General features: G+C 40.8%; 1 pseudogene; it reads right to left on the bottom strand.

Moving 5' to 3' along the window:
- Nucleotides 1–40,868: 40,868 nt before the first annotated feature.
- Nucleotides 40,869–41,584, bottom strand: LOC148776289 (transmembrane protein 243 pseudogene; annotated as a pseudogene).
- Between the last annotated feature and the right edge of the window lie 30,505 nt (nucleotides 41,585–72,089).

The raw sequence follows: 72,089 nt of genomic DNA on the forward strand, positions 1-72,089 counted from the left end.
TGGACAGGGAGGCCTGGCGTGCTGTGATTCATGGGGTCGCAAAGAGTCGGACACGACTGAGTGACTGAACTGAACTGAACTGAGCTGAATGGCAGGGGAGGGGATGTTTGTTGGAGGAATGTTTGCCGTTAATAGAGTGGATTGGCTGGGAATTTCTAAGTGGATCTGATTGAATTCTCTGATGAATAGGTGATGTTGTACCTCTACAGCTATAGTTCTCCCACTAAGACATGTGCTTTCTGTTTGGGCATATGGCGACACTCTGAGGACTTTTCTGGTTTTTACTTATTTTTATTTATATCCTGGCAGAGTTAATTATCTCCAGGGAATATTTGTGGTGTGTTCAATGGAGAGCTAGAGAGTGGCTCTGGAGATAATGTGTTTAATTAAACTAAAAATTCTCCAGCACCTGTCTATGGAACCTGGTGCTGCAGAATGCTTGTTCCTGAAACAAATCAAGGATACATTTCAATCTATATCCACCAGAGCCTGTACATTATGGTTATTTCTTTTCAGTGTACTGTACTGGGGTTGATTTGGGTGGAAAGGTAGAGGGAAGGCCAAGAAGGAAAAAAAAGAACACACACACACAAATCTAAATAATATATTCATGTCTATAATATGTAAAACTTAAGATGTGTCAGAAATGGCCGATAAATTGACAGATTTCTCAAATGCCTCTTCTGCATGTAACAACTATGTGTTCTTAATACATTTTTTGTTGATGCAAAGAACTATAGTGATAGATATCTTGATCTCGTGCTTGCAACTGGAAATAAATTCTACATGTTCATATTGTATCCTTTGAAGCTGTAATCGTTTGGGTCTAATGGATGCTATGGTGTGCTGCTTCAATGCTGACATTGCTGCTACTGCTAAATTGCTTCAGCCGTGTCTGACTCTGTGCGACCCCATAGACTGCCTCCCACCAGGCTCCCCTGTCCCTGGGATTCTCCAGGCAAGAACACTGGAGTGGGTTGCCATTGCCTTCTCCAATGCATGAAACTGAAAAGAGAAAGTGAAGTCGCTTAGTCGTGTCCAACTCTTCGTGAGCCCATGGACTGCAGCCTACCAGGCTCCTCCGTCCATGGGATTTTCCAGGCCAGAGTACTGGAGTGGGGTGCCATTGCCTTCTCCGATGCTGACATTACGTGGTACCTATTCCCCCATTTGTCCTGCATGTTGGGATGCTGATGGCTCACAGCTGAGTTTCTCATGACTGGGTCACCTCTGTTGTAACTGAATCGCAGTTCAACCTCTCTCCCTTTCTCAGTGCCTGCCTCTCACTTTCTTAAAGATGTCGTTTCTGAGAGCACTCTCTCCAAAACTTTTGGCATGACTTTTTCCTTTTTTATTTTTACTAGCTTTTATTTTTTCAGAAGTAGGTTCGCAGCAAAATTTAGCTGAGAGTAAGGCATCTGGTCCCATCACTTCATGGGAAATAGATGGAAAAACAGTGGGAACAGTGTCAGACTTTATTTTTTTGGGCTCCAAAATCACTGCAGATGCTGATTGCAGCCAGGAAATTAAAAGACGCTTGCTCCTTGGAAGGAAAGTTATGACCAACCTTGATAGTATATTAGAAAGCAGAGACATTACTTTGCCAACCAAGGTCCGTCTAGTCAAGGCAATGGTTTTTCCCGTGGTCATGTATGGATGTGAGAGTTGGACTGTGAAGAAAGCTGATCGCCGAAGAATCGATGCTTTTGAACTGTGGTGTTGGAGAAGACTCTTGAGGGTCCCTTATACTGCAAGAAGATCCAACCAGTCCATTCTAGAGGAGATCAATCCTGGGTGTTCATTGGAAGGACTGATGCTAAAGCTGAAACTGCAATACTTTGGCCACCTCATGCGACGAGTTGACTCACTGGAAAAGACTCTGATGCTGGGAAAGGTTGGGGGCGGGAGGAGAAGGGGACGACAGAGAATGAGATGGCTGGATGGCATCACCGACTCTGTGGACATGAGTTTGAGTGTACTCCGGGAGTTGGTGATGGACAGGGAGGCCTGGCGTGCTGTGATTCATGGGGTCGCGGAGAGTCGGACACGACTGAGCGACTGAACTGAACTGAACTGAATGCAGAGATTTCCCATATGACCTTGTGCCATGTGCATACCTCCCCCATCCACCCCCAGCAAAATGGTATCTTCATTATAATCCATAAACCTACACTTACTCATCTTTATCACCCAAAGTCCATAGTTTACATTGGGCTTCACTCTTGGTGCTGTTCACCCTGGCTTTGAACAAATGTACACAGGCTTATCAGGTTTTATTGCATTTTGCTGTGTTGTGCTTCACAAATGTTGCATTTTCTACAAATTGAAATTTTGTGGCAATGCTGCAACAAGTAGGTCTAATTTTTTTTTGCGCCAGTTTTTCAACAGCATTTGCTCACTTTGTCACATTTTTGTAATGCTCAAAATACCTCAAACTTTCTCATCATTATTATAATTGTTATGGTGATCTGTGATCGCTGATGTTACTACTACAACTCTCTGAAGGCTCAGATGATGGTTAGCATTTTTCAGCAACAAAGAATTTTTGCATATTTCCACTGCAGAGTCAACCCAGGGAACCTGACCTAAGACAGCAGCAAGTTGCATTTGATCTGCTAATATTTTAGTTAAAATTATTTGTGTCTGCAATTTTAAGATGAGTCCAGCATTTTTAAAAAATATGTGTTCAGGCTTTGGAATTAAAATTAATCTGGTTTTATAAAGTGAATTAGAATTTTTTCCTTGTTTCCATTGCCTGGAGATGTTTAAGCAGTATTGGAGTCATCTGGTCTTTAAAGATTAGACCCATCTGGTCTTTGTGCCTTTTTCCACGATAGATTCTTAATCACCAGCCCAACATCTTCTATAGTGATTGGCAATGTAAGTAATTTATATTTTGTTGGGAAATCATTCACTTCCTCCGTATCTTCAAATTTGTAGCCGTAGAATTGCAAGCAGTGATGTATTATAATTCTTTTAATCACGCCTGTATCTGTGGTTAGCCTCCTCATCTTTCATCCTGCATATTTTCCCCAGATTCCTCTCATGTGTGCTCACCACGTGCATGCTGTCCTTTAATCAGATTCAGAGTGTTTATCTGCTTTATTGGTCATAAATATTTTAACTTTTGGATTTGTTTGTCCTTTATGCTTTATTTTGGCTTGTCTTTGTTTTCCAGCTTATTAATTTTTACTTTTATTGTGTTGACTCTTTCTTAGTTTCTTTGCCTCCCAGTCCACCCTTTTTGGCCTTTATAATGATGATCTTCTTCAGTTCATGTGCTGAGTTGTTTAACAGGGGAACTGTGGCTTGCTTTAGCTCCAAAAAAATGTGTGTAGGTACGTATATGTGCGTGTAAGCTTCATTTGACTCTCTTGAATGTCTTTCCCTCATCTGTTCTCTCGCAGAAGTTCTGTTTCATCAGGAAACATGAGTTTGTCCTGACTGACCTTCCTCTTTCTGGCTGCTAGGCCCTCAGCTGGGTTTTTACATCATTTGCCTTTACTGGGCTGGTTGATGAGACACTCTGCAGTGTGGCAGTGTGGCAGGTGGTGGTGGTGGCAGTCCTGCATGGGCTGGCGATGCCATGGCCAGCGGGTTGCCAATCTCCAGGTCACCAACCAAAAGACGCCTCCAGGCTCCCAATTTTTTCTTACCTCCAGTCTCAGCAACGGGAGGGCATAACAGACCCATTCAACACTTGCGTGGCTTATGTAAGGGTCAGTATCTGACACCTTAATGTGGGGCAAATTTGGAAAAACAAGATTTTTCCAAAATTTCTGCTCTGATTCTAGTCCAGGGCAGTCTGATGCAGGTCTGATGTTCTTGTCCAGCCCCAGGGGAAGCCTCCCTAGGGACCAAAGCCATGCTAACACCACCTCTGCATTGGTCTAAGCCCATGGTCAAAATAGGCTTGTAGCCTGGGGTTGGAAGTAGAGAAGTGGGAGCTGTAATCTTTTCCTAGAATCTTAGTATAAAAGACCTGCTATAAAGCACAGAGAGCTCAGCTCAGAATTCTCTGACTTAGATGGGTGGGGTCGGAAATAGGAGGCAGTGGGAGAGAGGCTCAAGAGGGAGGAGATACATGTATAAGTATAGGTGATTCACATTGTTGTTACAGCAGAAGCTTAACATTGTAAAGCAATTATATTCCAATAAAATTATTACATTGCACAACTAAACCAACAACAAAAAAGACATATATTATAGCAGGGTAAAACAGAAATTATAGCAGGGTAAAACAAATGTTTCTCTGCTAATCCCTCCATTTTTTAGGCAGTAGCTTAGTGATTTTATCTACTTTTGTATGAACCCCTCTATGACATATGCCAATGATGTTCTATTTTCTTGGACTATCAGTGACCCCAGAGAAAACTGGTCTGATAGCCCACCATTTCCAATCACAATGGTTTAACTACTTTACATGAAATTCATCAGTTTTGGTAGTTGGCCTACCACACTTAATTGGTTTCTATAAAATAACTTGAAATCACTGATCATTATGTTTAATTACCTAGAATAATAATTTACATACAGTTCATTTTGGAAGTTTCTCCAAGAAGTTAAATTGCTCAAAAATAGACACGACATACACTGCAGAGATCTATAGATACAGATATGTATCTGGTAACCCTAATGTGTACATTAGGATTGCCAGATTCAGCCCAAAGCAGCAACAACAACCAAGACATTCTGTGAAAATTGAATTTCAGATAAACAGTAAATTAAAATTTTAGTATAAGTATGTTCCAGGCAGTAAACATACTAAAATTTAATTCATTGTTTATCTAAAATTTACATTGTGACAGAAGTCCTATATTTTATGTTAACCCCAGAATATTATAAATATATATGCAAATATAGATTGTGTGTGTGAGAGAGAGACAGAGATGAAGACTGCAAATTGGTTACTCTTGCCTTGAAAATTTTCACTGCTAAAATCACCGAGGCCATGCATTTTGGTAGAAACTCTAAAGTATGCTATGGGTAAACGACATGAAGGTGTGTGAAGGGAACTTGCTGCTGCTGCTGCTAAGTCACTTCAGTCGTGTCCGACTCTGTGTGACCCCATAGACAGAAGCCCAACAGGCTCCCCCGTCTCTGGGATTCTCCAGGCAAGAACACTGGAGTGGGTTGCCATTTCCTTCTCCAATGTGTGAAAGTGAAACGTGAAAGTGAGGTCAGTCAGTCACGTCTGACCCTTAGCGACCCCACAGACTGCAGCCTACCAGGCTCCTCCATCCATGGGATTTTCTAGGCAAGAGTACTGGAGTGGCTTGCCATTGCCTTCTCCGGAAGGGAACTTAGGTGGCTCAAAATAGCCTGGAGTTAAAACTCCCCTCCGGGTCCTCCCCACCATTCTATGCAAAACAAAGAACTCTCTCACCCGTAGAAAAAAATGGGCATTAAGGTTGATTACACCCAGCTCCCAGCCGGTCCAGCCTCTGGCCCATCTCTAGAACTCCTTGCCCCAGCCGTTTAAGAGATAAGTAATCCGAAACAACCTTGGAGAAGAACAGACCCCTTAAGACAGTAGCTTTCCACATATGTGTCTATATATATTTACTCACTAATCTGACTGCTGCTCCTTCTCGCCTAAAGGTGATCTGTTCTATAAAGTGCCAGTCTCCTTTTTCTGAACCTCGCCTTCTCTAACTCCCTTACCCTACAGTGTGAATCTCTCTTGCTCGCTGATTTATCTTTGTAATTTATCATAATACTTGACACAAACTCTTTTCAGTGAATGTTTTCTCTAGTTTTTTCTGGATCCTAGAGCCCAGATGGTAGCTCAAATATAAGCAATAACATACACTTTCTACTAAAATGGGACAATTTAAACTTAACCCAAGTATCTGTCCATCATTTTTATCTGCTTGGCAATTAACATTTCATCATGAGGAGAATTTGCTAAGAGTTTCAAAACTACTATTCTGGAAGTTGGAACTTGCTCATCCGTTTGTTTTTTTTTTTTTTGAAAAAAAGTGAATGTGTAATCGATTAGTTGTGTCTCTTTGCAACACCATAGCAGGACTATAGCCTGCCAGGCTCCTCTGTTCAAGGAATTCTCTAGGCAAGAATGCTGGAGTGGATCGCCATTCCCATCTCCAAAGTTTGTTTTTTGGTGCATACCGTTATTTTCTGAGGACGCTCTGTTGGAGATTGAATTTATCCTGTGTAGGCCTCTTATCTTGCATAAAGTAATATATACAAACTGCATTCCAAGTGCTTGCATTTAACATTCAGCTGTTTAATGCTTATCATACATATTGTTGTAAGAAATAATATTTGCTGAGGAATTACTCAGGGATGAGGAGTTTACTGATTCTTTTAGGTGTCAGAAATTCTCTTTGGAACAAAACCCTTGGATCTGTCTCTCTTTTTTAACTCCTTAATTTTGCTTTTCCTGAATTATACTTTGGTATCATGTTATAGGCCAGCATCAGAAAATAAAGTGGGGAAAATTAATATTTTAGATTTTGTATTTATTAAAAATTGATTTTTATTTCTGGCATATACAAAGAGACTATCAATTCATTTATTGAAAACTTACTTTAAGCTATACTGTCATAGAGGCAATCCAGTTCTGTAAGTTTTGACAAATAGAGTATGTGACATTCCCACAGTGATCAAGATACAGAACAGTTCCCCAACTCTCAAACAGTGAAGCAGTTCTTATCTTCTTGGAGGAAAGAATTCCACAAAGAGCCCAAGACTGTAAAGCAGGACCAGAGTTTTTTGGATACACAGTATGTGTGGGAGCACACTTAGGGCAAAAGTGAAAGGTACACATTCTGAGAAGAGTGTGGGAATCCTTGCAAGTGAGGGGCATACAGTACAGGCAGCGTGGATTGTAATATGGGGTTGATCTTCTGGGGTTTCAGTTCAGTTCAGTCGCTCAGTTGTGTCCAACTCTTTGTGAGTTTAGATGTGAGTAATAGCTCCAGTCAATTCTTCGGCGATCAGCTTTCTTCACAGTCCAACTCTCACATCCATACATGACCACGGGAAAAACCATAGCCTTGACTAGATGGAACTTTGTTGGCAAAGTAATGTCTCTGCTTTTTAATATACTATCAAGGTTGGTCATAACTTTCCTTCCAAGGAGTAAGCGTCTTTTAATTTCATGGCTGCAATCAGCATCTGCAGTGATTTTGGAGCCCCCAAAAATAAAGCCTGACACTGTTTCCACTGTTTTCCCATCTATTTCCCATGGGACCAGATGCCATGATCTTTGTTTTCTGAATGTTGAGCTTCAAGCCAACCTTTTCACTCTCCTCTGAGAAAACTCTTGAGAGTCCCTTGTACTGCAAGGAGATCCAACCAGTCCATTCTAAAGGAGATCAATCCTGGGTGTTCATTGGAAGGACTGATGCTAAAGCTGAAACTGCAATACTTTGGCCACCTCATGCGACGAGTTGACTCACTGGAAAAGACTCTGATGCTGGGAAAGGTTGGGGGCGGGAGGAGAAGGGGACAACTGAAAATGAGATGGCTGGATGGCATCACCGACTCTGTGGACATGAGTTTGAGTGAACTCCGGGAATTGGTGATGGACAGGGACGCCTGGCTTGCTGTGATTCATGGGGTCGCGGAGAGTCGGACACGACTGAGCGACTGAACTGAACTGAACTGAATAGCTCCAGTCAGTCAGTCCCAGGCCTGCCTATTTCCTACCTCCGATCCATGCCCCCACCCCCTTTTGATGGTCAGTTTCTTGCTCATATGTTACAAAGTAGCTATTTTAGATGTCTTCCTCCATGGATGGCCTCATTAAGAGCAAAACAAGGAGGTGGCTTTTCCTTCTGCCTAATCACCAACTCTGTGGACATGAGTTTGAGTGAACTCCGGGAGTTGGTGATGGACAGGGAGGCCTGGCATGATGTGATTCATGGGGTCACAAAGAGTCGGACATGACTGAGCAACTGAACTGAACTGAATGTCTATGCTGGGGGGGATTGGGGGTGGGAGGAGACGGGACGACAGAGAATGAGATGGCTGGATGGCATCACCGACTCGATGGACATGGGTTTGAGTGAACTCCGGGAGTTGGTGATGGACAGGGAGGTCTGGCGTGCTGTGATTCATGGGGTCGCAATGAGTCAGACACAACTGAGCGACTGAACTGAACTGAATGTCTATGCATGAGGAGTCTGTCCTTGGGCCCAACCTGTCTTGCCTCCAGTCCTTCCCCATAACTCCACCCCAGGCAGCCACTGACCTGATTGCTGTCACTATGAATTAGTGTGCATTTCCTAGAGTTTTACAAATGGATTCATAATATGTACTCTTTCAGTCTGAATGCTTTAGCTCAGTATAATTCTCTTAGAACTCATCAGAGTTTTTCCATGTATCAATAGCTCATTCTTTTTTTTTCTTTTTAATTGCTGAAGTTATCCATTGTATAGGACAATTTGTTTACTCATCTGAGGATGAACGTTTGAATTGTTTGCAGTTTGAGGTTATTATGAATAAAACTGATGTGAACACTTAAGTATGAGTCTTTGTACTTTGTACTTTGTATGCTTTTACTTCCTTTGGAAAAATATCCAAGAATGGAAAGGCTGAATCATATGGTAGATGTATTCTTAACTTTTTAAGAACTTGACCAACCATTCCCAGAGTGGTTGTACCATTTTTCATTCCTACCAGTCCTTTGCTCCATATCCTCACTAAGACTTGGCCTAGCCAGTCTTTAAATTCTAACCATTCTTATCAGTTTGCAATGGTATCACATTGGGTTTTTAATTTCCCTAATATCTACTGGTGTTGGGCAAGTTTTCACAAACTAATTGATCATCTTCTTTGGTGATGTGACAGTTCCAATCTTTTCAAAGCCATCCTTTTAAATTGAGTTGTTATTGAGTTTTGAGAATTCTTTATACATCCTGTACTTTATCAGATAACATAATTTACAAATATTCTGTGTCTTGTCTCTTCATTCTTTGAATAGTGTCTTTTGAAAAGCAGGAAATTTTTAATTTTGATGAAGTTCAATTAGACAATTTGTTCTTTTATGAATTGTGCTTTTGATCATTTAGGTCTATAATCCATTTTGAGTTAATTTTTTATATGATGTGAGGGATCAATCAAAGTTCCTTTTCCTGCATAGGTTTTATCACCACTTACTGAAAAGGCAATGCTTTCTCTGCTCCGTCACCTTTGTACCTTTGTCAAAAATCAGTTGTCCATAAGTGTGTGGGTTTATTTCTGGATTCTGGATTCAGTTCCGGTGTATGTGTCTCTTTTGACAGCATGTATCGATTACCATAGCTTGATAATGAGACGGCATCAGATAGTGGTTGTCCTTCAACCTCTCTCTTCTTTTATACTTTGTCTTGGCTGTTTGGGTCCTTTGCGTTTCCATAGGAATTTTAGAATCAGCTTGTCCATGTCTTTAAAAATCCTGCTGAGATTTGGATCATCTGCAAAATGAGTTTTAAATTATTGATGATGACTGTTGCAATAGTGCCTGTCTAATGGAGGCCCAATAAATTGATTAAAATCTGACGATCACTGCTATCATTGAGGGCTCAAATGCATCCAAATAACTCATGCTATCCAAAAAATGTAAAGACTGACCCTCTTGCCTTTTTTCAGTCAGAAGAACACACCATTGAATCTAAAAAGTTATTAGCCTCTCTGACTATTATCCTACCTCCACACAAGTGTATTGGAAACTTGGATTTTGGATTCATTTGGAGGAAGATTGATTGACATTTGTTGAACATAGGGGAATCGTAATTCCCAAGTGCACGAACAACACAGGAAAATACACAAAGTTGGGAGAGGGAAATACTGAAAAAAAGAGCAGTAAGAAGTTTGATGTGGGTAAGGTGGCTCAATGATTGGTAGAGAGTCCACCTGCCAATGCAGGAAACACGGCTTCAATCCTGGGTGGGGAGGATACCCTGGAGAAGGAAATGGCAACCCACTCCAGTATCCTTGCTTGGAGAATCCATGGACAGAGGAGCCTGGAGGCCTTCAGTTCATGGGGTCACAAGAGTTGGACACAACATAGTGATTATATTATTATTATTGCCCCTTAGCTAAAGGCTAGTTCCCTAGACTCCCTTACATCTAGGTGTGCCTCTTTAGTAAAGTGCTTTTTAATGAGATAGAAGTGAATATAATGAGTGCTACTTTAGGATCATACCCTTCAAGGGAAGGAGATTTTCTCTTCCTCCTCAGCCTGGATTGTAGAAGTGGTGGCAGACCTTCTTAACTATGAGGATGACAGCATCACTCAAGGGCAGTAGGACAAGATAAAGAGAGCCTGGGGCTTGATCACTTGAACCAAACACCAGCTGTAGACTTTTCTCTAGACTATTATGTGAGGGGAAATACATTTCTAATGTGTTTGAGCCACCGTTAATTTGGGTCTGTGTTCCAGCTGCTGCCAAACCAAGACAGGAAAGGGTAACTGCTCACTGGGAGGTTGGCTAAAAAGGGTCTCCTCAAAGTTCTACACTTTGAAGCTTGAAATATTTCTATGATGAGCCAATATTCCCCATAGCATCAGGAAGATTATAAAAATATCATTAATGCATACCTCTGAGCATCAAATGTACTGTGTGCTATCCAACTCTTTGTGACCCTATGGACTGTAGCCCACCAGGCTCCTCTGTTCATGGAATTCTCCAGGCAAGAATTCTGTACTGGGGTTTCATGCTCTCCTCCAGGGGATCTTCCTGACCCAGGGATTGAACCTGGGTCTTCTGTGGCTCCTGGTTGTAGGAGGATTCTTTACCTGTGAACCACCAAGGAAACCAAATGAGTAATAATCTTTTTCTAATTTTGTGGAGAGGGGGGTAGATTTTTGAGAAAATGTGACATTTTATTTCTCAAATGTGACATTATATTTCTCAAAACATAGATTTTTTTTTTCTTTTTTAGTCACAAAGACTTTGCTTTGAATTACTACCACTTAATCATCATTTGGACTTCCCTGTTAGCTCAGCTGGTAAAGAATCTGCCTTCAATGCAGGAGACCCAGCTTGATTCCTGAGTCAGGAAAATCCCCTAGAAAAGGGATAGGCTACCCACTCCAGTATTCTTGGGCTTCCCTGGTGGCTCAGACAGTAAAGAATCTGCCTGCTATGTGGGAGACCTGGGTTCCATCCCTGAGTTGAGAAGATTACCTGGTGGAGGACATGGCAATCCACTCCAGTATTCCTGCCTGGAGAATACTGAGGAGCCTGGAGGGCTACAGTCCATTGGGGGGCCAAAGAGTTGGACACCACTGCGCAACTAAGCACACACACATACGCACACAGTTGTCTGATCAGTAGACTTGGGTGTAGTCTAGCTGATATATTAATCCAATCAAAGTGCCAAGAGTGGAAGAAGCATATATCTTTTAATCTGAATTTTCTGCTTCACTGTCGGCGTTAGTGGTCCTCTCCTCCAGTGTTGCAAGGATCCGGCAGGGAATTGAAATGAGGCGGCTGCCTTGGCAAATCCACGCATGCGCATAACCTGAGCGGTGGAGGAGGCATCTGCCACTCAGCCGCCGCAGACCTGGCATGTGGCTCTCTGTTGCTAGTTCTTAGACATTTTCAAGGGACTTGATTGTCTGATTTTTTTATGTGTAATCTCTTGCTTTTTAAATGTTGGTTCAGTTAGAACAAAAGCAAAAAACAACCACAGTGTTTGGGATGAATAAAAGATGTCTGTGGCCGCCAGTTTGCTGTCTCAGCTCTCCATGCCGCCCACTTCGATGGGGACTTCGCTGTGGCAGTTGGCCTCTTGAGAAATCCTTGGACTGTGGATGTGATAACATCAGCATATTCACTTATTCATGCCGACCTGTGAGTTCAGAACCGGGGCTGGCTGCAAAGAAGACATGAAGATTTTAATTTAAAAGTGCAATTCTAATAAACTAAACACAGGGAAGCGCCTCCAGTGCTACACTGACCTGAAAGGTACCTAGCCTAGCGCTGATTCTGTGGGGCTTTTTCACCATTCACTGTGGAGAAGAAGATGATGTAACAAATATTTCTATGTTTATTTGGTGTGTGAAGCCAAATACGCAAATGCTGAGTGCATTTAAAAAAATCAAAATCAGCAATTCAATTATTTTTCTTTATTAGAGCAGTCGGGAGTAAGCTTGTTAAGATGGATCTGCTTTGTTGTAGCTTGCTCTGCTGGCAATGTCTAAATGAATTAAATGAGTCAGAGTCAAAGAAATCTCGCAGGCGGCTTTAATCTCCTGTCAGAAAGAATAGCTAGCTGAGTCGAACATCAGTAATTTTTTTTTTTTTCTTGGCTCATCTTAGAAGCTTGTGTTCTTAGCTCCCTCTCTGTGGACTTACATTTTAATCTTAAAATTACACTCCTAATATATTCTTAAGATTGGGCATCTGAGTGTCTATTCTTCTAAGTTAGTGATTTGTTGATATTTAAAAACAACCACATGCTAATACCATCTCTCCTCTGAAATGCCTAACAGGAAATTTCTTTATTACTCAGTTCAATACCAGAACCTACCATGGTTTGTTTTCCATTTTGGTAAGACCAGCAAGTCCCCAAATTTCCTTTTTGAGATTTTTCTTACTTCTAGTACACATATTAGAAAAGTGTATGTAACATGTCACAATAAGAGTCTCTGCTGAGGTCAAGTATGTGGGGAATGCAGTTCTCTTGTGCATTCTGTAAAATTCTTAACATATGCTGTGGCTGTGAAATTGATGTCAGAAGGCAATTCAGAGATGATGTTAGCCTTTTCTCTGCTGGGAAGACCTTTGAGCTCTTGGTCATTTGTGCTACTGTTTCGGTCAGTTCTTTTTTTAAGAATTGACTGGTAGAATAAACTCCACTGGGCAGAAAGTGGAGCTTTTTTTCTGTTAGGAAAAAAGATGCTTTTCTACCAGGATAGATCTTTCCAAAAGTTTTTTTAAAAAAAAGCAGGTGGTAGGTGTTCAGTAGATTGAAGACTATAACGTTGAAGAAACAGCAGTTAACAACTCGAGTCTGAGAACCCATCGGAGAAGAAAATGATAACCCACTCCAGTGTTCTTGCCTGGAGAATCCCAGGGATGGGGGAGCCTGGTGGGCTGCTGTCTATGGGGTTGCACAGAGTCGGACACGACTGAAGCGACTAAGCAGCAGCAGCAGCAGTCTGAGAGCCCAAAGTGCTGCTGAGGAAAGCTAAGATATTCAGTCTCATTGTAAGGGCACCTTTGTTCTTAGAGTGTAACATGTTGGTCATCATGGGCTTTGACGTTGGTGGATTATTAATTACACAAGGAGACTTCAACTACATGTAGAGCAATGCCATGTTTTCTGGGAAATATCATGGCCCCATCAGTAGGGACCATTTATTGACTTCTCATGTGACTCATGAAGGTGTCTGTAACAGATTTCCAGTTTTTTTTGGTAAGCTTGTCCTCTCTTCCTGAGTCCCCCACTTTCATCAGGTATTTTCTAGGTTGATGCATATTCCTTAGCATAGTTGTAGATTTCCATATTTTGGTAACCATGTTCTATTTCCCCTGCAAATGGAGATACCCAGACTTTCCACACTGAAAATAAGTAGAGCAAATAGAATCAACCTACTTGGGTTTAGTTTTATTTTGACCACAAGAAGTATAGAGAAAACTCATGAACCTACCAACTTCCTTGAGAAATTCAACATTAAATCAGAGCTCCTATAAATCTCTCCTTTATTTCATTTCCCTCTTTCTCTCCTCAGAGACGACCATTGTTCTGTTTTGTTTTTTTTTAATGCAATATTTTTTACGGTCTCCCCTCAAACATCTAGTATTTTAAATATTTTTATGCTAAATTAAAATGGTATCATATTTATATATCCTCCTGAAAGACTTTTACATCTATGATACTATAATTATTTCTCCTTCAAAGATAAACTTTTCCTGTATATCTAAAAATCTTTGTGGGGTTTTTTAAAATATCTCCAATCATTTTTACTAAATATGGAGAAAGTATTGAAATGCTTGGATGCTCAGAATAAATTTAGTCTTTATGTCTCAGCACCACTTAGTTCAACTACTTGTTATTTCTGATTCGTCTATCATTTAATATTCTCTATTCTTTTATGGTTTGCAGTTCTTTGTTTTTTTCATAAATTATTCAATTTAGGCTAATAAAAAAACCCTTACTTATTTTACCCAACATACTTGTTCTTATAACCAGCAATGTCAGTTCTTAACCAGTTAAATAATCATATATATGTTCAAGTAGAAGTGTCCAAGACTATTTGCTGTATCAGTGTTATAATACTAAAACTAATACTTGAGGTTACATAGAGTTCAAACTATGTAGCAATTGAAAGTAATGAGGTAAATATATATTTACCCATCATAGTTAAAGAGGTAAATCTCTAAGATATATTATTTTTTAAAAAAGCAGTTGCAAAGCAAACACTATGATGCCATTTATGTTTTAAAACTGTATCTATGTGATCTTATATAGCTTTACAAATATATAGAAAAGGTTTTGCAGACTTCCCTGGTGGTCCAGTGGCTAAGACTCTTGCCCTCCCACTGCAGGGGAACTGGGTTTGATCCCTGGTCAGGGAACTAGATCCCATATGCCACAAAAGAGGTCTTGCATGCCACAACTAAGACCCAGCACAGCCAAATCAATAAATAAAAATATTTTAAAAAATTTTGCAAGCAAACATTGAAAGCTGGTAACAATGATTATCTCCAAGGATTGGAGTAGAAGGTGGAGGATTTTGTATTGCTAATATTAGTTGGATTTTTACAATGAGAAAGTCATGTTAGTTGATTAATTAAAATGTAAATATGACTTAAAGTATATAAAAAAGATCAGTATAACATTTTCAGAGCAGGCTAATAACACTGCGGCTTGATGCAAGAGATTAAAACTATCCCAGCAAATGATTAGCTTAAATGATCTCAAGGAAAATAAACAGAGGGACTGAACTCAATGTCTATCTAAACACCCACCCCAAATTCATTACATTTACAGAATGTAACTATAATTATATCAGCAAGCAAGAAGAGTCACCAGCAGATCCAAAATGGCAAAGCACACCCAGAAGAAAGAAATCGATGGGTTTGTATGGATTAGAGTTGAGGAAACCCAGAATACATGCATGGAAAAAACCCTGAGAACATAAAACAGTATCTACTGAAACTGCAAAAAAAATAAAATAGAATGAGCAAATACCAAGAACTGGGCAGAGCCCTGGGGCAGTAAAGAGGATAGTTTTGGGACTTCCGTGGGGGCCCAGTGGTTAAGATGCTGTGCTGCCAGTGTAGGGGTGTGTGTGTTCAGTTGCTCAAGTTGTGTCTGACTCTTTGTAGCCCCATGGACTATAGCCTACCAGGCGTCTCTGTCCACAAAAATTTCCCAGGCAAGAATACTGGAATGGGTTGCCCATTTCCTTCTCAAAGGGATCTTCCCAGCCTAGGGATTGCACCCCCATCTCTGTATCTCCTGCATTTCAGACAGAGTCTTTACCTGCTGAGCCGCTGGCGAACCCCATGCCAATACAGGTGGTACAGGTTCAATCTCTGGTCAGGGAACAAGATCCCACATGCTGTGCAGCATAGCCAAAAAGTGAAAAAAAAATTTTTTTTAATGGTAGTAAATAGTTAGAACAGCAGTCACCAATTGAATGAGGAAAACATTAATCTGAGGCTAAAATTCACAAAGTACCTTCCAAAGAATGTGATGCACCAGGGAGGAGAGAGTTTGTGGGAGGTACAGGTGTCAGAGAGACATGCAGTCACAGCGAAGGAATAAAGCAGCCAACCCTTTCCAGGAGGGAGGACCACTGAAGACCTCCACCACTAGAGAAAAGCCCTTCTTTTAGCACCTGGGAAGCTCCATACACAGGCACCCTAAAAGAAGAGTTCCCAGAGGACAGGCTACTCCCAGATATAAGTCCTACAGTCAGTGCTGCCCTTCAAGGATAGAAAACCAGTGCCAGCTCCCAGATAATCATGTTGAGTTTCGAATTCATAGACACAAATGGGTGACAAAAGGATCATCAGATATTTGAGGAAAAGCAGCTAAACGAAAGGAATGGGTTGCCCATTCCTTTAGGAAGTCACAAACAAGTATAAATACAAACCCCAGAAGAAACAGAGAAAATTAAAGGTACAGAATTTTTAAAATTTCCAAGTGATATTCTCTTGGGGGGCAGTGCAAATAAAAGCCAGCAAAAGGAAAAGGAGCAATTAGAGAATACGAAAGAATTTTAGGAGTTAAAAATGTAATTGCCCTGAGGATGCACTGCAGTAGGACCTGGGAGCAAACAGAACAAGAGGAAGATAACAGAGGAGCTGGGAAACAAGGTTCAGCCCAGGAGAGCAGTGAAGGGAGACCCTGGGAAACAGCTCTGCAACCTGCCTGGTGAACAGTTGGTGCCCAGTGGAGCAGAAGCGTGGGTGGGTTAGAAGGGAAAGACTTGAGAGAATTGATGGTATGATAAAAGTGTGAAAAAGGCATGATGTGATAAAGAGATATGGTGGAAAAAGAGTAAAATCTCTATAAAATTGAGATAACATAGCTGGATTATTTTTTGTTATTTTCCCAGAAGAGTTCACATTTGTCAGTTTTTTTCCTAAATAAGAATATATCCTTTCAACAAGAAAAAAAATTTGCTGAACAGGAAAAAAAGAAGAAAGGTGAACACCAAAGCCATATCTAAATATTGAAAAGAAAAAAAGTCCCGACTTTAAGCAATTTAGGTGAGAAAAAAATTTCATGTGTCCTGGATGTTAGGATCACTATTATAATTGATTTAGGAGTCATGACCTTGAAGGATAATCCCATCACCATGCTTGGCCTACCATCTTACAATATTTGGATGAACCCAAAAATGAAGACCAGACAAACCCCTTTATAGATTTTCACCTTTTAGAGTCAGCCTGTGGATGAAACATGGAAGGCTTGGTTGAGTTTCAGAACAAAATATCAATTTAACTATCTTAATTAGGTACAAGAAAAAAACTTAAAGTGTACCTAACTGAAGGAGATCCAACCAGTCCATTCTAAAAGAGATCAATCCTGGGTGTTCATTGGAAGGACTGATGCTGAGACTGAAACTCCAGGACTTTGGCCACCTCATGGGAAGAGTTGACTCACTGGAAAAGACTCTGATGCTGGGAGGGATTGGGGGCAGGAGGAGAAGGGGACGACAGAGGATGAGATGGCTGGATGGCATCACCAACTCGATGGACATGAGTTTGAGTGAACTCCGGGAGTTGGTGATGGACAGGGAGGCCTGGCGTGCTGTGATTCATGGGGTCGCAAAGAGTCGGACATGACTGAGCGACTGAACTGAACTGAAGTTTGGAGATTAGAGGGTGGGAAGTGGAGGGAAGAGGTAAGTGTTACTATTCTGTCTTACAAAGTATGGAATGAGGAAACATTGTTGAACTTGATTGCATTAAAATGACCATTAAAGCTAAAGATAACATTACAGATATAAAATTTTGGGAAAAGAGGAAAGAAAAAAACAATACAGATACGGATAATATCGCTGAACTAAACTCTTTGATTTCAAGACAAAAACTAGAGGTATAAACATATTTAGTATCCCAGAGTTAATGACCAGAAAATTGCAAAGAAATCTTTCAAAGAGGGGAAGAGGACCTGTAGGTGGGGAATGATGCTGTTCCTGTATTGTTTGATGTGGCATTGTGTCCATGCACTACTATTGTTAACAAAAAGAAACTTCTCCAGGGGGTAGAGTAGCAAAGAGACATAAAATGCTAGAAAAGGTTTGAGGGATGAAAGACCAGTATTGGCCTAGTCGGATATTCAGAAGGAGACATTAAAGGAAGTTGAAGGAAGGCTACTCACTAAGATAACTTTAAAATAGTTCTTATAACTTACAACACTAGAGCAGGGTTATAAAACCAAAGTCTATAGGCCAAATACGGCCTACTTCCTGATTTTTTAAAAAATATTTTTGTTAGTATGTAGCTATGTTCATTCATTTATGCTTTGTCTATAGCTGTTTTCATACTACAACAGAATTGAGTGGCTGTGGCAGAGACTGTTATCCGCAAACATACTCACTGACTGGTTCTTTACAGAGAATGTACTATGCTAGAGAAACACACGTGAAAGTTTAAAAATCTATTTGCTTAACAAAAGACATTAAAAAACAAAAACAGTAACAATAACAAAGGTGGCACTAGTGGTAAAACATCCGCCTGCCGATGCAGGAGACTAGAGACGTGGGCTTGATCCCTGGGTCAAGAAGATGCCCTGGAGGAGGAAATGGCAGCCCACTCCAGTATTCTTGCCTGGAGAATCCCGCTGACAGAGAAGCCTGGTGGGCTACAGTCCATGGGGTCACAAAGAGTTGTATACGACTGAAGCACATGCATGTTATTATTATTATATAAATTGTAAGACTGTAGGAATAAGCCAGAATCTGTTAATGTATGGGTTAAATATGTATGGGTTAAATTCCTGTATTTAGATTAGAGAAAAATATGACATTTTATGAGATGTTCACTTAGAATAATGTGCTGTAAAAACATGGAATATGGTAAAATGGACAAGAATGTGCTATCAAAATGTGATCCCTGGTGCTGGAGAAGACTCTTGAGAGTCCTTTGGACTGCAAGGAGATCCAACCAGTCCATTCTAGAGGAGATCAATCCTGGGTGTTCATTGGAAGGACTGATGCTAAAACTGAAACTCCAGTATTTTGGCCACCTCATGTGACGAGTTGACTCACTGGAAAAGACTCTGATGCTGGGAGGGATTGGGGGCGGGAGGAGACAGGGAAGACAGAGAATGAGATGGCTGGATGGTATCACCAACTTGATGGACATGAGTTTGAGTGTACTCCGGGAGTTGGTGATGGACAGGGAGGCCTGGCGTGCTGTGATTCATGGGGTCGCGAAGAGTCGGACACGACTGAGCGACTGAACTGAACTGAACTGAACTGAAAAAGGCAATGCATAGGATTCTGGGGAAATGGCAGAGATGAAAGCACACGGAATCTGTCTCCCTCTCTGGACACTGGTGGAATTACATTGATAGAATCTTTCTGATACAAGTATTTTAGAACTCGGGAGTTAATTGAAAGTGTAAAAGATTTTATATAACTCATTAATTAATGAGAGAAATGGCAAAATGTTATCGCTGGTACAGGGGAAAATCCAAAGAGAAAATAAATTATATAGTCACACTAGGAATTGACAAACCTATACAAATTAGCAAAATTGGTTAATATCCACAGGGCAACAATCAATTGCATTCTTCTGGATACTATTTGCATTTCCATAAACCAGACTCATTTGTATTATTATCATTTATTTGCTGCTGCTGCGATGTTGCTTCAGTCGTGTCCGACTCTGTGTGACCCCATAGACGGCAGCCCACCCGGCTCTCCCGTCCCTGGGATTCTCCAGGCAAGAACACTGGAGTGGGTTGCCATTTCCTTCTCCAATGCATGAAAGTGAAAAGTGAAAGTGAGGTCGCTCAGTCATCATTTATCTAGTTTTCTACAATTTGCAGAATTGTAAAGAGTCGGACACAACTGAGCGACTGAACGGAATGGAACATAGCTCAAAGACCCGGAAAGGCTGAAATAACCCTGAAGGGTGCTTTAGACAGGACATCTAATATCTTTTTATGCTGCTGCTGTCTGTGATTAGGTGTGTCCGACTCTTGCAACCCCATATATACACTGTCAGGCCCATAGACTGCCTGCCAGGTTCCTCTGTCCATGGTATTCTCCAGGCAAGGATACTGGAGTGGGTTTCAATTTCCTTCTCCAGGAGATCTTCCTGACCCAGGAATCGAACCGGAGTCTCTTGCATTGCAGGCAGACTCTTTACCAACTGAGCAACCAGGGAAGCCCCTTTTTGTCTCCCTGCACTAATCAACTCCACTCCCTCCCTACCGCTGTCTTCCAAGTGTATATTAGAATGTGAAAGTTTCAGAGTAGAACTTTGACATGGCTGAAGTGATCTACATTGTAAAGGCAAGAGACACTTGAAATTAGGGCTGAGAGTAGGACTTTAGTGGGCTTCCCTGGTGGCTCAGAGGTTAAAGCGTCTGCCCCCAATGCGGGAGACCCGGGTTCGATTCTTGGGTCGGGAAGATCCCCTGGAGAAGGAAACGGTAACCCACTCCAGTATCCTTGCCTGGAGAATCCCATGGACGGAGAAGCCTGGTAGGCTACAGTCCACGGGTCGCATAGAGTCGGACACGACTGAGCGACGGAACGGAACGGAACGGTAGGACTTTAGTAGCCAGAACAGTGCCCTCCCCCGAAAGTGGTCGTGTCCTAATCTCCTAATCACAGAACCTATGACTGTGTTACATTATGTGGCAAAAGAGAATTAAGAAAGCAGAAGGAGTGAAGTTTGCTAATCAGATGATCTTAAAATAGGGAGATTATTTGGATTATCAGGGTGGGTCCAAGGGTCCTGAACTATGGAAGAGGAAGCCGGAAGAGGAACTCAGAGTGATGATATGTAAGAACTCCACCCATTGTTAATGGAAAGGAACCAAAAGCCAAGAAATGTGGGTGGCTGGAAAAGGCAAAGAAATGGATTTGCCTCAAGAGAATCCTTTAGAAAGTGATGAAGCACTGCTGACTTCATTAGATTTTAGACCAGTGAGACCCAGTTCAGACATCTAAATTACAGAACCATTGACAATAAATTTGTGGTGTTTTAAGCCACTGACATTCCTTCAGTTCAGTTCAGTTGCTCAGTCGTGTCTGACTCTTTGCAACCTTATGAACTGCAGCACACCAGGCTTCCCTGTCCATCACCAAATCCTGGAGCTTGCTCAAACTCATGTCCATGGAGTCCATGATGCCATCCAACCATCTCATCCCCTTCTCTTCCTGCCCTCAATCTTTCCCAGCATCAGGGTCTTTTCCAATGAGTCAATTCTTTGAATCAGGTGGCCAAAGTATAGGAGTTTCCGCTTCAGTATCAGTCCTTTCAATGAATATTCAGGACTGATTTCCTTTAGGATTGGCTGATTGGATCTCCTTGCAGTCCAAGGGGCTCTCAAGAGTCTTTTCCAACACCACAGTTCAAAAGCATCAATTCTTCGGTGCTCAGCTTTCTTTATAGTCCAACTCTCACATCCATACTTGACCACTGGAAAAACCATAGCCTTGACTAGATGGACCTTTGCTGACAAAGTAATGTCTCTGCTTTTTAATATGCTGTCTAGATAGTCATAACATTCCTTCCAAGGAGTAAGTGTCTTTCAATTTCATGGTTGCAGTCACCATCTGTAGTGATTTTGGAGCCCAGAAAAATAAAGTCAGCCACTGTTTCCACTGTTTCCCCATCTATTTGCCATGAAGTGATGGGACCGGTTGCCATGATCTTAGTTTTCTCAATGTTGAGCTTTATGCCAACTTTTTCACTCTCCTCTTTCACCTTCATCAAGAGGCTCTTTAGTTCTTTACTTTCTGCCATAAGAATGGTGTCATCTGCATATCTGAGGTTATTGATATTTCTCCTGGTAATCTTGATTCCAGCTTGTGTTTCATTCAGCCCAGCATTTCTCATGATGTACGCTGTGTATAAGTTAAATAAGCAGGGTGATAATATACAGCTTTGACGTACTCCTTTCCCAATTTGGAACCCGTCTGTTATTCCATGCCTGGTTCTAACCATTGCTTCTTGAGCTGCATACAGATTTCTGAGGAGACAGGTGAGGTGGTTGTGGTCTGGTATTCCCATCTCTTCAAGAATTTTCCAGTTTGTTGTGATCTACACATCAAAGGCTTTGGAGTAATCAATAAAGCAAAGTAGATGTTTTTCTGGAACTCTCTTGTTTTTTCGATGATCCAATGGATGTTGGCAATTTGATCTCTGGTTCCTCTTCCTTTTCTAAAACCAGCTTGAACATCTGGAAGTTCACAGTTCATGTACTGTTTAAGCCTGGCTTGGAGAATTTTGAGCATTACTTCACTAGTTTGTGAGATGAGTGCAATTGTACTTGCTCTATTACTAATTTATCAGGATTTTTGTGATTATAATGGACCCACATGGGTAATCCAGGAAAATCTCTTCATCTCAAAATCAGTAATCATATCTGCAAAATCCCTTTTGCCATATTCACAGATTCCAGGGATGTGGAAATCTTTGTGAAACTATTACTCTGCCTATCATAAAACTTGATTCCATCCATCTTAACATTTTTTTTTCTTATATTTGTATGCGCTTGCATTTACATAATATCTTTTTTTTTTTTTTTCCATTAAGAGGATCACTTGCTGCCATGAGGTAGAGGTGGTGGTGGTGGTTGTTTAGTCCCTAAGTCATGTCCAATCTTGCAATCCCATGGACCATAGCCTGCCCAGCTCCTCTGTCCATGGGATTCTCCAGGCAAGAGTCCTGGAGTGGGTTGCCTTTTCCTTCTCCAAGGTGGAGGTAGTTGTATCTTAAATTAAAAAAAAAAAAATTTAATGTAATTTTTAAAGGTATTTCCCATTTACAGTTACTGTGATATTGGCTCTGTTCCCCATGTTGTACAATATATCCTTGAGCCTATTTTACACACAGTAGTTTGTACCTCCCTCCCCTCCCCCATATTGCCCTTCCCTCCTCACCCCACTGGTAATGACTAGTTTGTTTCTAAGTCTGTAACTGCTGCTTTTTTGTTTATAATGTCTTGAGAGAATTCCTTAGTCTTTCAGCTCACTAATTTGATCTTTTGTTATGTTTATTCTGTTACTTAATTGGGTTTAAATCTCAATAACCATATTTTTAATTTCCAAGAGCTCTAGTTTTTGTGTGGTTTCTGTGAATACAACCCCTTGTATTTCTCTGAAAATACAAAATATGTTAGTATTTTATTTTCTATATTAAATGTTTGCTTGGGAGCTAATCCTTTTTTTAGTTGGAGTTGATGCTTTATCTGCTGTAGGTTTTTCCTGTTTGAGGACTTATTTCCAGATTATACTTTTAGATTATTAGATACCATAGCAGTTAAATGTTCTGGGTGGGTTTTTCCCCTCTAAGCCAGACTTTTCATTTCTACTGTGAGAATACAAGTCCTGCTTTCAGGAGAGCTGGTTGTTGTAAGAAGGGTAGGAGAGAGACTGCAGGCTGAGAACGGTGTCCTTGGCTGTGCGGTGGAGCACGGAGATTAACACTGGGCTCTAATAGCAGACCATCTGGGTCAGATCCTGGCTCTGCCATGTCCAGCTGTTTGACTCTGGAAAATTTACCCAACTGCTCTGTGCCTCAGTTTCCCACTTTCTAAATACTGTGAAAAGAGTGGTACCTTCCTCTTAAAGTTGTTGTGAGGATTAAATGTCAGTGCACATAAAGCTCTTAAAACAGTTCCTGATGTGTAATAAGATTTCAGTGCATGCTAGCTATTGTTTTGTAGTAGCGTTTTATTTGTGAACATGTGTACTAATGCTTTTATGTTTTAGCAGATGCTGGAGTCAACCACTTCCAACTTTCTTCTGCCAACCATCTACACAGGCTGCTGTACCTTAGTTCACACTATTGCTGAGGTTATTCTTGAGAGGATTCTCCTGGGAAAATCCTCTCCCCTCTGATTTCCTCCCATTTCCACTCTCCAATTAACAGTTTGACGCCATAACATAGGAGAGCTCTTAAAAAAAAAGTGGACTGAGGATTGTCTTTTCACCTTGTTTAATTGCCTTTGCTCTGCAAAAGTTTTTAATTTTAATTAGGCCCCACTTGTTTATTTTTGTTTTTATTTCCATTGCAAGAGGGAGGGGACATGTGCATAGTTATGGCTGATGCGTGTTGATGTATGCACAATATTATAAAGCAGTTATCCTTCAATTAAAAAAAAATTTTTTAGAAGTGGGCTGAATCTACATTTTAAAGCCTCTCCTTCATTCTTGATCCCACTAAAAGGACAGTATATATTTTAAAAAAGAAAATACATTGCAACTCTGGAAATCCAACTGGACCCCACCAGCAGGCCAGGGCAGCAAGGGTTTCTAGGACACATAAGACAGAGGCAAACAGATCAGTCATGAGACCACAGAGTGGAGGGACTGGTAGAGGTGAAAGACAGCCCCCTGAGAAGGGAATTTCCCCAGAAATGCAGAATAATCTCTCTACCAGAGGCGGTGAGAACTGGCAGGATGAGCAGCCTGTGGACAGTTGACTGCAGACCTGGCCCAAGATCAACCATTCAACTTCTGCTCTTGGCTGAAAGCACTGGTGCTGACTCAGGAGACTCAGAAACCTCAAGTTACTAATGGCTATGTGGGGGCAGGCGGGTGGGCGTGGAGAGTCCCTGACATAACATTGTCACTGGACAAAATAAAAGTAATGAATGATATTTTCATCAGTGCCACGCTGATTTTTTTATTTTAAACTTATAATATGCTTAATAGTTTGTGGAGTTAGTCTCCCCCTGCTCATTTTTAAAACTTTCTTAGAGAACTTAGCTTGTTGTCTTTTCCATACCTTTCCTTAAGAGTTTCCGTATCCCCCCAATTTTAAAAATACTGCATAAAGTCAATTCCAACTTAGTTTTGTGAATGAGAAAGAGAAGACAAAATTGCCTCTGGAAACATTTTAAAAACTCAAATGTTGTAAGATTTTGGATTTTTTCCAGGAAAATGGAGCATGCAAAAGTCATACTGCAGTGAAAGGTGACCTCTGACATCATTTACATTGAGTTGGATTAATATACAGAAAATTTATCCTTCTGAAACAAGGTTAAGGTTAACATGCCTTCTGAAGTTTGAGTCCAGGTGGTCACTTCCTGTTAGGTTCAAGTTAAGGTTGTCTAGAGTACTCACAGCCAGAGGTTTCCGCTCTCTTTGGTTAAATCAAGGCGGTATCTGAGTTCAGAGGAATCTTGTAGGTCCCAGAACTGTCTAGGCTTGCCCTTGTTGTTACAACCCTAGCTTGTATCAGATGCTAGTGCTGCTGCTGCTGTCGCTTCAGTCGTGTCCGACTCTGTGCGACCCCATAGATGGCAGCCCACCAAGCTCCTCTGTCCCTGGGATTCTCCAGGCAAGAACACTGGAGTGGGTTGCCATTTCCTTCTCCAGTATCAGATGCAGTTTCTAATAAATTTACTAATGTCCCTGTAATCACTTTGAGAGGAATCCAGTGAAGAATTTTAATGGTGCCAGGTGTCAGTGTGTGTAAGAGAGAGACAGAAAGAATGAGATCAGGCTCTTGAAGGGTTGTAACACATGTACTTGTTTCTAGGGAGATACATTATTAAAGCTCCCTTTCTTTGTTCAGGGGGAAAAAAGACATTTTAATGGCCCTTTTCATTATATTGATGTAAGATAAACAGGCATCGATTTTTGTGAAGGAGAGGCATGAGCAGAAGATCATCCCCCTTTAGGCTTGTAAGGGATGGATGGGACTTTTGCTCTGAAGGCAGAGAGCGTCCGGCTGCCTGCTATTCAAAACTATTAGGCTTAAAGGTTCCCGAGGAGAAAGAAGGTGGTCAAATTTGCACAGAGGCCATGGAGCCCTTTGAGAGTGGTGAGAGAGAGACCCTGATGCTTAGTCTCGATATTGCCACCATGTGTCTGATTTATTGCCTTCTCCAGGGGGATCTTCCTGACACAGGGATGAACCTGCATCTCCTGCCCTTGCAGGCAGATTTTCTTTACCATCTGAGCCACCAAGGAAGTCCATGTATCTGATTCCTGGTGCTCAAGTCTGAGCTCCGTTGGCAGTAAGAACTGCACGGACTCTGAGGAAGCCTTCTGGAGGAGAGAAGCTGGAGCTGGTGCCAGGCAATCTGTCCAGAGCCTGGGTTCATATGGGAACCACTGCCATCCTAGCACATCTTGTGTGTAATGCCCTAAGCATCTTGAATGAGGCCAGTCATACTTCATGCGTTTTACCACAACTGGACTCCACTGCAGGGCTTCCCAGGTGGCGCTAGTGGTAAAGAGCCCACCTGCCAATGCAGGAGACGTGAGAGACATGGGTTCCATCCCTGGGTCAGGAAGATCCCCTGGAGGAGGGCATGCAGTCCACTTCAGTATTCTTGCCTGGAGAATCCTATGGACAGAGGAGCCTGGCAGGATACAGACCATGTGGTCACCCAGAGTCGGGCACGACTGAACTTAGCACGTGTGGATGCATACTCCACTGCTGTCACTCAAGATCTGTAAGTGAAGAGCCCCGTTCTGCTGTGATGTGGCTCAACCACGGCTGAACAGAGTCAGGTGACTGCTCCTTCCTTACCCCCCCACCGCCCAGGCCCACAGAACCACCCTCAGAGCAGCAGTGGGGTGGGGGTGGGGGTGGCGATTCAGGTGGTGCTGGATATGAGCTTATCGAATGTTGGGTTCCCTCTTTAAGAATAAAAGAATATAAGGACTTCTCTGGAAGCCTAGTGGTTAAGACTCTGCACTTCCACTGCAGGGGGTGTGGATTTGATCCCTGGTCAGGGAATTAAGCTCACACGCACTGCATCAAATGGCCAAAAATATAAACAAATTAATACAGTAGGTCCTTGTTAATTATTTTATATGTAGTAGTGTATGTATGGCGGAGAAGGCAATGGCAAGCCACTCCAGTACTCTTGCCTAGAAAATCCCATAAACAGAGGAGCCTGGTGGGCTACAGTCCATGGGGTCGCTACTAGTCGGACAAGACTGAGCGACTTCACTTTCACTTTTCACTTTCACACATTAGAGAAGGAAATGGCAACCCACTCCAGTGTTCTTGCCTGGAGAATCCCAGGGACGGGGGAGCCTGGTGGGCTGCCGTCTATGGGGTCACACAGAGTCAGACACGACTGAAGCGACTTAGCAGCAGCAGCATCAAGGAGCCAGAACCTGTGCCGTCGACGTGGGGCATGAGTGAAATGGCAGCTTGCCCTCTGTCTCCTATTGCTGACAGCCCTTCCTTCAGCTCTCCCATCTCCCACCTCCCCTTCCTCCTCCGGTCAGTAACTCTTCTTTCCTGTTCACCTGATGCCAGCCCCTGGATACCAGCTGTTGGACTGTACTACTATACTCTTCAAGCTACTGTTCTGTAAGATTTAAATTTATTTTTTGTGTTTATGTATTTTTTGTGTGCAAAGTATTATAAACCTGTTGTTGCTGCTGCTGCTGCTAAGTCGCTTCAGTCGTGTCCGACTCTGTGCGACCCCATAGATGGAAACCTGTTACAGTACTATATAACTGGGGCTTCCCAGGTGGCGCTGGTGGTAAAGAACCTGCCTACCAATGAGGGCGATGCAAGAAACGTAGTTTCAATCTCTGGGTTGGGAAGATCCCCTGGAGGAGGGCATGGCAACCCACTCTAGTATTCTCACCTGGAGAATCCCATGGACAGAGGAGCCTGGTGGGCTGCAGTCCATGGGATCTCGCAGAGGCGGACATGACTGAAGTGACTTAGCACACACACATGCTTTATATAGCTGATTGTGTTGCGTACCTGTGCTAACTGTGTTGGACTTAACGGATTAGTTGGACTTACACTCTCAGAATGGAACTTGTTCATATGTAGGAGACTTACTGTATTTTACGAGTAATGGAAATAAGTCAAACTATTGTAACAGCAAGTCTGTCCACTAGGAGAAATGCACTTCCGCAAAGTTTTAAAAATGCAAATACTACCCTTTCTACTATGTTAAGGCCGCTCCTGTGACGTCAGCTGGTGCATTTGTGCTGGTGATGTGACGTTTTCCACTAAGTGCATGGGAGTCAGGCCCATCTCCTGTGCTCCTCTTCCTTCCTGTTTTCCCATTTTCCAGTGAATGCATCTACTGGCGACTCTGTTGTCCATGGAAGGCTCTGGAAAAGTTGAAACTATCTTGCGAAAGCTCCACTTTCTCCTTCCTCTTTACCTCCCATAGCCCAGGAGTTATTAAGCCCCCACTAAATTTATCTGCTAATGTCTTTTCTCTTTTAAAAATTGTTTTCTTTTTGATTGGAGTATTAGTGGGTTTACAGTGTTGTGTTTGTTTCAGATGTACAGCAGTGTATACATATACATGCATCTGTTCTTTTCCAAGTTCTTTCCCCATATAGGTTATTAGAGAATATTGAGCAGACTTCCCTGTGCTAAACAATGGGTCCTTGTTGGTTATCTATTTTAAACATAGTAGTGTGTATCCCTCCTTGTAACCCAGTGTCACCGTTAGACTCCAGAATATTTCAGTGGCCTCAAGCTTTTCCTTTGTGTCTTCCCTTCCTCACCGATGCAGCCAGAGGAGGCCTTTTTAGAGCACAAATGTGATCATGTCTGTGTCTACATGGAAACATTTGCTGCTTCAGCCTGTCATCTCCCACCCTTCTCCTGGCCCTATTCCAACCATGGGGAGCTACCTGCTGCTTCCTGAACATGCTCTCATTTTCATGCCTCCTTACTGTTTCCCTAGACGGGGATGCATTTTCCATCCTTCTTCTACCAGATGAATTTCTCCTCATTTCAAGGCCCAAATGGAATTTTAACTATTATGTGAGGTTTTTCCAAATCCCCTCTAATTTCAGTGAATCATTCCCACATTTGTGCTCCCCTAAAAAGCAGAGACATCACTTTGCCAACAAAGGTCGATCTAGTCAAGGCTATGGTTTTTCCCATGGTCATGTATGGATGTGAGAGTTGAACTGTGAAGAAGGCTGATCGCCGAAGAATTGATGCTTTTGAACTGTGGTGCTGGAGAAGACTCTTGAGAGTCCCTTGGACTGCAAGGAGATCCAACCAGTCCATTGTAAAGGAGATCAATCCTGGGTGTTCATTGGAAGGACTGATGCTAAAGCTGAAACTGCAATACTTTGGCCACCTCATGCGACGAGTACTGACTGGAAAAGACTCTGATGCTGGGAGGGATTGGGGGCGGGAGGAGAAGGGGACGATAGAGAATGAGATGGCTGGATGGCATCACCGACTCTGTGGACATGAGTTTGAGTGAACTCCGGGAGTTGGTGATGGACAGGGAGGCCTGGCGTGCTGTGATTTGTGGGGTCGCAAAGAGTCGGACACAACTGAGCGACTAAACTGAACTGAACTGAATACTTTAGCAAATGGTTCTGTTTCCTCAGTGTGAGCATTTCTGTTGTTCTGGTTTCTGTAATTTTGTGATGTATTTACCTGTTCCCACCATAGGCTGTGAGCATGACTGTGTTCTTTCATATTTATCCTCACCCTCAAACCTGGGGTCTGGCCCATTGGAGGCCTCTGGGAATACAGCCACTACTCTTGGCAGAGTTTCACTTTTATTTCGTATATCCTCACAGCCGGCAGGAGAAAAAGTCTGAGTTGCAAATGGAATCCCAAGACCACTTCTTTTCTTTTTCTTCTTGCTTGTACTCTCCAGGCAAATACCACTAATCGTTTCTTAATTCATTGCTTCCCTTTCTGCTACTCAATTCTATATTCTGTTTTTATTCTTTTTCTAAAACTCTTGCCTCTTATTCTAATACTTAGCTTCTAAGGCTCTTCTCAAATTTTGCTTTTAATAAGAAAACAATTGCTTTCTGGATTATTAGCCTCCCTCTCATTCCATCCCATTTTGAATGGGCTTTATGGTCAGAGAGGCATTGGTAATTCAAGTCCAGGGAAAGTAAGAAATGGTTTTTGACATAGCACAGAATCCACTTAGAGCTGACTTTAAGAACTAAATAAGAGGTAAGCTATTTTCTGAGTTTAAGTAATTTTTAAGTGGCTCATGAAAATAGAAGAGTCTTGGCAGGGAAACCAGATGACTTTGAGTGAGTGGTTAATGGGTGAGAGAGCGTTTGTTGTGTGGGATGGTTGTCATATGAGATTATAATTCAGCTATAGTTACTAGTGATTGAAGAATATCTATGTGGTGAAATATGAGTTGATCGCTTCAGTTCATTTTTCAACGGAGAAATGTCTGAATTTAAACGGACCCCCAGGGAGCTGTAGGAAGCTGTGTCTTCAATAGTTTTTAGTTTGAATGGGGACAACTAACCAGGTCCTGGGTGGTCAACAGAATTATTTTCTTGAAGCCTGGTTCAAGTCTTCATTTCTCTCCTAATGTACCCATTGGATGTGGCGCTTATGCAGTGCTGACTGGGACTCAAAGCAATCAAAAAAGAACAGGGAAAAGAAATATTCTGACCAAATCTGTCAGTCAGTTCTGCTTTGTTTAGATGTTGTCATTATACACAGTTTTAATGGTCAAATGCATCCTTTCTTAGTTTTTTGTCTTAGGAATGTATGGGTAGTACAGAAATGAAAAACTGAAAGCATTCAAAAATCTTTCTCTCTTAATTGCTTTACAGGAAGGAAATATTCTGGAAATGGCAATATTTTAATTTAACCCACACAATTCAGGTTTAATTTTAACAAAACCCAAAAATATTTTTGAAAGCCTATTATATGTAAATTATTGTACTATGTGGTGCTGACAAAAACATAAAGCTGTAACAGGGATTTTGTGAGAGAAAAAAGAAAAAATGAGAAAATGTATGTAAGGGCTGCTTGTAAACAATATGAGAATATTTAAATGTCAGTTGTAATATTCTTGAACAGATGTCCAGTGTCCCAGAACTCATAATCTATGGAGGATATAGATTTCTAAAAACTCAATACTGAGACGGCTGGAATGAGTATATAACCAGATTTTTACAGGAATTATGAAGAATAACAAAGTTCATATATTTAGAAAATTTTGGAAAGGTTTCTTAGAGGTAACATGCAGACTATTTCATAGAAATCACAGTAAAAAGGTATGCTGATACTCTCAGTGTGTTTTTTTTATTTACTTGCTTTCATATCATTCCATCAATATCAGTTTTTAAAAGTACCCAATCAAGAGAAACAAAATTATTTTCTAGGTTATGTTTCTTTTTTTTTTTTTTGGTTGGCAAAGTAATGTCTCTGCTTTTTATTTTATTATTTTTTTTGGTAATTAATTTATTTTTTATTGGAGGCAAATTATTTTACAATATTATATTGGTTGGTTTTGCCACACATTGACATGAATTCGCCCCGGGTCCACATAAGTTCCCCCTCCTGAACCCCCCTCCCACCTACCTCCTCCCTCTATCCTCCCTCTGGGTCATCCCCGCACGCCAGTTTCATAAAACTGCCAAGTTGATTCCTTTGGGAATGTTCCCTCCCCAAAAGGAAAATCAGAAGGATTTTAAGAGTGTGTATTTGTGTTCATTCTGAAAATATTTCTAGACAGTTATACAGATACATGTGTGTATTTTTGTTATATGTATATCATGTGTGTGTGTATGTGTATACATACATCTTTGTCAAAGCTGACCTCTCCACTAGAGAAACATTTTAACCAATATGAAACAGTAATTCTCTTTTTTAAAAATTGAAATGCAGTTGGTTTACATTAGTTTAATGTGTACAGGACAGTGATTCAAAAATGTTTACAGATTATACATCATTTAAGGTCACCTTGTTTATTTAACTTATATGCAGAGTACATCATGAGGAACGCTGGGCTGGAAGAAGCCCAAGCTGGAATCAAGATTGCTGGGAGAAATATTAATAACGTCAGATATGCAGATGACACTACCCTTATGGCAGAAAGTGAAGAAGAACTCAAAAGCCTCTTGATGAAAGTGAAAGAGGAGAGTGAAAAGTTTGGCTTGAAGCTCAACATTCAGAAAACAAAGATCATGGCATCTGGTCCCATGGGAAATAGATGGGAAAACAGTGGAAACAGTGTCAGACTTTATTTTTTGGGGCTCCAAAATCACTGCAGATGCTGATTGCAGCCAGGAAATTAAAAGACGTTTACTCCTTGGAAGGAAAGTTATGACCAACCTTGATAGTATATTAAAAAACAGAGACATTACTTTGCCAACCAAGGTCCGTCTAGTCAAGGCTATGGTTTTTCCCGTGGTCATGTATGGATGTGAGAGTTGGACTGTGAAGAAAGCTGATCGCCGAAGAATTGATGCTTTTGAACTGTGGTGTTGGAGAAGACTCTTGAGAGTCCCTTGGACTGCAAGGAGATCCAACCAGTCCATTCTAAAGGAGATCAATCCTGGGTGTTCATTGGAAGGACTGATGCTAAAGCTGAAACTGCAATACTTTGGCCACCTCATGCGACGAGTTGACTCACTGGAAAAGACTCTGATGCTGGGAAAGGTTGGGGGTGGGAGGAGACGGGGACAACAGAGAATGAGATGGCTGGATGGCATCACCGACTCAATGGACATGAGTTTGAGTGAACTCCGGGAGTTGGTGATGGACAGGGAGGCCTGGTGTGCTGTGATTCATGCGGTCGCAGAGAGTCAGACACGACTGAGCGACTGAACTGAACTGAACTGACTGAAGGTCATAACAAAACGATGGCTATATTTCCCTGTACTATACAGGGACCCTTGTTACTTTTTCATTTTATACATAGTAGTTTGTATTTCTTAATCCCCTGCCCCTCTTCCTTACCCTCTCCCCACGGTGACCTCTAGTTTCTTCTCTATATCTGTGAGTCTGTTGCTGTTCTGTTAATAGATTTGTTTGTGTTACTTTTTAGATTTCACGTGTAAGTGATAACGTTGAGTATTTGTCTTTCACTTAAATGTTGCCTGCTTCTCTGGTTTACCAAAGGCTGAGAAGATAGAAACATCTCCCTATCATAGCTAGTGTTCATTAAGTGTTTATTATTTCTAACCTTTTTCCATGTAATTTATCAAGTTCTCATTAGCAGCTTATGAAGTAGATATTGTGATTATCATTCCCCTTTGATAAAGTGACTGAGTTGGGACTTGAACCCAAGATAAATGGTCCAGGGTCTGTGTTCCCCATCACAATGCTGTATTTCCTCTCTGCAAGTGGTGATTATGCTTAGAGCTCTGTTCTTCCTAGTGCTTAAATCATTCTCTGGATGTTACTTAAGTCACTTGGGGAGACTCAGTTTTCTGTCTGGTTCATTTTTATACTATTTCAAAGGAAAGTAGATGTCAAAGTGAATTTCCATAAAGGGAATCAAGTTTTTGAGTATCATTATAAAAATCAGATGTGTTTACATAAGGAAAAGTATTTCTTAAGAATTAATGCAGCAGTGGAGACATAGACGTAGAGAACAGACTTGTGGACACAGGGCGGGAAGGAAAGGGTAGGGTGAGTGGAGAGAGTGGCATTGAAACATATACGTTGCCATGCTGTATGATGCAGGGAGCTCAAATCCAGAGCTCTGTGACAACCTGGGGAGGTGGGATGGGGTGTGAGGTGGGAGGGAGGTTCAAGAGGGAGGGGAACATATGTATACCTAAGGTTGATTCATGTTGATGCTTGGCAGAAATCAGCACAATATTGTAAAGCAATTATCCTCCAATTAAAATAGATAATTTTTTTTTTAAGTTTTGTTAAAGAGGAGTCTAAAGTTCATTGGAAAAGACTTGGATGCTGGGGAGGATTGAAGACAGGAGGAGAAGGGGGTGACAGAGGATGACATATGTTTGAATGGCATCCTCGACTCAATGGACATGAATTTGAGCAAACTCAGGTAGATAGTGAAGGACAGGGCAGCCTGGCGAGCTGCAGTTCATGGGGTCACAAAGAGTTGGGCAGTTCACTTTAGTCACTGAGTCGTGTCCGACTCTTTGTGACCCCATGGACTGCAGCACGCCAGGCCTCCCTGTCCATCACCAACTCCTGGAGCTTACTCAAACTCATGTCCATTGAGTCAGTGATGCCATCCAACCATCTCATCTTCTGTCGTCCCCATCTCCTCCTGCCTTCAATCTTTCCCAGCATCAGGGTCTTTTCCAATGAGTCCGTTCTTTGTATCAGGTGGCCAAAGTATTGAAGTTTCAGCTTCAGCATCAGTCCTTCAGGACTGATTTCCTTTAGGATTGACTGGTTTGATCTCCTTGCTGTCACAGTTCAAAAACATCAATTCTTCAGTGCTCAGCTTTCTTTGTAGTCCAACTCTCACATCCATAAATGACTACTGAAAAAACCAAAGCTTTGACTAGATGGACCTTTGTTGGCAAAGTAATGTCTCTGCTTTTCAATATGCTGTTTAGGTTGGTGATTACTTTTCTTCCAAGGAGCAAGCGTCTTTTAATTTCATGACTGCAATCAGCGTCTGCAGTGATTTTGGAGTCCACCAAAATAAAGTCTGTCACTGTTTCCATTGTTTCCCCATCTATTTGCCATGAAGTGATGGGACCAGATGCTGTGATCTAAGTTTTCTGAATGTTGAGTTTTAAGCCAGCTTTTTCACTCTCCTCTTTCACTTTCATTAAGAGGTTCTTTAGTTCTTCGCTCTCTACCATAAGGGTGGTGTCATCTGCATAAAATCTGAGGTTATTGATATTTCTCCTGGCAATCTTGATTCCAGCCTGTGCTTCATCCAGCCTGGCATTTCACATGATGTACTCTGCATATAAGTTAAATAAGCAGGGTGACAATATACAGCCTTGATGTACTTCTTTCCCTATTTGGAACCAGTCTGTTATTCCATGTCCAGTTCTAACTGTTGTCTCTTGACCTGCATACAGATTTCTCAGGAGGCAGGTCAGGTGTTCTGGTATTCCCATATCTTTAAGTTTTTTCCATAGTTTGTTGTGATCCACACAATCAAAGGCTTTGGCATAGTCAATAAAGCAGAAGTAGATTTTTTTTTTTTTTGAACTCTCTTGCTTTTTCAGTGTTGGGGGCACTGAGTGCAGCAGTGCCTGCATGGGACCTTTTGAAGGAGGTCGCCAACATCTTCATTACCTCCTCCATAGTTTGACCTGAGGTCAAACAATAGGGAGGGAACACAGCCCTGCCCATCAACAGAAAATTGGATTAAAGATTTACTAAGCATGGCCCCGCCCATCAGAACAAGACCCAGTTTCCCCCTTAGTCAGTCTCTCCCATCAGAAAGCTTCCATAAGCCTCTTATCCTTCTCCATCAGAGGGCCCACAGAATGAAAACCACAGTGACAGAAAACTAACCAATCTGATCACATGTACCACAGCCCTGTCTAACTCAGTTAAACCATGAGCCATGCCATGTAGGACCACCCAAGACAGACGGGTCATGCTGGAGAGTTCTGATAAAACATGGTCCACTGGAAAAGGAAATGGCAAACCACTTCAGTATTCATGCCTTGAGAGTCCCATGACCAGTATAAAAAAGCAAAAAGATAGGACACTGAAAGATGAACTTCTCAGGTTGGTAGGTGCCCAATATGCTACTGGAGAAGAGTGGAGAAATAACTCCAGAAAGAATGAAGAGACAGAGCCAAAGAGTTGGACATGACTCAGCTATTGAACAACAGTGGCAGGTTCATTTGGGGCCAACGTGCCATTACTTAGTTACTATCTTGAGATGGTGGTATACTTTTTGTTTGCAGTACCCTATTGATTCTAGAATGTCGTCTTTGTCTCCAGTCGCTCACCTAATCCTTCCTGCCAGGTCCTAGTTTATACCCCATAGATACCCAAACATGGCTCTCTGCCCAGATTACCTACACATTTACAGTTCCCAGAATTTTCATACCCATTGCCTAATTCATACCCATTTCTCTGGCATTTGCAGTGCCTGACTCAATTGGACCCCTACCACACACTTCAACTGTAATTGCCACCGTGTTCGTTCATTTGTCTAATGGATTTTTACTGAGAACTCTAGTGGATTGAATAATTGTGCCCAGTTCTCCACCTCCTGTGTCAGTATTGCTCATGCACATGCTTGGTGTGGGCTGGGGCAGGCAGAGGGTACTGTACTTTCTGTGTCTTGACTATGGCCTTGGCCATATGACTTGCTTTAACTGATGGGATGTTGGTAGATGTGATATAAACAAAGGCTTGATACAGGCTTCTACTCCTAACTTTGTTCCAGTTCCAGTTTCAGTTCAGTCGCTCAGTCGTGCCCGATTCTCCGTGACCCCATGAATCACAGCACGCCAGGCCTCCCTGTCCATCACCAACTCCCGGAGTTCACTCAAACTCATGTCCACAGAGTCGGTGATGCCATCCAGCCATCTCATTCTCTGTCGTCCCCTTCTCCTCCCGCCCCCAACCTTTCCCAGCATCAGTCTTTTCCAGTGAGTCAACTCGTCGCATGAGGTGGCCAAAGTATTGCAGTTTCAGCTTTAGCATCAGTCCCTCCAATGAACATCCAGGACTGATCTCCTTTAGAATGGACTGGTTGGATCTCCTTGCAGTATAAGGGACTCTGAAGAGTCTTCTCCAACACCACAGTTCAAAAGCATCAATTCTTCGGTGATCAGCTTTCTTCACAGTCCAACTCTCACATCCATACATGACCACAGGAAAAACCATTGCCTTGACTAGACGGACCTTGGTTGGCAAAGTAATGTCTCTGCTTTTTAATATGCTATCTAGGTTGGTCATAACTTTCCTTCCAAGGAGCAAGCGTCTTTTAATTTCATGGCTGCAATCAGCATCTGCAGTGATTTTGGAGCCCAAAAAAATAAAGTCAGCCACTGTTTCCACTGTTTTTCCATCTATTTGTTAGGAGAAAAAAAATGCTTTAGGTAATGTGACAAATATTGGTTTGGTCTTTGTCCCCAGTTCCTAATACAGAGCTTCTTAATCCTTGGATTTTCCTGTGTAATAGAGGTGATAGAAGAACATCTTTCACAGTTCATAATAATTTCCTTTCCACCATTTTGAGTTTATGCTAATAAGTCAACTCAGCTGAGGGGTTCCTAGCTATCTTTAGGATGGGGGCTGGTCACCAGACAGAACAAAGCAAGACATGATTAGAAAGTTGGAACTTTCAGCCCTACCCTGTGACCACCAGGGAGGAAAGAGGGGCTGGGAACTGCATTAATCTGTAAGGGTCAATGGTTTAATCAATAATGATTGCTTAATGGAACCTCTATGAAAACTTCTAAATGATGAGGTTCAGTGTTCTTTCGAGTTGATGAATGGACTGAAATGCTAGAAGCGAGTCATACCTGGAAAGGGCATGGAAGTTCCTTTCTGCCCCCCATACCTCACCCTATAACCTATGTATCTCTTCCATTTGGTGCTTCTTGAGCTGTATCCTTTATAATAAAAGTAAAGTGCTTCCCTAAGTTTTTGAGCCATTCTAGAAAACTAGCACAGAGAAGGCAATGGCACCCCATTCCAGTACTCTTGCCTGGAGAATCCCATGGACGGAGGAGCCTAGTAGGCTACATTCCATGGGGTCGCTAAGAGTCGGACACAACTGAGCGACTTCACTCTCACTTTTCTCTTTCATGCATTGGAGAAGGAAATGGCAACCCACTCCCGTGTTCTTGCCTGGAGAATCCCAGGGACGGGGGAGCCTGGTGGGCTGCCGTCTATGGGGTCGCACAGAGTCAGACACGACTGAAGCAACTTAGCAGCAGCAGCAGAAAACTAGCAAACCTGAGGCGGGAGTTGTGGAAACGTCCCATTTTATTGCCTGTTGGTCATATATACAAGTGGCCACTAGAGACTCGAGACTGATGTCTGAGATGGGGACTAGCTTGTGGGACTGAGCTCTTAACCTGTGGGGTCTGTGTTAACTCTGGGTAGTTCCTGTCAGAACTGACCTGCATTGTGGGATGCCTAGCTGGAGAGTTGGAGAACTGGTTGCTGATGTGGAGAAGCCCCGCACATTTGGTGTCGGAAGTGTGAATAAAAATAGTTCAGCATGAGTGAACTATGTCTGATCCAAGGATGAGAAGCACTCAGAGCGGACCTCAACCCAACCTGCAGCCTTGAAGCCAAACCCAGCCCAAATCAGCTGACACCCTGCCAGCTCACCTTCAGGAAGAAATAAAGGCTTGTCTTCAAAAGCTACTAGGTTTTAACATGGATTGTTAGACAGCATAAATTAATTCATGAAGCAACCATGTGCCAAGTACTGTTTTAATAAGTGGATGGCTTCTTACCTTAAAATTCTGGGTTTCAAATGATGAGAAAATAAGTTATAAGCTATTTTATTCTTTAAGAATTTTACATATTGAACATACATAAAATTCTACGTATGACTATAATAGGAGTTGTTGTTGTTCTTGTTAATCCCCCAGTTGTGTCCAACTCTTTGCAACCCCATGGACTGCAGCATGCCAGGCCTCCCTGTCCCTCACCATCTCCCAAAGTTTGCCCAAGTTCATGTCCATTGTATTGGTGATGCCATCCAGCCATTTCATCCTCTGATGCCCTCTTCTCCTTCTGCCCTCAGTCTTCCCCACCATCAGAGACTTTTCCAGTGAGTCAGCTGTTTGCATTAGATGACCAAAATACTGAGTTTCAACTTTAGCATCAGTCCTTCCAATGAGTATTCAGGGTTGATTTCCCTTAAGATTGACTGGTTTGATCTCCTTGGAGTCCAAGGGACTCTCTGGAGTCTTCTCCAGCACCATAGATCGAAGGCATCAATTCTTTGGCTCTCTGCCTTCTTTATAGTCCAGCTCTCACAACCATATGTGAACACTGGGAAGACCATAGGACTGTGGTCCTGACAATACAGACCTTTGTCAGCAGAGTAGTGTCTCTGCTTTTCAGCACACTGTCTAGGTTTGTCATAGCTTTCCTGCCAAGAAGCAAATGTCTTCTGATTTCATGCCTGCAGTCACCATCCACAGTGATTTTAGAGCCCAAGAAGAGGAAATCTGTCACTACTACTACTTTTACCCTTCTGTTTGTCATGAAGTAATGGGGCCAGATGCCGTGATCTTACTTTTTTTAATGTTTAGTTTTAAGCCAGCTCTTTCACTCTCCTCCTTCACCCTCATCAAGAGGCTCTTTGGTTCCTCTTCACTTTCTGTCATTAGAGTGGTATCATCTGCATATCCGAGGTTGTTGATGTTTCTCCCACCTATCTTGATTCCAGCTTGTAACTCATCACAGCCCAGCATTTCTCAAGATGTGCTCAGCATATAGATGAAGCAAACATGGTGGAGTAGCTGTACAAATTGAGAGTTTGGTAATACCAAGATGAAAAGGAAACAAGCCAGTTAACCACTTAGCCCAGGCCCTCCTAAGGTTCCCCTCAGTTCCTATAAGGAACTGATACACAATGACAGACTCAGAAGAAACGAACGCACAAACCAGAGAACAACTTCTTCTATGTGAGGGAGATTCCTTTCTAGTAACTGGAATACATATATCTACTTTCCTAGATACCCTTTCCTGGTACCAGAGAAGTAAAACCATCACCAGTTAGGATGGGAGCATATAGCCGTTAACTACCAAATATGATAGCTTTACCAAGATAGAAATTTATGTTTCTCTCACAGTAAAGAAATCTGAGGAGCACACAGTTCCATACTGGTATGGCCTATGGGGTCATCAGGGACCTTCTCTTGTCTACCTGTTCCACTATTTCCAGTATATAGTTCACAACTCCAAAATCATTTGAAATTCCAAGATATTAAAACTGTAGCCATTGCTTTCATACTCCAGGGTGCCCAAGAGAGGGAGGAAGGAAAGCAAGAGAGAAAGAAATCTTCACAGGATTTCACTTATATCACACTTACTAAAATTTATGACCATAACTGGTTCAGGAGTCTTAAAATTATAATTTTTAAGTGCATGCATGTATTACTGTCCTGAATTTTATCAGTATTTTGCTCCTAAACAGAAGGGGGAAAATAAAAGCAGATAGCAATCTCTGTTCACCATGTCTCTCTCTGGTTGTCTATTTCACGTTTCAGTGCTTCTTAAATCAGATGTGTTGTGCTAACAATGATATGTGCATTTTTCCCCCCGAAAACCCATTATTAAATCAATAGAATGTCTTATTGATTTTCTTGAAAAATATGATAATGATACCAATTTTCTTGGTGAGAATAAAATCAGAGCACAGTGAGTTTTATAGAATATGGTAAAGTTTTGTGAATTATTCCTGCCCCACAAAAGGGAATGGTGTTTTCAGGATTGAAATATTTGGTCTGCTACATTCAGAGTGTCAATTTCATGAGAAACTTTCAAATTTTTGCCTTTGGGGCCTCCCTTTTCTGAAATCTTCTCATATCACCTCCGGTTATGGAAACGTTTGGTTTTGACCATTGTTGCTCCGGCCCTGTTCTCTCTGTGATTATTCCAGTCACCTTGATTAAACTTATCTGTTGCCAAAGTATTCTAGCCAGGATGGGTTAAATCATCTAAAATGGGTGATTTTAACAGATAACTACTTTCATTCATTAGGTGTTAATTCAAACTAGTTTACCAAGGTTCATCTCATTTCCTAGTTCTTGATGACCTTTGTCTCTTTCAAGTGCTTCTAACATGGGCCACATTCCTTAGCCCAAAGAGACACTGTCTGTGTATGTAATTTGGAAAAAAAGTTCCAGTAATCCTTTAATTTCTGAAAATTAACAATTCACAGTCATAGCTTCAGGTATGAAGGAAAAAGATAAAGATGTACATTGAACTTTGTGATCTGTTTCATAGAATCACCTAGGAAATAAGATGTGTTTCCTGTATGTCCCTGGAAGATTCAAATACAAAAATTTGTTTGAATTTTTTCTTTATTTCTTAAAAGCACATGCTTTATGTGCTAAATAAATATATTTTTCTGTGTATTTGGCAAGCTTTAGATAAGAGTTTTTGAGTCTGTAGTTGCTTCGGGATTATTGCTCGTGCTAGTGTGCTCAGTTGTGTCCAACTTTTTTTTTTATTTTTTTGTATAAATTATTTTATTTATTATTGTAATTAGAGCTACACAATCAAAGTTGTCTTTTCACCGGCTGTGTTTTATTAACGTGAAATTGTAGTTATAAGCAAAAGTTGGTTGTCTAGGGAACAATAATTGTATATTCAGTTTGACAGAAATAAAAGAATATTTGTCTTAAAATGCAAGATTGTTTGTTACATAGCCTTGCACCATGCAATCACTTTATATAAAAAATTTCAAAAGTGAAAATGATTTGTGCTTTAAGGGGTAATGTTTAAGTGCAACATCGGCTCCTTAAAGAAAAAGCAATGTGATTTAGGATATGTCTCCCCTGCAAGAGGGAATTTAGATTTACAATTAACATGAAAATCATGTATCAGACTTTTGCAGGAGACTCTTCAGCATACCTTATCCAGCTCTTATTCGAGTCCAAATGTATTGCCTTGAAGAGACCTGGTGAGTGTATCACTTGGCAGCCCCACTTTTCCCACATCATGGAAGTACAGATTCGCACATATCCATAACATGATGATAGAAAATAAGATATAGTAAATAAGGTTTCTAAATTTCGGTTCTAAATCTCCTTGTCGATACCAGTAGATAAGTATGCAGGCAGTGATACTACTCAAAGAGATGCAGACAGCAAAAAATATATTCAACGGTTTTGGAGGTAGTTGAGGGAAAACAACGGAGAAGGCAATGGCAAGCCACTCCAGTACTCTTGCCTAGAAAATCGCATGGACGGAGGAGCCTGGTGGGCTGCAGTCCATGGGGTCGCTACTAGTCGGACACGACTGAGCGACTTCACTTTCACTTTTCACTTTCACACATTGGAGAAGGAAATGGCAACCCACTCCAGTGTTCTTGCCTGGAGAATCCCAGGGACGGCGGAGCCTGGTCGTTTGCCGTCTATGGGGTCGCACAGAGTCGGACACGACTGAGGCGACTTGGAGGCGGCGGTGGCGGCGGCGGCGGGAGGGAAAACAAAAGCGCTGATCAGCGTTACTAGGGTCAATAAAGATGTTAAGCTGCCAACAACTAAACTGATGATTCGATCCTTGGCAGATGTCTCTCCAAACAGAGCTCTGTTGTCCAGGCCACTTGTGCCGTAGGTCCTGGTGGAAAAATCCTCCATTTTAGGGTTTCTTCACCGTCCCCGAGCCACTCCAAGCTGAGCCAGCATTGCCTCCCAGAGTCCCGGGTCTATGAGTTGCGGCGCCGCCGGTCACAGAGCGCTCATCGCCGAAGCCCAGGGAGGCCGGAGTCCCGGCGGCGGGGGTGGGTGCGCGGACCCGCGGGAGGAGGCCGCTCCGCCCGAGCCTCCCTCCCCTACCCCATCCTGTGTCCAACTCTTTGCAACCCCATGGCTCCTCTGTCCATGGAATTTTCCAGGCAAGAAGGCTGGAGTGGGTTGCCATTTCCTCCTCCAGGGGATCTTCTCTGTCCAGGGATTGAACCTGCATCTGCTGCATTGGCAGGCAGACTCTTTACCACTGTGCCATCTGGGAAGCCTGAGGGGTCACTACTGCTAGGAATAAAGGTACTACATTTCTTTAGAAATAAGACATCATCAGTTTTAAGACAACCCTGATTTGTGCCAAATGAAAATGGAGGGGGGAACTGTGCATCTTAGAACCGCTGAAATATAATTTACCAGAATTTTGAATGACAATTACTAGTGTAAAATACAAACTATAGATTGTAAAGCCTACCTATAAGGAAAACTAGAGGTTTAGATTCTGGATTTAAAGATGTTAGAGTTTTTCAAATCTGAGCAACAGGAAATAGATTTAGTTTGCACATAGCTCATGTGTATTAGAGGATTATTAAGGAAAATTTGCAATATTTATATTTACAATTATTAGGGGTTTCAAGACTGTAATGGCAGAAAATGAAAGTAAACATTCTAAAAGGCTCTGAGTTAATAAGCATATATATATCTTTACTAAGCCTTTAGAACTACTAAAGGAAATCAAGCTGTATCTGTTACAGTTCTTGAGCTTTCTAGGTTCACCCTTTAGTTTATCATAGAAACAATGGATTTACCACCTAATCTAATGCAGGATCTGCTCTAGGCAATGTGGGCCTCTCTAATTTTCGAAGGATATCATGTTTGTGTTTTAATTTCATTACTTCTTCACAATTCATGTTGTTTTCAAAATTCCTCACCTCACCAAATCCCATGAACCCTCTGTGAGCAAACAGGAATTATTGAGCGTTTACTCTGTGCCACGCACCCTCCTAGAAAGTGGGCATAAAATGGTAAAAAACTCCCCTGGCCATCCACTGAGCAGTCTTAGAGAAGAGAGAATTGCGATCTTGCCGTAGCACTTCTATGGGTTGTACATTTAATAATGAGTCCAAATATTGGCCTGAAGGAGGACACAATCAACTCTACAGGGTGTTTAGGAGGAGAAGATATGGCAAGTCAGTTTTGAGACTGGAAAGGAAGGAATTCAGCAGGGCTGCACAGTGAGAGGGTAACAGAGGCGTTTCAAGCAGAGTGAACGTGAACACGTGTATTTGTTTTCATGTTTGTCTCGCCTACTAGACTTTCCAGAGTGAAGACCTCAAGCTTTGGTAATGCCCACCACCCAAACAAGTGTAGGACAGTGTTTTGCAAGTGTTTTTTCAGCAACAATGATTGAGCTAGTCTAGAGAATATTGAGAATTAGGTCAGCGCTTCTCAAACCTTGGTAAGCATGAGAATCCCTGTGTACTTGTTTGTGGACACGACTCTCACCACCTTCCTGCTTAGTAGGTCTGGAGTGGGGGCCAGAAATTTGCGTTTTCAATAAGCCCTACCCCCACCCCCAAGCCCATCATGACTCCAAGGTGTGGATGGTCCTCAGCACAGAGATGAGGGTGGAAAGAAATTCGTGGGTACTTGGTGAATACTTCTGTTGGTCCTTATCAACTACTTGCAGCTCACCGAATGTACCTTGAGGTGCACCCCCTGTCAGCCATGAAAAAGCTTTTTAATCAGCCTTAACCTGTGCTGCTTAGACCTGTAGGTTAATTTTCTGGCAAATACGCTGAGAGAAAAGTAAACCTGCCTTCTGAGACTTAACAGGTCTCCTTGATTTTTAAGTATTAGCATATTTTTCAAGTGCTGAGAAGCTGAAATATGCTAAAGAGGGGGAGAAAAAACCTCCAGGATTAGTCATTTCTCTAAAAAAAAAAAAATTCCAGTGGCACAATACTTACCTTAAAAGATGAACGTTTCCACCTCAGGCATTTTTTCTATGTTTTGTAATCATAGATGAGAATTTATGCCAACTCTGCCTTTTTGTAGCCATTGAATGAAACATTTCTGAACTGAGTTGAAAATAACTCCAGCATGCCTTAACACCCACTTGCTCTAATTTAACTCCATTTGTATCTCCTTTAACCTACTCTTTAGTTTCCTGAGCATTCCAGCTGTTAACGTTAAATCTAATTTTTGGATGTCAGCCCGTGTCAAAGCAAGCCTTAATCCTTTTCATGTTAACCTGTCACCAGCTCAGAACGGCTTTATAGCGTCAGGTATAACTGTGTTTCCAACCCCATGGCCATGGTGTGTGATTACGTATGCACACTCCTTTGACCTTCTCTATAGTAGTACACCCATACCTGGTATAGACGGGAATTCTGCATGGGACAGGGAAGGACTGAACCCCATCCAGAGCACTTTGCTGACAGAAATAGGAAAAGGCTTCGTTTCAAGGTAGCACCCTGCAGAAGTATTGGAAGACTAAGTTGGTGTTCTTCTAGTCCTACATCATTTTTTTTTTTCTGTTTCTTGTCTAAGAGAGATTGAAGTGTAATGACAAAAGCATGCAGTTAATGACAAAGGTGTTGGAACTGGAACCAAAGGTGTTGGACTGAAAACTTTAAGATCAATAGCCTAGCACTGTGTTAATGGAGTAATATGTTACCTGCTTTCCTCTTTCTCTTGAACAAAATGCAGAAAAACAGCAACAACAACTCATTACTATTCTTACTCTTGCCACATAGACAATTTTTAAAGTGTAAAAGAGTCAACTGTGCCTTGAAAATTTGGCATAAAGTTTTCTCTTATACTTTCTGACCAGATACACCTCTAATTTAGAAAACTGACAATGAAACAGGCCATTGTTATTGGCTAAGTTCTATGTGGATGCAATTTGTAGTGGGGTAGAGGTGACTTTTTAATTATTATACTATGACGTTTAGCTTTGTTGTAGCAATACACTAGTGAAGAAGTCTCTTTTTATGAAGAAGTTCTCTAAATGTAAATAGACATCATTGCGATTTTATTTTATGGCCTTTGGTGCAATAAAGCTAAAATTTTAGAAAGAGATTAGATCTTAATTAAATGAAGGAAATGATAAATACGCTTCTAAATGAGACTGAACAGATATTATAAATAAACTACACAAGTTAAGTGTCCAGCTGAATGTTTACCTTAAAAAGCCAATAACTAATGGAAAAGGATAAAAAGGAAAGTAATAGTTTATTTATTTTATGTATTTTGGCACCATCGTTAAAAGACTAAGTCACAATTTTTTTTTCTCCCAGAGAAGCTCACAGCCTGATAGGAAAGGAAAACACCAAAAATGTTAACTATAAATGCTTTGAGAAAATTAGGTTCCAAGTTCAATGAGACCTTAAGGGGAGAATAATTAATTTTACTTTAGAAGCTGGAAAAGGCATCAAGGAGGGTATGATGTTTGAGACGAGTTCTAGTCCAATAAAAAATTTTTCAGACAGATGGTTTTTAAAGGTAAAATACAGAAACATGACATTTCTTTAATTCCTGAACTTTGAAAAATGTCTTTTATTAAGCGTGTTTAAAATAATTTTATTGATGAAAAACTTTCCACCTCCCATTTCTCCAGCTGAGGTAAGAATGTGCTAAGTTGCTTCAGTTGTGTCCGATTCTGCGACCCCATGGACTGTAGCCCACTAGGATCCTCTGTCCATGGGATTTTCCAGGCAAGAATACTGAAATGAATTGCCATGTCCTCCTTCAGGGGATCTTCCTGACCCAGGGATCAAACCCTCATCTCTTAATGTCTCCTGCATTGGCAGACAGGTTCTTTACCACTAATGCCACCTGGAAAGCCAAGGTAAGAATGCCTTCCTTTTCATTATTTATGATTTTGTTAATCTTTCTGGTAAGCCTGTTTAGTGTGGTTCATGATGACTTTTCCTACATCATTTATTTGGATAGAAATATCTTGAAAAAGCCTCAAAATTTTCCTGTAGAAGAGTCAATTTATATTTTATAGAATTCACATTGATCTGTTTTCCCCCCCTTTCTGTTTATTCTATTGTTTTTCATAATATCTCAATACTCAGGTATTAGAACTGGGATCAACAATACATACTGATATCTTTATATCTTTCCATATAACCTTATTTACAAAGAAAAAGGTACTGATTATAAACTCTATTCTTTTCATTTACAAGACAAGAAAGACTGGGGTTAAGATATTTTCCAAGGACCCATGGGCATCTTGTGATAAATTTACAAACAAAATCCCAACCTCCCAGATCAATGGTCATTAGATCAATTGCTTAACATTTGAAATGTTGCCCAAGATTTGTTGTGGGACTTTCACTGACAAGTTCTAAGAAAAAGGTTCATGATTTTCAGTCCTGAGAAGGAAGGAGTTAAAGGGAAGAAAATCTTAGAGGATTAGATTGATCTCGGGGGATTTGGAAACTAGGCAGAGGATCTGAAGATGAAAGGAAAGATTTGATTCTGTGCTGAATTACAAGTTTTGAAGGAAATTAAGAGTGTAATTTTGTGCAGCTCTAGATAAGCATCCACAGCCTAAATTAGCAAAGTTCTTATAACCATTATCTTTTAAAATCATCATTAAAAAGTATTTCTAAAACTGTGTCAGTTGTGAGCAATCACCTTGAGATACATGTGTTAATATGAAAAACCCGAAAAAGAACAGCACACAGTGCATATTAAACATCAGTTACAAAGAGAGAACTCTCAGAGGCATGTTGTTGCATCATACCTTTTCAGACTGGGGGTGGGGGCAGGGGGAGGAGGAAAGGGCAAATCACTGCATCAAAACCCTTATTGATGTGCCTTTCAAAAGCATTGAGAGTACTGGTCAACCCTCTGTTTGAGGGTATTGGTCGAGTGCCTTGGTTTCTTTCAAGGTGCCCCTGAGACAAAGGCCACACTTAACCAGGCCCCCCATAGAGCAACACTGTGATACCCACGCAGCCCATTTTTTAGAACTGACCCCCACTCAGTCACTGGTAGTACCTTCAACCTGCATTAAATAGCTGGCCTATTGACCTAGCCACTTAATGGGGGTCCACTGGTTAGAGTTTCTAGGGATGTCTTCTCTGCTGCAAAAACAGGAGCATGCTCTTTCCTCAGATACCAAGTAAATATTTGATTTACCTGATTTCCAAGTGACTACCTATGCTCTTAGGAAGTTAGAGTGGGTCTCTGGTTATTAAAAAAAAAGTAGTGGTGAGTTGAACACAGGTATTATCACCTTTGTGTTCTTCAGAACCTCTCTCCAACTACAGCAAGGGGGTTTAGAGATGGGGGTGGGGTAAGTATAAACCCTCCAGAATGAAGAAAACAAAACAGAAGAAAATAGGGGAATCTGGATGGTAGCTGAATGTGTGGCAACTGATCTCACAGATCCAAGAAAGCTGAATAGTAAACCAGTAGTGGGAAAGGCCAGAAGCACACTCATTTGTATTGCAGAATCGGCAAAGGTTCAAGGCTTCACAATTCTTGAAATTCTGGATGTGGGATACAGATGAGTCTAAAACAGAATTTGCTGACAGTCTATTTAGGAAGTGTTAGGGGCAGGATCGGGGGTGGAAGGGAGGCTCAAGAGGAAGGGGACATATGTATATTTATAGTTGATTCATGTTGTTGTACAGAAGAAACCAATACATACAACATTGTAAAGCAATTATCCTCCAGTTAAAAATAAAAATTAAAAAACCTCCATGTTTTACCTCCATGCCCTTTGGAAACCCCACTGAAATAATAGCTTAAGTTTCTGTTTGTTCTGTTTTAAGGAATAAACCTCAAGTGATAAAACAAAAATATGTTTTTTATGTACTTTAGAATATTTTTCTGGGTACTTTAAACTTTTTTACTGTTAAAAAAATTTACTCAAATTTTCATTGTCTAGTTCTTTGTTGCTGATATATCAGTACAAAAATACCACTGACTTTTGGTTATTGATCCTGTAAGTGGTAACTTTTCTAAAATCTATGATAAATTATAATAATTTTGGTAGATTCCTTTGGTTTTTCCATTTTCTGGACCAACCGTGTTATCTCTGGATAATAGGAATTTATTTTTTTTCCTATTCTTAAAACTTCTCTTTTTCTTTTTTCTTATTGTACTAATTATATCTAATCCAGTGTTGATAGAAATAGCTATATTGGGAGTAACTATAATGGTTCACCATTAATTATAATGTGGCTCAGAGGGTAAAGAATCTACCTGCAATGCAGGAGACCTGGGTTTGATCCCTGGGTTGGGAAGATACCCTGGAGAAGGGAATGGCTACTCACTGTAGTATTCTGGCCTGGAGAATTCCATGGACTGTATAGTCCGTGGGGTGGCAAACGATATGACAGGATTGAGCGACTTTCACCACTCACCAGAATGGTTCACCACTGATTACAATGTTCCTATAAGGTTTCTGTATGTACTGTTGTTTAGGTTGAAAGAATTCCTTTTTATACCTTATCCACTGAGAATTTATATCAAAAGTGATTATTAACTGCTTATTCTGCATCTGTTGAGGTTATTATATAATTTTTCTCCATTTGTATATTAATGTGATATATTACTTAATTACTTAATAGATTTTCTAATGTTAAATCAACTTGTATCCTAGAATGTATCCAACTCAGTGATGATAAATTATCTTTTTATGCATTGCTTGCTTTTGAACTGTGGTGCTGGAGAAGACTCCTGAGAGTCCCTTGGACTGCAAGGAGATCCAACCAGTCCATTCTAAAGGAGATCAATCCTGGGTGTTCATTGGAAGGACTGATGCTGAAGCTGAAACTGCAATACTTTGGCCACCTCATGCGACGAGTTGACTCACTGGAAAAGACTCTAATGCTGGGAAGGATTGGGGGCAGGAGGAGAAGGGGACGACAGAGAATGAGATGCTGGATGGCATCACTGACTCGATGGACATGAGTTTGAGAGAACTCCGGGAGTTGGTGATGGACAGGGAGGCCTGGCATGCTGCAGTCCATGGGGTCACAAAGAGTCAGACACGACTGAGTGACTGAACTGAATTGAACTTCAGTTTACACCTTTTCTTTTTTAGAAAGTTTTTTGCTTCTGCATTAATAAGATTGACCTGGTTTTTCCTCTCTTTTTACTCTTTACTTTCGATAACAAAAGAAATTATATATATAAACTGAATTGGAAAGTATTCCCTTTTATTACATAGAAGTTTAGGTTTGGAGTTACTCCCTTGTTGAATATTTCATTGAACTCTTCCTGTAAACTCACTTGGTCCTGCTGTTTTCTCTGAGGGAGAATTTTGAACTACTAATAACCTTTCTAATTCTTATTTCTTGACTGATTTTGGTAACTTTTTAAAAGTATTTTGTTCATTTCACCTAATTTTTCCAGTGTCTTTAACATTGAAGTTGGTTTGTATTTCTTTATCATTTTGACCTCTGCTGCCTCTTTAGTCATGCCTTTCCCCCCCCATTTCTAATATTTTGTGCTGTCCTTTTTTGTTTCTGTAATCAGTCTTGCCTGAGGTTTGTCAATTTTATTAGTCTTTTCAAAGAGTTGCTTTTGGTTTTATTAATCCTCTCCTCTCTTTGTTTTTTACTTTATACTTTTCTGCTTGTTTTTATGATTTTATTCCTTCTACGTTTTCATGATTTATTTTGCTCTTCTTTTTCTAATAACTTAAATGCTTAAACAATTAACTTTGAGTTTTACTTTTTTTCTGATAGAGCATTTTAGGCTTTAAATTTCCCTTTGAAGACTTCTGGCCATATTCCAGAAGTCTTGAAATGTAATGTCTTTATTAAAGTACAGCTGCTTCTACAGTTGTTATTTATGGTGACTTTTGTTCATGGTTGCTTGTTTCCTTCTGTGTTAATCATTTTTTATTGTGGTTTCATGATCCTTGGATTTCTATCTATGGAAATTCTTTGAGGCCTGCCTTGAAAGTGCATTTCTCTTTAACAGTAGTACCCGAGGCATTAAAAACCTAGAATCCCTTTAAATTTAATTTTCCATTTGGGTGTTTTTTTTTTATTTTCAATTTTCATAAATTTCAGTGGCAAACCCATGTGAATAATCATGGTCAAGAAATATCAAGGGGAACATTTTTTCTTTATTTCTGCTCCATCCAAAGAGGCAGTTGAGACAATCATCTTTCCTTCTGTGGGTCATATTTGTTTTCTTATTCACCCACTGTGGGTTTCATTCTTCAAGTAGTCCTGGTTTCTGATCTGACCTTCTACTCTGCTCTGGCCCCTGGTTTTGGCTTTCACTCCCCAAACACATGGCCAGTTAAAATCCAGATATTGCTGTTATTGTTGTTCAGTTGCTGAGTCGTGTCTGACACTTTGTGACCTCATTTTTGACATAGGAGCATGCCAGGCTCCTCTGTCCTCCACTGTCTCCCGGAGTTTGCTCAAATTCATATCAATTGAGTCAGTGATGCTATTGAACCATCTCATTCTCTGTCACTCCCTTCTCTTCCTGCCCTCAATCTTTCCCAGTACCATGGTATTTTACAATGAGTTTGCTCTTCGCATTAAGTGGCCGAAGAATGGGAGCTTCAGCTTTCAGCATCAGACCTTCCAATTCAGGGTTGATTTCCTTTAGGATTGACTGGTTTGATCTTGCAGTTCAAGGGACTTTCAATAGTCTTTTCCAACCCAATTTAAAAGCATCAATTCTTTGTTGCTCAGCCTTCTTTATGGTCCATCTTTCACATCCATACATGACTACTGGAAAAACCATAGCTTTGACTATATGGACCTTTGTCAGCAAAGTGATAGCTCTGCTTTTTTTTTTTTTCAGTTTTCTGAATCATAGTAAATTCCTGTTAGCTATCTGTTTTGCATATGGTAATGTAAGTTTTCATGTTATTTTTTCCATACATTTAACCCTCTTCTCCCCTTTCCCCATGTCTGTAAGTCTATTCTCTTATGCCTGTTTCTACACTGCTGCCCTGTAAATAAATTCTTTAGTACCATTTTTCTAGATTCCATATATATGAATTAGAATATGATATTTATCGTTTTCTTTCTGACTTACTTTAATCTGTATAATAGGTGCTATGTTCATCCACCTCATTAGAATTGACTCAAATGTGTTCCTTTTTATGGCTGAGTAATACTCCATTGTGTATATGTACCACAACTTCTTTATCCATTCATTTCCACCAACAGTGCAATAATGTCCCCTTTTCTCCACGCTCTCTCCAGAATTTATTGTTTGTAGACTTTTCCATGATTGCCATCCTGATCAGTGTGAGGTTGTATCTCATTGTAGCTTTGATCTGCATTTCTCTAATAATGAGCAATGTTGAGCATCTTTTCATATGTTTGTTAGCCATCTGTATGTCTTCTTTGGAGAAATATCTGTTTAGGTCTTTTTCCCACTTTTTGATTGGGTTGTTTGCTTTTCTGGTATTGAGTTGTAAGTGCTGCTGGCATATTTTGGAAATTAATCCTTTGTCAGTTGCTTCATTCGCTATTATTTTCTCCCATTCTGAGGGTTGTTTTTTCACCTTGTTTACAGTTTCCTTTGCTGTGCAGAAGCTTTTAAGTTTAATCAGATCCCACTTGTTTGTTTTTATTTCCATTACTCTAGGAGGCAGGTCATAGAGGATCTTGCTTTGATTTATGTCATCGAGTGTTCTGCCTATGTTTTCCTCTAAGAGTTTTATAGTTTCTGATCTTATATTTAGGTCTTTAATCAATTTGAATTTATCTTTGTGTATGGTGTTATGAAGTGTTCTAATTTTATTCTTTTACATGTAACTGTCCAGTTTTCCAGCACCATGTGTCTCTGCTTTTTAATACACTGTGTTTGTCATAGCTTTCTTTTCAAGGAGCAAGTATCTTCTAATTTCATGGCTGCAGTCACCATCCACAGTGACTTTGGAGCCCACGAAAATAAAATCGGTCACTGCTTCCACTTTTTCCCCTTTTATTTGCCATGAAGTGATAGAATCAGATGCCATGATCTTAGTTTTTTGAATGTTGAGTTTCAAGCCAGCTTTTCCACTCTTCTCTTTCACCCCCTTCAAGAGGCTGTTTAGTCCTCTTCACTTTCTTCCATTAGAGGATATTATTATTGGCATTTACCCTAAGGGATGATGCCTACTCCAGGGTGCTCCCTGAATCCTCGTGTTTGACAGCATTATTTCCATTTCTTCACTTTCCAACTCAGCTCAGTTATGCTCTGAGAAAGTTTTTAGAAAGTGTTTTCCTTTGTATTATTTTTCTTGTTCCTGAAAGGATTTCTCTGCGTGTTTAATCTGTAGACCCAATTTCTGTCTCTTTCTGTTGTTCAGTTCCATTGCTCACTCATGTCCAGCTCTTTGTGACCCCATGGACTGAGGCACACCAGGCTTCCCTGTCCATCACCAACTCCCGGAGTTCTCTCAAACTCATGTGCATCGAGTCGGTGATGCCATCCAACCATCTCATCCCCTGTTGTCCCCTTCTCCTCCTGCCTTCAATCTTTACCAGCTGATATCAGGGTCTTTTCAAATGAGTCAGTCAGTTCATCACATCAGGTGGTCAAAGTATTGGAGTTTCAGCTTCAGCATCAGTCCTTCCAATGAATATTCAGGACTGATTTCCTTTAAGATGGACTGGTTGGATCTCCTTTCAGGCCAAGGAACTCTCAATAGTCTTCTGCAACACCAGAATTCAAAAGCATCAATTCTTTGGCAATTAGCTTTCTTTATAGTCCAACTCTCACATCCATACTTGACTATTGGAAAAACCATAGCTTTGACTAGACGGACTTTTGTTGGTAAAGTAATGTCTCTGCTTTTTAAATGCAGTCTAGGTTGGTGATAACTTGTCTTCCAAGGAGCAAGCGTCTTTTAATTTCATGGCTGCAGTCACCACCTGCAGTGATTTTGGAGCCTAAGAAAATAAAGTCTGTCACTGTTTCCATTGTTTCCCCATCTATTTGCCATGAAGTGATGGGACTGGATGCCTTGATCTTCATTATTTGAATGTTGAGTTTTAAACCAGCTTTTTCACTCTCCTCTGTCACTCTCATCAAGAGACTCTTTAGTTCTTCACTTTCTGCCATAAGGGTGATGTCATCTGCATATCTGACGTTATTGATATTTCTCCTGGCAATCTTGATTCCAGCTTGTGCTTCATCCAGCCTGGCATTTTGCATGATGTACTCTGCATATAAGTTAAATTAGCACGGTGACAATATACAGCCTTGATGTATTCCTTTCCCAGTTTGGAACCAGTCTATTGTTCCATGTCCAGTTCTAACTGTTGTTTCTTGATCTGCATACAGATTTCTCAGCAGGCAGGTCAGGTGTTCTGGCATCCCCATCTCTTTAAGAATTTTCCACAGTGGTAGCTCAGATGGTAAAACATCTGCCTACAATTCAGGAGACATTCAATCCCTGGGTCGGGAAGATCTCCTAGAGAAGGAAATTGCAGCCCACTCCAGTATTCTTGCCTGGAAAATCCCATGGATGGAGGAGCATGGTAGGCTACAGTCCATGGGGTCGCAAAGAGTCAGACACGACTGAGCGATTTCACTCACTTATACAGTCAAAGGCTTTGGTGTAGTCAGTAAAGCAGAACTAGATGTTTTTCTAGAACGCTTGTGCTTTTTCGATGATTCAGCGAATTTTGGCCATTTGATCTCCGGTTCCTCTGCCTTTTCTCAATCCAGCTTTAAGTCTGGAAGTTCACAGTTCACATACTGTTTAAGCTTGGCCTGGAGAATTTTGAGCATGACTTTACTAGCGTGTGAGATGAGTGCAGTTGTGCAGTAGTTTGAACATTCTTTTCATTCCCCTTCGTTAGGATTGGAATGAAAACTGACCTTTTCCAGTCCTATGGCTGCTGCTGAATTTTCCTGGCATATTGACTGCAGCACTTTAACAGCATCATCTTTTAGAATTTGAAAGAGCTCAACTGGAATTCCATCACCTCCAGTAGCTTTGTTCATAGCAATGCTTCCTAAGGCCCACTTGGCTTTGCATTCCAAGATATCTGGCTCTAGGTGAGTGATCACACCATCGTGATTATCTTGGTCATGAAGATCTTTTTCGTATAGTTCTTCTGTGCATTCTTGCCACCTTTTCTTAATATCTTCTGCTTCTGTTAGGTCCATACCATTTCTGTCCTTTATTGTGCCCATGTTTGCATGAAATGTTCCCTTGGTATCTCTAATTTTCTTGAAGAGATCTCTAGTCTTTCCCATTCTATCTGTTGTAACTTATAAAAAACCCAAGTCAGTTTCCCTTAAGAAGCCATAATTAGAAACTTCAGAAATATGGTGATTTTTTAAAATTTTGATTCAGCAGATAAATTGTATCCCCAAAGCCATAGACTATTTGTCCTTTCACTCTGCCTTTTATGTTGATCTGAAGTTCTCTGTCTCCCTGATGTGGTCACAAAATGGCTGCCAGCTACTCACAGAGCTACATACTTCATTATCCACACTCAGGTAAAGAGAGCCAGCCTCTTTCCTAACCATCAAATGAATTTTCTAACACTTTCTCAGTGGGCAAGCACTGAACCAAATCTTAAGAGCCAAAGAAATGTCATGCCCAGAATGACTTAGTTACCTGAAACACCTACACCTGTCCCTAGTTTCATAACTCATCCATTCCTAAAACCCGTGATGCTAACTGAAGAGTCATTCAATGAAAAACATTTTCACTAATTAAGAAAATGATTGTGATGCATCTCATCCCAACTCAAGATATCTGATTATTTTATTTAGCAATTGAACTATGTAAAATATTTACATAATTTTTAAAAATCCAATAATCTGAAAGCAAATAATGTGTTTATACATAGAATAAATAAATCCTTACTGCATTTTATTTTTTCTGTACAATTTTCATCAATTGTTCAAACTTTGGGGACTCTATTGATCTTGCACTTCATTACACTTAAAAGTTATGTCATTGGGAAAGCATTTTTAGCATAAAGTAAAAAGCTAAGCAATAGAACGCTTTAAACCATAGAAATAACATATATTCAGAACAGACTAAGGGTTGTTGAAGACGTAAGCCTGTTATCCCTCTCATTTGTCGTACAGAAGCAAAGTCGATTGTCTGGAGTTTATGTAAACAATGCATGCAAGTCAAATTAGACCTATATTATATTGTCTGACTAGAAAAATGTTTGTGTTGAGTAAATTGATGAGCATGTGTTTCTCTGAAACCATAATCTTGAAAATATTACTTACAGTATTCATTACCTTCATTATTTATTACTTCTGTTGTTTAGATTGTTTCAAGATAAAAAGGAAAAGTCTCATGTATATAAAAATGAAATTCTTGCCTGATAATGGTGTGACTTTTTAAGAACTGTTATAGCAGAAAGCAGAACAGTTATGGGAGATGGGTCTGTACCGTGGCAAAGTAGATGGATTTACTCTGATTGACTAAGACTCAACAGTCTTGGGGTTCAGTCTTCATCAACTTCATGGCCACTATACAAACAGGCAGCAAAGAACAAATATCAGTGAGCAGTCATAGTGCCCTCTTCAGCCAGCTTTCTTGCAGTATTCCTATAAATAGGTTTTAATCTACACTGAGATCCAGCTTGTATCCATAATGTGACATTCAATTTCCATAAGCATTGGGTTTCCCTCCCTCTCTTTGGGCAATCATGTATTCAGAGAACCAGGAAGGGTGCTGGTTAGTCACAGTGGCTGCCAGTATTGACACTGCTCCCAACTGCTACCTGGCATTCTCTTCCCAAATCCATCAAGCATTCAGCTCTGGGTAGACTTAGGCATAAACCTCTCAGCCATTCATTCCACCAGTCACAGACTTCTGCTCACCGGGCCATGGTCACTCATGCCCAGTTTCCTGTTTTACTCTTACTCTTTTCCATTCTTTTCTGGTTCCGCTTGTTTCCTGTCTTAAAACTTTGCTTCCCATTTTCTCAAAAAAAAAAAAAAATTGTTGAGATATGATTCACTTACCATACTATTCACCCATTTAAAGCATATAAGTCAGTGGTTTTCAGTATATTCAGAGTTGTTCAGTGATCACTGCTATCAATTTTAGAATGTTTTAATCATCCCAAAAGAAATTCCCAGCCCATTATCAGTCATTCCCCATTTTCCTCCAGCTCCCCCACTCCCTGAAGTCTTAGGCAGTTGCTGTTCTACTTTCTGAATGTATAGATTTTTTTCTACTCTGGAAGGTTCATATAAATGGAAACATGAAACATGTAGTATTTTGCATCTAGCTGCTTTCATTTAGCATAATGACTTGCATTCCTTGTTATGGTTGAGTAATATTCCATGAGGTGAATATGCTACATTCTGTTTATTAATTCATCAGTTGATGGATATTTGAGTTGTTTCTGGTTTGGGGCTATTACAATAATGCTGATATAAACTTCTGCAAAAATGGCTTTGTAAGGACACATGTTTTCTGTTGGATAAATTCGTAGGGATAGAAATACTGGCTTGTAGGTTAATTTTATGTTTAATTTTTTAAGAAACTGCTAAATTGTTTTCCAAAGTAGCTGTACTATTTTACGTCCTGATTCAGGTGTTCTAATTTCCCCATATCCTCACCAGTAATTGTTATTGTTTACATTTTGAATTATAGCCATTCTAGTGCGTATGCTGGAGAAGGAAATGGCAACCCACTCCAGTGTTCTTGCCTGGGGAATCCCAGGGACAGGGGAGCCTGGTGGGCTTCCGTCTATGGGGTCACACAGAGTCGGACACGACTGAAGTGACTTAGCAGCAGCAGCAGCAGCAGTGCTTATGTAGTGATATGTGTTGTACTCTTTAAAGTTTAATTAGCCAGCTAGCTACGTTTAAAACTTCGGTGAAAACCTGGATCTCTGGCCTATCTGGAAATATCCAGAAGTTCTGACAATACCAGGGCTCTATGCTGTAAGGCAGCGATCAGCTGGAGCTTTGTCATTACCATTCTCTTTAGACTGACCCTCTCTCTCCAGTTTATTGGAATCACATCTTGTTTTATGAGTTGGATGCAGAGGGGAATGTCAATTCTCACATTCATCCCAGTTGTACTGTTTTTCTTTCTGGAGGTAAGAAATGTTTTGTGTTTCCGTGTCTCTGTGTGCTAAGTTGCTTCAGTCATGTCCAACTCTTTGTGACCCTGTGAACTGTGACCCTGAGAGACTGAGAGGGTGATATAATTCAAGAAGGTAGGAGAGAGCAGAGTTCTTTGTTGAATTAGAGACTACACTTACATGTTTAATATACAAAGTATGTCTTTGTCAAAACAATGCAATTTCAGACATCGTTATGAACAAACCATAGAAAGGCAATGTGTGATAGGAATTTTAATGAACTGAGAAAAACAATAGCCATTTCAAGGGAGTTCTGTCTTAAAACCAAATGAAGTAAGCAATGCAACCATGAAAAGTAGTTATCAATGCAAAGGTGAAGGAACTTGTAAATAATTTTAAAATATGTATTTTGATTATGTTTATTATGTTTATTGTGTTTTATGTTTATTCTTATGTTTATTATGCTTATTCTTATGTTTTATATTTATTCTTACATCTATTCCTTGCCAAAGAAACAGTTCTAATCTATCACTGCTACTGCTAAGTTGCTTCAGTCGTGTCCGACTCTGTGCGACCCCATAGACGGCAGCCCACCAGGCTCCCCCGTCCCCTGGGATTCTCCAGGCAAGAGTACTCTTGTGGGTTGCCATTTCCTTCTCCAACTAATCTGTCACACTTGAAACTAAAATCTGTTTTCAGAATTGAAAATTACAGGAATTTCCCAGTTACAAGAGTTGAAAATTCAATTCCGACATGGTTTTCTACTTCAGACATTTTGAGAATAAACTAATGTTCATTTTATCTCTCATGATTAATGTTGATAGAAGGAATAAAGAGTTATCAAGTAAAATCATATAGCAGTATAATGGGATACTGCAAGTTAAATATGATGGTGTTGGAAAAAATAGATTTCTTCAAATGTCTTGAGAGTAGTTACTCTAAATATAAAACCAACTATGTTTGGAAGTAACTACATTTGGGTACATCTGTTCTCCATTATGAAATGGAATAAAACTAAATATTGTTCCCAATTAAGGGATTTAAGGCCTAATTCTAGACTGTCCATTTCAAAGAGAAATACAAGACCTACTATATCTTGTTCAGGAAAAAAAAATGTTAGATTTCTAATTCCAAATCAGAAGAATTGGGATTCTAATTTTTTAAATTAATCTCTTTAGTTTGAATTTAGCCTATAATGCAAAATATCCTCATATCTGTTTCGCTTTTTGCAATACACTTCTAATTTGGTAAAAATAAAGAATGTCAATTCTATTTTTGGAGGTTAAATATTCTTGTACTTGGGGTGCTGCACACACATTACCCAACATTATGAGTAACATACCTTTTGATTTTTTATCATTTAAAAAATTTTTATTTTTAATTGGAGGGTAATTAAGATATTGCAATGGTTTCTGCCACACATCAACATGAATCAGCCATAGGTATACATATGTCTCCTTCCTCCTAAACCTCCCTCCCCCTCCCTTCCCACACCAGCTCTCTAGGTTGTCACAGAACTCTGGGTTCCCTGTGGCATATAGCAAATTCCCACGGGTTATCTATTTTACATATGGTAATGTAGACATTCCCACATTACTCTCTCACATCATCTCACTTCTCCCTCCCCTACCGTGTCCAAAAGTCTGTTCTCTATGTCTGAATGTCCACTGCTGCCCTGTAGATTTTTTGAATGCTTGTGTGGAAGGAACGTGTTCAGGGACCCTTTGTATTTCTTTATGATCCAGCCCACGTCATGGAGATGGAAGAAGGAATAGAAGTCGAGAGGAGAAGCTCAGAAATAGAGAATCTTCATTTGTTGAAGGTCCGAGCACAGGATGGACTTTCAGGAAGCAGATACTTCAGTAGTGGAAAAGGGCGAGGCCCAATACATGTGATAGTCAGCAGGATGGAACTTCATTATGAAAATATTTGAGAGTGGTAGAGTAGGGAACTAGAGATAGAAAAGTTTGGACACGTGTGTGTTGGCGTGTTGGTTATGGGTAGGTATCAAGCTGTGAAAGCTCAGCACAGGGACTCTGACCATCTTCCATATTTAATTCCATAGCAGCCCCTCTGCACAGCACCTTGGTGGGGGGGCTCTCTCTACTTCTTTGAGTTGCTACGTCGTGTCCCACTCTTTTGAGACCCCATGGACTGCAGCCTACCAGGCTCCTCTGTTCATGGGATTTCCTAGGCAAGAATACTGGAGTGGATTGCCATTTCCTTCTCCAGGGGATCTTCCTGACCCAGTGATAGAACTTTCCCCATCTCCTGCATTGGCAGCCACCAGGGAAGCCCCTCCCTACCTCTAGCACAGGGTAAAAATGCTTCCCATGTTCTGTCCAGTTAATTGCATGTCACTGTTTGCAACGGAAAGGCCCCTGCTTCTGTCTCTGCAGCAACTGGTCTGTGCTCTCAAATATGCACTTTGATCACCCCTTTTATCTTAGCACGAAGAGCTGGAACTGGCATTTATTAGTCATAAAGTTATTCATTCTGCTTTAAATCCAGTGAAGTGCTCAACTCCATAACCTCCTGTGGCAGCAGGTTTCATAGGTTGGCTCAAATGTGTTACAAAGTAATCGTTTCTTCCACTCAGCTCTAAATTTATCCGCCATTAATTCCACCAGCTGACATTTTGTTCTTTGGTGACATTCTGGAACATTCAGTTCTTCAGCTGAGAGTACAAACAAAACCCTCTGTCAGGCTCTCAGACACTAAATAATCACCACTTGCCATTTTCCCTTTAAATATATTTAGCCTGGTTTGATTGACTTGCTGAAATCTTAAATTCTTCTTTCTATTTTGCCATAAATTGTATTGTAATGCTATTCTCCTCTTCCAGTCTTGCTTGGGAATCATTTCAAATGGCTATTTATTATTAGGTATATGCATGAGGTGGCCTCTTTTGGAGGATTAGGATTAGTTTGTGTGAATAGTGCACTGAGGGCTCCTAAAAAAAGTGTCAAGTATCTTGTGATGATAATGACTCATGATAAATTGTCTGTGGTCAGCACTTCATCCAGGAAGTGGGTGACTGGACACACAACATGATTTTGGGACAATTGAATAGATTCTGTGCTGTTCCCACCTCGCTCCCCAGCCAGTTCTCCCACTCACTCTGATTTATGAAATTCCTCTATCAAGGCTCAGCCCTTTTGGTCCCTATTCCAATGAAAACCCCTTTAGAGAGAGATGTTATTTAAGCTGCTGTCAGTTATTTTCTCCTGGACACAAATTGTGATGATGTATGACGTCTCTTTTCCTTTGTAACAGTTGTTGGCAAACCATGTCTTGCAGAACCCTGGAGTTCCAGTGGTGTTATAAGGATCATTGCAGGATAGGAAGAGATCAGATGGGCTGGGTTTCAACAGAGCAACTTTGCTGTTACCTGCTGTAGATATTCCGGAGAAGGCAATGGCAAGCCACTCCAGTACTCTTGCCTGGAAAATCCCATGGATGGAAGAGCCTGGTGGGCTGCAGTCCATGGGGTCGCTAGGGGTCAGACACGACTGAGCAACTTCACTTTCACTTTTCACTTTCACACATTGGAGAAGGAAATGGCAACCCACTCCAGTGTTCTTGCCTGGAGAATCCCAGGGACAGGGGAGCCTGGTGGGCTTCCATCTATGGGGTCACACAGAGTCGGACACGACTGAAGTGACTTAGCAGCAGCAGCTGTAGATATTCAGCTTCTGGATAAAATGTCAAGTGATGAGAAACTTCTGTATTACTGTTATTATTATTTTTACATCTCTGCTTTAGGTTCTTGGGTTGGCTCTCAGCAGATCATGGGTGAGCCTCCAATACTTTTATGTAATTTACCAAAAGTTGATGCTCTCATATCCCACAGTCTCCCAGGCAGCCCTTGCTCCTGATTTGGATGCCCTTCCAGGACAGGCATTCTGTCCCTCCCAGATTACAATCCAGAGCCTGTCTCCTGCCTCCTACATGATTCTCATCCTTACTTCACTAGAAAGAAAAAAAAGAAGAAGAAATGGGGCTAGGAAGAGAAACACATGGTAGGTCTGCCCTTGCTTCCTTCCTTCCTAAAGTCTAATTTTTACAGAACATCATCATCTTCTGGAGCTTTGGAATGGATTCCTCCACAAGTGGAAAGTATCTATCACACCCCAAAATGAAACACTTTCAGAGCCTGCAAAGCTGAAACTACATAAAAATATATTAATAAATCTAAAGTCACTTGCTACTAGGAAATGTGAAAAAGTAACATATTTAGGAATGACAGAAAATTGGGCATAAGTTAGAACCATTTAACTATAATCAAAACAGAAAGTGGAAAAAATTAGTTATTGACTAGAGGGAAGCTAGTTTTTAGCTTTAAAAGAATTTTTAGCAAGTTCCAGCAAGATTTAAAGCCTTAATTCTATGAAATTTTACAAAATTGAAAGTTACTAAGCAGTAGAAAAGAAATAAAACTACCATTTAAGAGAAGTCAATGAACTTGGAAAAATATTTCATAAAATTTGACTAAGGATCATAAAGTGAAAGCGAAGTTCCTTAGTCGTGTCCAACTCTTTGCAACCCCATGGACTGTAGCCTACCAGCTCCTCGATCCACGAGATGTTCCAGGCAAGAGTACTGGAGTGGGTTGCCATTTCCTTCTCCAGGGGATCTTCCCGACCCAGGGATCAAACCCAGGTCTCCCACATTGTAGGCAGACGCTTTACTGTCTGAGCCACCAGGGATCATATATATAGGTAATATATAGATTAAGATATATATTAAAATATAGATGATATAGATAAATATTTTATCAAGTCATTATAAACAATAAAAGCAAATTCTAACAATTTTTTAAAGAAGCAGTTTGTTGGAATTAAATTATATGATATTGCTTGCAAAACTAAACACTGGAAGGCTTAGTGGTAAAGAATCTGCCTGCAATGAAGGAGCCACCAGAGATATGGGCTTGATCCCTGGGTCAGGAAGATACCCTGGAGGAGGAAATGGCAATGCACTCCAGTGTTCTTGCCTGGAGAATCCCGTGGACAGAGGAGCCTGGTGGGCTACAGTCCAAAGGGTCACAAAAAATTGGACATGACTGAGTGTCTGAGTGCATGTGTATACACACACACATATACACAGAAGATACCACATGCCAGGGAGCAGCTCGGCCTGCGCGCTCCAACTATTGAGCCTGTGTTCCAGAGCCCGGGAACTGCAACCACTGAGCCCGTGGGCCGCAACTACTGAAGCCCACGCTCCCTAGAGCTGGTGTTCTGCAATAAGCCACTTCTTGCTCTGCAAGAAGCCTGTGCATGGCCCCTCACATGCTGCAACCTGAGAAGAGCCCGCACAGCAGTGAACACCCAGCACAGCCAGAAATTAGCTAATTTTTGAAAAAACTAAACACTGGAAAAAACAATCTAGTATCATTATGAATGAGACCAGGGAAAGTATATAAATAAATATGGATAAAAGAAACGCTGATGTTGGCCCATCTTTTTCAGAAAGCTATGAGCGTCATAATGTAGCTTTCATTGTTTTCTATTCTTGTTTTTACAATTCAAATTGCTGGGAGCATCTAACTGGCCAGAGCATGGGGACATGCTTGATGCCCCCCCACCCCAAAAGTAGCCCACAGTGGAGAAGGGGTAATTCCCAAAGGAAATTGAGGTATAATAGGGAAAGGATTCTCAGCAGGCAAAAGGAGTAAATGTCCACCAGGGGCTCATTCCAATTTTTAGAAAAGCAATGAGAAAAAATTTCAATCAAAAATGGGCAGAGGACATAAACTGATCCAATATAAAGCACCATAGGGGAATGAACTATTCAAATGTTATAAAAATGAAACTTATACCAAGTAAAGTAAAACAAAGAACTTTTTTAAGCATTAAAACAATAGCATTCCTCAAAACTTAAGCACAAAATTGCTGGCCATGTGATCCAGCAATTCTACTTTTCAGGATATATTCAAGATAATTGAAACTAGGGACTCAGATGTTTGCTCTCCGGTATTCATAGCAATCATTCACAATAGTCAAATGGTGGAAGCAGCACAAATGTCCATTCACAGATGAGTGGATAAACAGAATGTGGTGTGTAAATTATCATGGACTATTATTCACCCTTGAAAATGAATGAGATTCTGACACATGCTAAAACAGGGAAGAAACTTGAAAACATTTTGTTAAGTGAAATTAGCCAAACACAAAAGAACAAATATTTAATGACTTCACTTACATAAGGTACCTAGAATAGGTCTCAGAGACTGGAAAGTAGAATACAGATTACCAGAGTTTGAAAGGAGGGAGAAATGGGAAACTGTTGTTCAATGGCTACAGTGTTTCTGTGTGGGGTGATGAAAAAGTTCTGGAGGTGTTGGTGTTGATGGCACAACAATTTGAACATACTTAATACCGCTGCTGGGAAGGATTGGGGGCGGGCGGAGAAGGGGACGACAGAGAATGAGATGGCTGGATGGCATCACCGACTCGATGGACATGAGTCTGAGTGAACTCTGGGAGTTGGTGATGGACAGGGAGGCCTGGTGTGCTGTGATTCATGGGATCGCAAAGAGTTGGACACAACTGAGCGACTGAACTGAACTGAATACCAGTTTGGATTAGATTAGATTCCTGGGTTAGATTCCTGGGTTGGGAAGGTCCCCTGGAGAGGGAAAGTCTACCCACTCCAGTATTCTTGGGCTTCCCTGTGGCTTAGCTGGTAAAGAATCTTCCTGTAATGCAGGACACCTGGGTTTGATCCCTGGGTTGGGAAGGTTCCCTGGAGAAGGGAATGGCTACCCATTCCAGTATTCTGGCCTTGAGAAATCTATGAACTGTATAGTCCTTGGGATCACAGAGAGTTGTACATGGCTGAGCAACTTTCACTAATACCACTGCATTGTACATTTAAAATTTAGTCCTTTAACCATTTTTTATGTTATATATATTTGACCAATAACTTTTAAAATATAAATAACTCCTCAGAGTAAGGCTGTGTTTAATCAGTACTGAAGGTGAGAAGGTAAATTTATACAACCCATTTTGGAAAGCAATATAATAATTTCTATCAGAAGCTCCCCAAATATTCCTATCTTTTGACTCAGCTATCCTATTTCTAAGAACATCTTATAATAAAATGCTGTTTGCATAAAGATAGTAGAAGTATCAAAAAGTAATAAAAATATAACAAACCTAAATGTGCAATAAGAAACAAATAGGTCACACAAATGCAATGAAACATTATTTGTCCATTAAAAATTATAAAGATTATGAGACAGTGTTTATGTTATTAAAAAACATGAAAAAATGACATTATGCTATGGATGCAGTCTTGTTAAAATATGCATATCAATAACATACATGAATGAAAGCTTTTGTGGTAAATGGAAGGAATGATGAATATTTTTCCTTTAAAATTTTTCTTTAACTTTTGTGATTTTTGCCTAAATAAAAAAGTGATAATATTTAACATCAAGCAAAATTAAACCTTAAAATGTATTACATTATAAAAAGTAAACAGATACAGTTCTTAAATACTTGTAGTAGAAATTACAAGTAAAAATTGAAAAGTAATCTTGCCTATTATCATTTCTATTGTAAAAGTAGAGATACTTATGTGGCTCTTATGTATCAACTAGGCTAATGATAGTAATTTACTTACAAAAACCTTAGTTGTAAAACTACACACATTATTTTAGGAGGAACCGGGGGACTTGTATAATGTGGTTATATTATGAAATGAACATTTTACAGAGCAGTGGAAAAGAAAAATAAATTGGCAGATGAAGTAGAAAATGGTTTTGTAGATGATATTGGGGAAAAGAAGACAATAATAAAACTGAATATCTCAGGGAGATTCTCAGATGCAAAAAAGCTTCAAAGAAGACACTTCTCACAAGAAGTGGCAGAAGGGAACATCAGTGTGCTCAAAATTCTCAGAAAAACTACATATAACATAAAATTACACTGCCTCTCCTTTATGAGGGAGTTTAAAACAGTGGCTAAAGTATATAAAATATTTTAAAATGAAATAATTTGAAATTAGGAAAAGAAAGCTGAGAACAAAGCTACTGACAAATTTTGCAGCCTAGAAATACTTCCTTCTTGCAATGCTTATCTTTCTGGTATCCTTTCCAGATGTGAGTAAGTTCCGAGACTCTATAGCATCAGAATAGGTTTTAGAGATCACACAGTTGTAATTGGATATGCTAGAATCTAGAGGCTTCCCTGGTGGCTCAGAGGGTAAAGAATCTTCCTGCAATGCTGGAGACCTGGGTTCGATCCCTAGATTGGGAAGATCCCCTGGAGAAGGGAATGGCAGCCCATTCCAGTATTCTTACTGGAGAATACCACAAACAAAGGAGCCTAATGGACTACAGTCCATGGGGTCGCACAGGCGGACACGATTGAGCGACTAACATTTTCCAGAGGAAGAACACACACAAATAACATAGCCAGGAAGAGCAGAGCCAGCCCCTGGGATGCCTGGCTCTGTGGGCCCCCACACTGCATGTATGTGGCCTCCATGTTTCCACACCTGCAGTGGCCCCAAGGAAGGAGACTGCAGCCCTGCCTGTGTGTCAGCACTTCCTTTATTTAATGCCTTTGCTTTCTCCCCAGGCCTCTTTCTCCAGTCATCTTCAAGCCTATAAATAGTTGCATCCTTTTGCCATGAAAGGCCCTCTGTTCCATGGGCATCTTATGCTATTAATAATATTATTTAATGCTTATTATATACTGGAATTCCAATTGAGCTATTTCAAATCCTGAAAGATGATGCTGTGAAAGTGCTGCACGTAATATGCCAGCAAATTTGGAAAACTCAGCAGTGGCCACAGGACTGGAAAAGGTCAGTCTTCATTCCAATCCCAAAGAAAGGCAATGCCAAAGAATGCTCAAACTACCGCACAATTGCACTCATCTCACACGCTAGTAAAGTCATGCTCAAAATTCTCCAAGCCAGGCTTCAGCAATATGTGAACCGTGAACTTCCAAATGTTCAAGCAGGTTTTAGAAAAGGCAGAGGCTCCAGAGATCAAATTGCCAACATCCACTGGATCATGGAGAAAGCAAGAGAGTTTCAGAAAAACATCTATTTCTGCTTCATTGACTATGCCAAAGCCTTTGACTGTGTGGATCACAACGAACTGTGGAAAATTCTGACAGAGAAGTGAATACCAGACCACCTGACCTGCCTCTTGAGAAACCTGTATGCAGGTCAGGAAGCAACAGTTAGAACTGGACATGGAACAACAGACTGGTTTCAAATAGGAAAAGGAGTACGTCAAGTTGTATATTGTCACCCTGCTTATTTCACTTATATGCAGAGTACATCATGAGGAACGCTGGGCTGGAAGAAGCACAAGCTGGAATCAAGATTGCTGGGAGAAATATCAATAACGTCAGATATGCAGATGACACCACCCTTATGGCAGAAAGTGAAGAGGAACTCAAAAGCCTCTTGATGAAAGTGAAAGAGGAGAGTGGAAAGGTTGGCTTGAAGCTCAACATTCAGAAAACAAAGATCATGGCATCTGGTCCCATCACTTCATGGGAAATAGATGGAGAAACAGTGGAAGCAGTGTCAGACTTTATTTTTTGGGCTCCAGAATCACTGCAGATGGTGATTGCAGCCATGAAATTAAAAGACGCTTACTCCTTGGAAGGAAAGTTATGACCAGCCTAGATAGCATATTAAAAAGCAGAGACATTACGTTGCCAACCAAGGTCTGTCTAGTCAAGGTTATGGTTTTTCCCGTGGTCATGTATGGATGTGAGAGTTGGACTGTGAAGAAAGCTGATTGCTGAAGAATTGATGCTTTTGAACTGTGGTGTTGGAGAAGACTCTTGAGAGTCCCTTGGACTGCAAGGAGATCCAACCAGTCCATTCTGGAGGAGATCAATCCTGTGTGTTCATTGGAAGGACTGATGCTAAAGCTGAAACTCCAATACTTTGGCCACCTCATGCGAAGAGTTGACTCACTGGAAAGGACTCTGATGCTGGGAGGGATGGGGGCGGGAGGAAAAGGGGCAACAAAGAATGAGATGGCTGGATAGCATCACCGACTCGATGGACATGAGTTTGAGTGGACTCTGGGAGTTGGTGATGGACAGGGAGGCCTGGTGTGCTGTGATTCATGGGGTTGCAAAGAGTTGGACACGACTGAGCGACTGAACTGAACTGATATACTACTGTGCTTCCCTGGCATCTCAGCAGTAAAGAATCCACCTGCCAATACTGTAGACTTGGATGTGACCCTGGGTCAGGAAGGTCCTCTGGAGAAGGAAATGGCAGCCCACTCCAGGATTGTTGCCTGGAAAATCCTATTGAGAAGAGGAGCCTGGTGAGCTACAGTCACATGGGGTGAGTTGGATACAACTTGGTAACTAAACAACAAATACATTATCGTACCATCCTGTAAGACATGAGGTTCCTTTTAAGAATGTTCAGTAGAGCATAGAATTGAGATATAAACACGTAAAATTAAAAAAAAAAAAGTGCCAAAAGAACTATTCAGGGTAAATCAGAGGTCACTAGACTACTGTAGTGGGTCAGGAAGATTCCCTGTATTAGGGCAGGGCAACCCACTCCAGTGTTTTTGCCTGGTGGGTTACAGTCCACGGGGTCTCACAGAGTCGAATAGGACTGAGCGACTAGTACGTTCACTTTTTGCTTCACTTTCAGACTGCTCTAGAGCCTGAGGAAGAAACCAGTGTGGGGAGGATCTGTCAGGGAGGTAAGGAAGGGAAAGATAAAGCAGGGCTTGTGAAAGTAGTTGACAATCATCTGTGATTGAACCATTCATTGGCTGCTGCTGCTGCTAAGTCACTTCAGTCGTGTCCGACTCTGTGTGACCCCATAGACGGAAGCCCACCAGGCTCCCCCATCCCTGGGATTCTCCAGGCAAGAACACTGGAGTGGGTTGCCATTTCCTTCTCCAATGTGTGACAGTGAAAAGTGAAAGTGAAGTCGCTCAGTCGTGTCCGACCCTTAGTGACCCCACGGACTGCAGCCTACCAGGCTCCTCCATCCATGGGATTTTCCAGGCAAGAGTACTGGAGTGGCTTGCCATTGCCTTCTCCGATTCATTGGCAAGCTAGTTTAAAAATGGAAAACCAGGGGGCAGTATTTTAACACGATCCTCAGGTGATTTCTGGAAAGTTTTGAGAGCCACAGCTGAGGACTTGGGAATTGGTGTAGTGAAGGGTCTGAAGCTACAGCAGGAGGGAACATGATGTGTTCCAGAACTGTCCATGGAGACAGACCCCTCAGGTAGCACAGTGGAGGAACCGGGGTAGAAAGATGTCTTGGCAGGAAGCCATGAAGCAGGAAAATGTTGGCCTGTATAAAAAGAAGAAAAGAATGATGACTCTTGACTTCACGTCACTACCGACATGGAAACAAGGGTGCCTGGGAGGAAAGAATGCTGCCCGTGTATTGTGAAATTTTGAGTCCAGGTTACATATTTCATGGAGTTTTTTAGAATTAATTAGGTATTTTTTTAAAACTTCTCTAGGGACAACTCAACTCAGATGATTCATTGTTAAAGGGGGAGGGAAAAAACACACATGGTGGAATAACTAGACTTGGGATTTCCCATTGTTTTTGTTTTACATTGGAACTTTAAAAGATGCTTTTGTGTTTCATCTCATAGTTCTGCTTACTAAGTTGTGCTGTAACGTCTGGATATCCAGTAGACATGATTCAATTATAGTCTCATCATAGCAGTTCAACTGAAAGAATAAGAAATATGTAAGTTCGAATCCGTCATTTTGACAGCCAGAGCCTCTACGGATCTCTCTTGGGGTGGCTGGGCACGCTGCTCGGTCCCAAGCAGGCTTTCCCACAGCCTCTCATTCATCTCGGGTCTCTGTTTTCCCCCTCTCTCTATTCTCTCGATTCTCTGGCTTGCAAGACTGTATATGTAATTAGGATACAGTCTCCTTGGTTTTCTGGCTTCTGTTTGACCTAGAATTAAAGGGCCACGCACCCTTTTATGTTAGGGTTTTGCTACTAAGTGCTGTATGAGACAGAGAAGGGAACAAAAGCAACAGACATGAGGATGTTGAAAGCTTTAAGAAACCTCCAACAGCTTTCATAATCCTTATTCTTGTCCTTGCCTAGCCTGCCAACAGGGCTCCTTTTCCTCCCTTCTTCATGGACTTCTCTTTGCATTATTCTGATGAAGCCTCTGTGTGGTATCGTCAGCATTTTTAAAAACTGAGGGGTGTAGAACTGATGTCAGTGTTCCCTCCTCCCTTCTCAATCTGTATGGGACCCTCTTTCTAGGTAGACTTCCTGGAGATCCAGGGATGCAGTGATAGACAGGAACTCAGAGGGTGTTCTGTCTCCCTATTGAAGCCTGTAGGCAACCTCCTCACCAGCCCTTCACGTGCATCAGCTTGACGTGAGAAAGTAGGAATTAGGTGAAATCCAGACATCAATCATCCATCCTTTTAGCACTCGAGACATTTCTAATTAACTGGGAGCTCACGACAGACATCTTTCTGATTATGAAGAAAGACATGTTTGTTTTCTCCAAGGATGATTTCCATTCCTTTCCCTGGTCCAAGGCACATCTTCTCTCATCACCCTGCCTTGGAGTTTCTCCGTGTTCCTGAAATGCTGACCGGATAACAGTTTCCTGGGCTTCCTCCTTCAATCACACAAATAGCTCCTAAAACTCTATTCTGGGTGATAAGAAAGATGAGTGGCAGGTATGTCTGCAAGTTCCTCACCTAGAGTTACTGTAACTCCCTCATCAATTACCCCTTCACAGTGGGTACTTACCATTCTATATTGATACAACGAATATAGTCTCATTTCATAGTGATGCACCTGGTTGTGTGGCAGGAATATTAATGTTTCTCGTCTCTTTCATTGATTGCATGGCCTATAGATGTTTCTTGGGTGTCGCTGCCCAGGGGAGTAGGCAGTTCTGCATGGGGGGTGTTCTGTGTTGTTGTCCACATCTTGCTTTTGAAAATTCTGCTGAGGTTACTGTTTGCAGTTTTGTTTATGCATGCCCACAAATTCCCGAAGGAGTTGTGATTTTAATAAATACTACATATTGTTGTTGTTATTTAGTCGCTGAGTCATGTCTGACTCTTTTGTGACTCTGTAAACTGTAGCCTTCCAGGCTCCTCTGACCATGGGATGGTCCAGGCAAGAGTACTGGATTGGATTGCCATTTCCTTCTCCAGGGATCTTCCTGGCCCAGGGATCGAACCAGCATATCTGGAGTCTCCTACATTGCAGGCAGATACTTTACTGCTGAGTCACCAGGGAAGTCAGTAAAGAACCAAAAAGTTAAATGGTACTCTAGAACAGAGCTAGGGAAGAAAGATGTACAGACACTTATTTTCCCTGAGTCATATCCTTTTCCAAAAAGATAATAGATGTTTCTGCAAGTCTAGTCAGAAATCAATAGGATATTATAATAGTAATGATACTAGCAGTTTGGAGAATTAGAAGTTAAAATTGAGGGATAAATTTCTCAACTCATAGTAATAAAAATTGATTCTAGAAATATGCAATCAATATAATTTCAAAGTATGATCAATAAGAACTTGTAAATGTATATTTGAGGAAATAGCCTAATTTGAAAATGTAAAGTGCCTTTTATTTTAAGATCCATACAGTTTTGAAAAGTTTCACCAGAGCACCAGATATTTGCACTATTAGTTGGTACCTTGATTAAGAAAACTAGTCCAGATTTCCATTATAGTGAACAAGAATATTTTTTCTCCAACAATCTTCTATTTTCTTAGATAGTTTTACTGTCAGTTCTGTGTTTTGTTAGGGACGGCAAAGCCTGGTCGGCTGCCGTCTATGGGGTCGCACAGAGTTGGACACGACTGAAGTGACTTAGCAGCCTGCGTGCTAAGTTGGTTTATCGATGTTCAACTCTTTGTGACTCTGGACTGTAGCCCACCAGGCTCCTCTGTCCATGGGATTCTCCAGGCAAGAATACTCAAGTGGGTTACCTGCCCTCTTCCAGGGGATCTTTTCAGCCTGGGGACCAAACCCATGTCTCATGTCTCCTGCTTTGGCTGGTGGGTTCTTTACCACTAGGGCCACCTGGGAAGCCTATCTTTATATTTAGTGAGACTTAAAGCACTATATTGAAAATTATATAATTTTTTAAATTGTAAAATATAGATAATGTAAAATATTACCATCTTAGCCATTTTTAAGTTTATAGTCAGTAGTGTTAATTATATGTACATTGGTATATAGCCAAGCTGTAGAACTTTCTCATTGTGCAGAATCAAAACTCTATATCCATTAAAGAACTCTCCGTCTTCCCCTTCCCCCATGCCCTGGCTGCCACCATTCTCCTTTTAGAAGCATTTTTCAAAATATAATTGATTTATAGCTTTGTGTTAGTTGGTGTACAGCATAGTGACTCAGATATATATAGAATGAACATGTTCTTTTTATGTTATTATTCATTATTGTTATTACAAGATACTGAGTATACTTTCCTCTGCTGTACAGTAGGCCCTTGTTGATTATCTGTTTTGTGTATAGTAGTGTATATATGTTAATCCCATCCTCCTAATTTATTCACCCCCCCGCTTTCCTTTTGGTAACCGTAAGTTTATTTTCTATGTGTGTGGCTCTCTTTCCATTTTGTCAATAAGTTCATTTGTATCTTTTCAGATTCCACACGTAGGTAATATCCTGTAATATTTGTCTTTGACTTACTGTACTTACTATGATAATCTCTGGGTCCACCTATGTTGCTTCAAATAGCATTATTTCATTCTTTATCATGAGCGAGTGGTATTCCAGTGTGTGTGTGTGCGTGTGTATGTGTGTGTACAGGCCGCGTCTTCTTTATCCATTCATCTGTCAATGGACACTCAGGTTGCTTCCATGTCCTGGCTATTGTAACAATGATGTTATGAACATTGGGGTGCATGTATCTTTTTGAGTCAGTTTTCTCTGGATATATACCTAGGAGTGGGACTCTTGGGTCATATGGTAATTCTATTTTTAGTTTTTTAAGGCACCTCCATACTGTTCTCCGTAGTGGCTGCACTAATTTACATCCCCACCAACAGTGTAGAAGGGAGCCCATTTCTGCACCCTCTCCAGCATTTATTCTTTGTAGACTTTTTATGATGGCTATTTTGACTGCTGTGACCATTCTCCTTTCTGTCTATGTGAATTTGACTACTCTCTCTACCTAAGTGGAATCATATAGTTCAAGCAATTTAATTTAGTAAACTTTAAACAGTGTTTTATGACAAATCAGATCTTATAACTGATTTATTTAGTGTAAATTCATTTAGTGTAGCTGTGTTGGCGCATGAACACTGTAAAATAGGAATTTACCTAGATTTTTGCCTATGAACTTCTGAAATGGAGGCTTCTTGAAAGGAAGTTTAAAAGAAACTTCAAGAAACCCTAAT

This window comes from Moschus berezovskii, chromosome 10, assembly GCF_049115385.1.
Source record: "Moschus berezovskii isolate FMDL1 chromosome 10, NW_MosBer_1.0, whole genome shotgun sequence".
NCBI lineage: Eukaryota > Metazoa > Chordata > Mammalia > Artiodactyla > Moschidae > Moschus > Moschus berezovskii.